The sequence below is a fragment of the Oncorhynchus masou genome, chromosome 6 (assembly GCF_036934945.1).
Source record: "Oncorhynchus masou masou isolate Uvic2021 chromosome 6, UVic_Omas_1.1, whole genome shotgun sequence".
Classification (NCBI taxonomy): domain Eukaryota; kingdom Metazoa; phylum Chordata; class Actinopteri; order Salmoniformes; family Salmonidae; genus Oncorhynchus; species Oncorhynchus masou.
In genome coordinates, this window is record NC_088217.1 from 70,608,307 (window position 1) to 70,680,395 (window position 72,089).

Here is a 72,089-nt window from a genome sequence, read left to right on the forward strand (position 1 = left end):
GAGGGATGTAGCCAGAGGGATGTAGCCAGAGGGATGTAGTCAGAGGGATGTAGCCTGGGGGATGTAGCCTGGGGGATGTAGCCAGGGGGATGTAGCCAGAGGGATGTAGCCAGAGGGATGTAGCCAGAGGGATGTAGCCAGAGGGATGTAGCCAGGGGGATGTAGTCAGAGGGATGTAGCCAGAGGATGTAGCCAGGGGGATGTAGCCAGAGGGATGTAGCCAGGGGGATGTAGCCAGAGGGATGTAGTCAGAGGGATGTAGCCAGAGGGATGTAGCTACAACACAATCAGTTATCTGATTAGTGTTGCTCTTCTGTTTATAACTTGATTCTAAAATACTGTTCCTCTGAAGACAATCTAAACTGAAGGACAAAGATGTTCAGAGGAGAAGTACTTACATACGTTTCAGCAAAGGTGCTTCTTGAAAACCTTACTATCATGTTCTTGTCTTCTTTTAAACAGACGAAATGGATGAATATGGTCACATGGTCTGATTCAGATCAAAGGAAGTCATCTTCAACCTATTATGGGAGCATGTCCCCATACAGGGACTTATCCTATAATGCGGAAATAGGAAAAGTGGGCAGAAGCTAAGACACACACATACCAATTGGATTACAAGCTATACTACAGCGAGGTCCCGAGGAGGATGAGCCTGTCTCTAATGTGCCGGTGTATAAATAGAAAGACATCAGAAGACAAAATGAGGCAGCTGTGTAATCGACAGAATAATAAAGCAGTTGTGCATTTTAAAATGGTAAATATGCTTAAGCACTTTAAATCGAGCCTCTTACTGTGTCCTTTGTTGAACCATCTTGTATGCAGTCAGTGTAAGTTACGTTCAAATAGCTAGAAATCTAAACCGGTGTCCTCCTCTTGTGTACTAGGATATAACTAGGGTTCCGATTGTATTTCCTAGTGAGGTCACATGGTCAGGGTAAACGCATGGTCCTATGTCATATCAGAATGAGGAATGAACGCAGCTACTGACTTCACTTAAGATGGAGCGCAATATTTCAATGGCGTGTATCCGTGTAATGTTGTTGAGCCTAAGCTACTAAGATATTTAGACCACAAACTGGTCCAACATATTTTTGTCCCAGGACTTGAGATGCCAAACCTTATATCTTCTGAATGTTGTAATGGATCCTGTTTTTATTTTTGGAACAAAATATGAATATTTGATGAGGCCAAATGCCACAGTGAGGACAGATGCTTGCAAAAAAGACTTGAGGTTTAAGTTATGCATCATTTAGTGGCATTTCTATTTGATGTTCATGAGTTCATCTTCAAAAGGCTAAGCCTAGAAAATACATTCTGAAAAACCTGTTAAATCAATCATAGGCTAAATTATGTATTTATAGTAATGATTTTTATTTTGTTTATAATATGAGTAAAGTGAAAGGGGTTTATAGACAGACCAGAATGGGCAACTAATTATTTAAGTAAAAATCGGAGTTATTGAATTGCCTACTGAATAAAGGCAGCAAAATCACTTTTAGCTGGTTGTAAAGTACTCCTCAATATCACGTCAGATACTGAAAGCCTTTCATTGAACAATGTATTCTGTATAGAAACAGTGCGCTCCGGTCGACCTGCAAAGATAAGGTCAAAATGTGTGTGAATTGCACATGATTCGACTGTGGAACGGCAGTATACTTTAACAGCCATTGTGTGACAGAAAAGCAAAATAGAAAATCAATCACAAAACACTAAGTTGACCACAGGTCAATGCCAACATGATGCAGCTACAGCATTAGGAACAGAATAAAGTGTGTCTGTGGGCAAAAAAACTGAACCTTATGATGGTGTTCAGTACTGTATGTTGATGGACATGCTTATCAAATTCAATCTACTGAATGTATCTGTGTTTTTGGTGGAATGTCATAAGGCAAAAACACTAATTAGAGCACAAGAAATAAATAAGTGTATATATTTTTTTACTATGTCACATAGGTTCATATTTGTTCATGTGTCTGCACAAAAACGCAGACAGTGCACTTGATTCAGTACACAGAAATGTTTTACCTCCTTTTCTCCTTCCTTTCTTTCTTTGAAACTTCTCCCATTCCAGAGAGTGATTGAGTTTCAACTTGGCCCTGGCCTAAATGTGAGATGGAACACTTTCTCCCAGACCGAGCATCCGTTCTCAGAATCACAACTACTGTTATTTCCCCCTCTCCTTTCTGAGGGATATCCAATTTTTTGCCCCTTTAAATAGTTTGTCATCATTTTATCTTGGGAAGGAACACAGTGAGTAGTCAGAAATTGTCTGCAATTTGTAACTGTTAGGCCTGTATCTTTCTTATTGTTGTCAGTAGGGCTGGACAAGATGGGGCTGTCAGTAGGGCTGGACAAGATGGTATATGACGGCTCTCACAGTCTTACGTCAGAATTAGACATTCATTCATGTTTCTCATAATTTCAAATGTCGAGGTTGTTCCAAATTTCAAAGTGCTTGAGGTTAAGTTTAGGCATTAACTAATTTTGAAGGTTGGGGTTAAGTTTAGGCATTAACTCAGAATTTAGAAGGTTGGGGTTAAGTTTAGGCAACAACTCAGAATTTTGAAGGTTGGGATAAAGTTTAGGCATTAAATCTGAAATCTTAAGCTTAGGTATTAAGTCTGAATGGTTTGGGACGGACTTCAAACAAAAAATCTTAAAATTGCTGGATTTGAATATGCAACATTTGGCACTAGCTTGTATGGGCGCTATTTGATAAATTCACCTGCTCCCCCTACCTCTGGCTTCCAGTGAGGAGACCTGAGGTCAACCTACCCCCGCCCCCTCCCCATCTCGTACTTCTGAGATGGAGATCTTCCCAGGCAGTAGCCTGCCTAGCTCACAAACTATAATCAGGGTGCCCATGCCGAGGTTAATTGACCCACAGTCCCACACGGTGACATATTATTGACGTGCAAATGAGCGATAGAAAACCGATCGCGCAAATATCACCATTCCACATTTTTTGGTGCTGGCGCCCCGTGTCGCCTATACCTAAATCCGCCACTGCTTACACTCATTCGCCACTGCCAACGCCCTAGCAAAATTCAAACCTACTTGAAGGTAACAGCGCTCACTGCTGCCCCTAGTGGCTAATGCTGACTTGTATCACGGGTGACCTGGCAGTCTAAACAACATTGAGACAGGCCATCTCTGTGCTATGTCTAATATAAGCCTTGTTGTCTGACGTCATGATGCCATTCACAGTTCCACCCATAGCTTTGTTCTTACCTTTAGTCTTGGTGGATCTTTAAAGGCTATATTTGTCTGCTATTTTGACCCACATGCAGCTCTAATTGGGTCTGATGACGTTTACATTTGTGCTGTGGGTTGAGAACAAATAGTTATTTTTGTCTTCTGCTTTGTTTACGACTGAATATACGGCAACAGTAATGTTCTTCTACAGTGTACAGCATTGTCGTTCATCTGATATATTGTTCAGTTCTACATGCTGAACAATCAAATCACTTCAATGCAAAATTAAATACATAAATAAGTGATGCAGCAGTCTTATGACAGAGCAATTTTAGTGAGTCGAACACAATGTGCAGACAGAGATATATTGATTGTGATATCATTAGAATATTCATTCTCTTTTTATACAGTGCAGGTAGCTAATAACGGCCTGTCTGAAAGGTGCCTCACCTTTACCCCTTCATCTGTCTCATCTAATGGTCTTTTTTTTCTAGGTCTGCCTGTTGTCCTTCCATCTCTCTGTCCTTCCACCTCTCTGTCCATCCCTGCACTCCACTCCTCTTTCAATCCCTCTCTTTTGATTTCTCTTTCCATCCCCCCAGCCCATGAATTGCATTTCCCCTTCGATCTACAGGAAGTATTTGATCTTTTAGCAGATTTATTTTATCAACATGACCTTGCTCTGTCTTTGCCGCGGCAGTTACACTCATGAGCAGCGGCCGGCCGGCCGGGGAGAGAGAGAAATAAGGCACCCTCCCTCCCTCCAAACAAAAAGCTCCTGGCTTTAGCTGTAAGCACAAGCCCTGAGAACTCTAATTACCTCTGGCCTGCATCCTAAATGGCAACCTATCCCCTATGTAGTACACAACTTTTGAACAGAGCCGTATTGGGCTTGGTCAAAAGCAGGGTACCATCTAGGCAATAAGGGTGCCATTTGGGACAAAGTCCTGGTTTCAGTCTGAGCACCATTCAGCCATCATTCCATTTTACAGCACAGAGGAAGAGGATGCTCTTACAGCTTTACTTTCCTCCACATAATTCTTTTGTCGAATAGTTTCTTGTCTTAATTATAATTATGTCCTCGTTCCATAAGCTTTATATCTGAAATTGGACTACTTAATTTAGCTCGTTTTGTCCTTGAGAAAGATATTGCAATAATTTTACTGTAGGGGCAGATGAAAAATTGGAGGAAAAATGAAAACTGCAATTGCACCATCTCAAGTCAAATGTTATTGGTCACATACACATATTTTGCAGACGATATTGCGGGTGTAGTGAAATGCTTGCATTCCTAGCACCAACAGGGCAGTATTATCTAACAATACACACATCTAAAAATAAAAGAATGGAATTAAGAAATATATAAATATTAGGATGAGCAATGTCGGAGTGTCATTGATTAAAATACTGTGATAGCCTTGAGATAGAAGCTGTTTTTCAGTCACTCAGTCCCAGCTTTGATGCCCCTGTGCTGACCTTCCATTCTGGATGATAGCGGGGTGAACAGGCCGTAGCTTGGATGGTTGATGTCCTTGATGATCTTTTTGGCCTTCCTGTGACATTGGGTGCTGTAGGTGTCCTGGAGGGCAGGCAGTATGCCACCCGTGATGCGTTGTGCAGACCGCACCACCCTCTGGAGAGCCCTGCGGTTGCGGGCGGTGCAGTTGCCATACCAGGTGGGGATACAGCCTGACAGGATGCTCTCAATTGTGCAACTGGAAAATTTGTGAGTGTCTTAGGGGCCAAGTCAAATTTCTTCAGCTTCCTGAGGTTGAAGAGGCGCTGTTGCGCCTTCACCACACTGAGTGTGTGGGAGGACCATTTCAGATCATCAGTGATGTGTACGCCGAGGCACTTGAAGCTTTTCACCTTCTTACTTTTTACGTGTTGTGCTGTAAGTGTGTATACAGAGGCTATCATGCTTGAGGGGTTCATATGATTCAGATTTTATGAAACTTACACTCATAGCTATATTGGTCTCATTGAATCCACATGTAAATCAAGAGTTATCATATTGTACATTGCCATGGGCAGTTATTGGTGCCAGGCTTCCAACGTTTGCCTTAAGATCATACAGTGGGCCATATTGAATAAGGGAATGTTTTAAAGTTACATGTAGTCTCATAAGGAGAGTGTGTCATGGAGCATTGACATAATGAGACTCAACAACACTGGTTGGGCTTATCAAAGAGATGGTGGTGCTGGGAACTATTGAGTCAGTCAGACCTGATTCGGCCTCGTCTGTGTTTAAACCACGAAGAAAGACGTTTACCCGCCTCACCCGTGTTATTAACGACATCTCCACACTTCACCCACCGCTAATACATTATCTCCACTTCATTATTTAAACAGTCCATCACCCACCCACCCACTTCTGAACGATACGATAGAGCCAGTGTTTTTCTCTAGAGAGCATAACCTGTCTAACGCACATTATATATATATATATATAACCATAAGCAAGACTAAAGGAGCAGGGAATTTGTGCTGACAAGCCGTTAAGGAGTATGTGTGCGACTGGGGAGAATTCCTATTGTTCTGGTATTCTGGGGCCTTGGGAAATAAGTGCTGACTGTTTGGGGTGGTTGCACAGGAAGAATTGAGCTCTTGGGACCAGGCTTAAAGCATAGAGAGATACAGACAGAGGCTATCTAGCTCTAGCTAATAATATTAGCGTATATACACAACTAGTTTATTATTGAAGTCATTACATGATAAGGTAATGTACGTGGATGGACCCTTAGGGGGGATAAACTGGGCTCTCTATTAGAATTCATTAACTGGTTGAACATACTGCTGTAAATTAGGATGTAGACATTATTAAAATAACTAATTGAAATATTTTTTTTGCTTCAGACAACAAAATATGGAATTAATCCGAGATAATAAAACATACATTTTTGTAATATCAGAGGACAATAGTCTTCATGGGGTCCCCTGTGCTGTTTTAACTCGGGCACAACAGAGTCCTCCATCCTACTACCTTACATGTCTCCTTAATGGAGGCTCCATATGTGGGCGTCGTTGGCAGGGCAGCAGACAAGACAGACGATTAATCGGTCCAATGTGTTCTCCTTCTGCAGGATCCTGTCTGGCACATTTAAGATGTTGAGCCATCAAACTGCAATCTAGTCAGGCCACAACAATTAAACCACACATGCCCCATTCTTCCAAATGGGGGACACTGGCTTCATTCTTCATAATACAAAATGACTTGTCACAGCAGGCAAAAGAGCCATGGGTTGAAGAAGACTAATAATACAGGTGTTCACCTCTAAAGGTTTGGAGGCTCATCATTGTAATTAGTGAGAGTGTGTATAATATACAGTATACTGAACCAAAATATACATGTGACATGTAAAGTGTTGGTTTCATGAGCTGAAATAAAAGATACCAGAAATGTTCCATACACACAAAAAGCTTATTTCTCTAAAATGTTGTGCACAAATGTAACAACCCTGTTAGGGAGCATTTCTTATTTGCCAAAATAATCCATCCACCTAGCAGGTGTGGCATATCAAGAAGCTGGTTAAACAGATTGATTAATACACAGGTGCACCTTGTGCTGTTGACAATAAAAGGTCACTCTAAAAGGTGCAGTTTTGTCACACAACACAATGCCACAGATATTTCAAGTTTTGAGGGAGTGTGCAATTGACATGCTGACTGCAGGAATGTCCAGCAGAGCTGTTGCTGGAGAATTTAATGTTAATTTTTCCACCATAAGCCGCCTCCAACGTCATTTTAGAGAATTTAGCAGTAAGTACAACCGGCCTCGCAACCGCAGACCATGCCAGCCCAGGACCTCCACATCCGGCTTCTTCACCTGCGGAATTGTCTGGGTAGGGGGTGTGGGGGGTCGTCATTCTGATTGGCTAGGGCTGGTCTATGCCCTCCCAGGCCCACCCATGGCTGCACCCCCCAGTCATGTGAAATCCATTGATTAGGGCCTAATTTATTTATTTCAATTAACTGATTTTCAAATATGAACTGTAACTCAGTAAAATCATTGAAATTGTTGCATGTTGCAATTATATTTGTGTTCAGCATAGTTGGGTCTGTCAGTCCAATAGTACAAAGGGAACTAGGTCTCCCTCACCCTGTCCACTGACACACATGACCGAAACTCCAGCCAGTGGGAGACTTACCATTAGACAAACATATGATACTTTAAAAATAATAATAAATGTATGTGGGAACTCAGTCGGGGTCTCAACTTACTGTTGGGAGTCAGAATAGCAGAATACACACGGTTGCATTTTTTTGTAAATTGATACTGCATCAGTACTCTTCCTCTTATGTCAGTCACTGACAGTCACTCAATAAGCCCATTTGAGCTTCCATTGTATAGATTGGTAGGTAAATGAGTCTAGCCAGCTTTCTAAACCTTGTAGTAATCATGGCTGATCTACTGACCTGGCACGAAGGACACCTCCCTAAATGTTTTGGGGGGGCCCTGACCTCCAGGAGGCCACCATTGATTTTGTTAGTCAACCAGATATCGTATGAACATATTATACATTAAAAACCTCTACTGACTCCCCATCCCGCATGCGGGAGTGTAATCATCGCACTAATTAGCATAACACAACGGACATAAATATCCCTAGAAAATATTCCTATTCATGAAAATCACAAATGAAATATATTGAGACACAGCTTAGTCTTTTGTTAATCACCCTGTCATCTCAGATTTTCAAAATATGCTTTACAGCCAAAGCTAGACAAGCATTTGTGTAAGTTTATCGATAGCCTAGCATAGTATTTTGACCAGCTAGCAGCAGGTAACTTGGTCACGGAAATCAGAAAAGCAATCAAATTAAATCGTTTACCTTTGATGAGCTTCGGATGTTTTCACTCACGAGACTCCCAGTTAGCTGGCCAATGTTCCTTTTTTCCAAAAATATTATTTTTGTAGGCGAAATAGGTCAGTTTGTTCTTCACGTTTGGCTGAGAAATCGCCCGGAAATTGCAGTCACAAAAACGGCTAAAAATATTCCAAATTAGCTCCATAATATCAACAGAAACATGTCAAACGTTGTTTATAATCAATCCTCAAGGTGTTTTTCAGTAGGACCGATTGGAGTAATGGCTACCTCTGTATTTTACGCGAAAGTCACCCTGGGAGCCATCAGGTGACCACTTACGCAATGTAGCCGCCTACGGCTATTCTTCAACATAAATGCGTAAAACTACATCACAATGCTGTAGACACCTTGGGGAATACGTAGAAAGCGTAAGGTGGTTGATAGCACATTCAAAGTCCAATAGGGACTCATTAGAACGCAGCGCTTTCAAAATATGGGGCACTTCCGGATTGGATTTTTCTCAGGCTTTCGCCTGCAACATCAGTTCTGTTATACTCACAGACAATATCTTTACAGTTTTGGAAACGTTAGACTGTTTTCTATCCTAATCTGTCAATTGTATGTATATTCTAGTATCTTGTCCTGACAAAATATCCAGTTTAAAACGGGAACGTTTTTTTTTCCAAAGATGAAAATACTGCCCCTGGAGTCGCAACAGGGTATCATATGATGCAAAATGCATCAAACAGGGATGATTTCTGTATTTTGAATGATACATATCTTAAACTTGATTGCTGAAAAGCAAAACATTTTGGGACAATGTCAACAATGGACTAATGAAACAAATACTAAAATATCATTTTTGGGTGGAGTTTTCCTTTGAGTTGTATTGTGTATGGCTCAATCTGTGGAAATGCTGTGATCACTCGTCTTTAACGTTGTGATTCACAGACCATAATTTGAAAACTGCAACTGAGACAGAATGATGTCAAAGGATGTGCTGAGAACCCGAGTATAACTGGACAGGTAGGGGAAAAAATTGCCTAGTTTTCATGGCACAATGTAAATATCTGACTGCTACTAGGATAGTATTCTGTACAAGACTCAAGACCAAATGCATCACAGGAGGTTGATGGCACCTTAATTGGGGAGGAAGGGCTCGTGGTAATGGCTGGAGCATAATTCGTGGAATGGTATCAAACGCCTGGTTTCTATGGTTTCCATGTGGTTGATGCCATTCCATTTGCTCCGTTCCAGCCATTATTATGAGCCGTCCTCCCCTCAGCAGCCTCCACTGAAATGCATAAGTGAGACAACAAATACATGAAAATGTTCAATATATCTTTCGTTTTCGATCAAGGTAGCTTGTAGCTAGCTAGGTGACAGCAAAGGTGTCAGCGATAATGTGCCGGAGCTTGGAGGGATTTGTAGTCTTGCATGATGTCTACTTTGATGCTAATTAGCGTTTTCGAATCAGAGTCAATAGAGACAAATATTTTGATAAAAGTCAACTTGTCAGAGAGATTTGCAGAGTTATCAAAACATCACGTCAGGGAAAGCCTACATGAAACACAGACAATGTTTATATGAAAAAAATCTGTTTTTGACTGCTAGGTTTTATGTTTATTATTACTTGTCCAATGTGGGGCTAGAGTTTTAAGAGTGTTTAACTTTTTAAAGTCATAAAGTGTTTATGCGTGGCTCGCAACGGGCCCAAGCCCCCAGCATGTTTGCCTGAGTATGGGGAAGCCAGAACACATGTTCTGGAAGATACTGGGACATCTCCGAAAAAAATATGCATTATTGTAGCTCAGCTGCTGCTATAGATGTCAAAGTACTAATTTGTTCATTGGACATTTCATTGCACAAATACAAACCAGTCCATGTATTCCAATGTTTTCTTACAGCTTTAGTCAATTTCACCGTATTTCAACAGATAGTTTTGTAAATCAAACCATTCAAAACGAATACAATCTGAACAGCATAATGGAATATTGCACCATATCAAAGAAAAATAAATAAGTTTTCGAGAAGACCCTCTCAGAGGGAACTGATGTGGTCACTATGCAGTCATGAGTTTAGTAAGCCGTGGGTAGACAGAGGCCTTGTTCCTCCACCAGCTCAGAGGATCTGCAGATCTTTGGCTCCTCTAAATAGGATCAGACCTGCATTATGGCATCTGCTGAGGGATTCCTTCATGCTGCATCCCCAGTTGCTCTCTCGTAAAACAGCATCCAAACAGCAGACGTTTGTGGCACTACTGCTGGTGCTTCTCCTCCATCTGATCCCTCTTCTTCCTGTTGCCCTGGTGCCTGAGCCAGCTGACTGCTGGGGATGTCCCTCCCTCTTCTTCCTGTTGCCCTGGTGCCTGAGCCAGCTGACTGCTGGGGATGTCCCTCCCTCTTCTTCCTGTTGCCCTGGTGCCTGAGCCAGCTGACTGCTGGGGATGTCCCTCCCTCTTCTTCCTGTTGCCCTGGTGCCTGAGCCAGCTGACTGCTGGGGATGTCCCTCCCTCTTCTTCCTGTTGCCCTGGTGCCTGAGCCAGCTGACTGCTGGGGATGTCCCTCCCTCTTCTTCCTGTTGCCCTGGTGCCTGAGCCAGCTGACTGCTGGGGATGTCCCTCCCTCTTCTTCCTGTTGCCCTGGTGCCTGAGCCAGCTGACTGCTGGGGATGTCCCTCCCTGCTGCTGAGGTTATTCTTTGAAGAGCCTCATCAATCGCTCTGGCAACACCGAAGGCTAACTTCTTAAACCTGGGGTCAAGTGCAACGGTTTCTGATAGCACATGATTATATTCCATTCTGTGGAATTTTATGAACATAGGGTGTCCATCAACTCTGTCACATGTCCTGTGGTTACATTTGCTTCTCTCTGGCGGCTGGCTGTGATTCGCTGCAGACCCTGACACAGGAGTATCATTTTTGAGGCTGTCACATAGCTGAAACGAGAGAACAGTAACTTATTAGTTCAGGTTCATGTTCTGTCTACTGATACTACATTCTCATACTACTGCTCATTTACATATATAATACTGGATTAAATAATGATGTAGTAATAACTGCTTACTGTACCTCTCTCCACTGATCTCCACAGTGACCTGCTCAAAGGGTACCAGGACTCTGCACACCTCCTCCAATTCCTCTTGGGTCAGAGCATCAACAGGTGCATTGACAATGGCCAGGGTAGAGATGATGGCATCCTTTGACTCAAGACACCGCTTCAACATATAAAATGTTGAATTCCACCTTGTAGTGCAGCCTTGTTTAAGCCTCAGCCCAGGCATCCCCATCTGGCGTTGTGTAGACTTTAGTTTTTCAGTGGAAGTACTCCACAGCTGCTTTCACTTTGTTCACAGTGGGCTTCATCACCTTCAGAGCATCTCTTACAATCAGGTTGATTGTGTGGGCAAGACATTTTAAAATGTTAATGACTTTGGTTATGTTAGCTGCATTGTCGCTAACACAACAGACCACTTTTCCATCTACTTGCCATTCTCTGGCCACTTTCAACAGTTCCTCTGCCAATTTCTCTGAGGTGTGTCTGTCGCTGAACTCAAAGCAGTCTAGAAGACAGCTAGAAATCAAAAAATCTTCAATGAAGTGACATGTAACTGACATGTATTGTTTACCCTTGATGTCCAGCAGTCAGTGGTAAGGCAAACTGCAGAAGCTTTTTGGACTCTTTCCCACACTGAAGCCAGTGTGCTCTCACACAGTTGTGGAATAAGTGATTTTGAAAGGGTTTTCCAGCTTGGAATTGTGTACATTGGACTTAGACTATTACTATAATTTCTAAAAACTCTGTCCTCCACAATCGAAAATTGTGGCAATCATTTAAGCCAATGCAATATCAATTTGTCCTTGTTTTGCTACAGACATAGACTTTGGCATGAACTGGGCCATAGACGACTCCGTTGTTGTGGGTCGTGGAGTAGGCCTACTTGACTGAGTGGATACATCTCCACGTGTGGAGGTGCTGGCTCCACCACTATCACTAGCAGGCCCGCTAGTTTCTCGAAGCTCCACTACAGCTAGCGTCACAGTTGGGTGCACAGTTCGCATTCGCCGGTATAGGTTGTGCGTAGAACCGACTTTATATAAGACTTTGTTTTGGCAAATACTACACTGTGCTCCAACATTGTCTACATTACTAAAATGCATACAAATGCTACTGTGCTTCAGACTCATTTTCCAGCTGTTGTTTTCACAGCTGTCCTTCCTCTCTCTCCTCGGCTGCTAAGTGTGTGACTGTGAGTGAGTTGGCTCGGCTCTCCCTCACGCATCTTTGGTTCACTGGTTGACACTGCGTGTCTGATTGACAGAAACAACAGGTGAGGCTGTTAGTCTGAGCAGACAGCCAGAACGAATGTGCGCGCTTGAGCATTTAGGCCTATATTGTTTCATTTATTTTTTTAATTCTTTGAATTAGTTAATTCTATTCATTTATATCTTTTGATTATTAATTTCTTAATTTTGGATATTTTTATAAATAGATTCGGCTCTTCTGATATGCGAGCCGGCTCCCAACATTCACCTACAAGAGCCGGCTCGTTCGCGAACGACCCATAATCTAATCCATCACTTCTTTACATTGTCATCAATATTAATGAAGAAGTGCAGAACAAACCGTTTTAGTTTACTGCAATTGTTTCTAAAACCGTAATGCCACCATAAACAGTAAGGTAGTATTTTTTTATGTATGTGTAGATTAACCTTGAATGCTACGCTTGTTATTAACGTGCAGGGACATACTTGTAGTTTACAGCATTAGTTTGACTGCCTCTGTAATGAGTGAATAAGCCTAGCTATGTTATTTAGCCTCGCCTACTACAGTTGCCCACATCAGGTTTATCTAGCTCCAAAATTCCACTGTGCTAATATGGATTTGATTAGGCTTTTACACAATATTTCACTGGCGAAGTTACAATAGCTATGTTTGTCAATTAACCTCATAGTTTATTCAATGAATAATGCTAGCTATGTTCTCTTTAGAGAGATGACAGTGCCAGTGGTGAACCTTTCGTTTGCTGCGTGTGGATTCCTGGGTATCTACCATGTGGAGCCATACTGAGACATGGATACAAGCTGCTGGGCTCTCTCAGGGCATGTGCTGGAGCTCTGGTGGCTGCAGTGATGATCACTGCTCCAGACAAACTAGAGGTAAGATACGGTGTTCCTCATCATTATCCTATTCTTCTATTCCTTGTACATTTTTTGTTGCGTTTAGGCCTACTGCTGGTTGATACATTTGGTCTTTATCCATTGCCAAAGAATTTACCTTCAGATTTGCCAAAGATGCCAGAGGCTTGGAGCTGTGAGTCCTGGATATAACTTCATGCTTACACTCAGGTAGTCACTTACTAACTCTGAGAGAGCTACACGCTGAGTATACCAAGATTAGGAACACCTTCATAGTAAGGGATCATAGCTTTCACCTGGATTCACCTGGCCAGTCTTGTGTTATGGAAAGAGCAGGTGTTCTTAATGTGTTGTATACTCAGTGTACAGAACAGTCATATTCAGATGCATATGCACACATAGACAGGCAGAAAAACAGAGACCCAGTTGGTTGGGTTGAATGAGAACAAGTGCTCTTAATGTTTTGTACTCTGTGTATTTCTTTAACACCTAGATAACTGGGTGTTATGTAGATTTTCTTTCTTTTGTAACACCTTCTTTGTAATAAATGGAGCTATTCATGTGTGGGAGTAAATTCAACCTAAGGCTATAGAACTGAACAATGGTCGCATTTGTGTCTTCATTAAGTGCATGCATTACACAGCCAACAGATTGTGTAATAAGTGCGTGCTTTATTATAGAGCCGTACAGTGTTGTTAAATTAATTATTAAAAACATGACAAAAAAGCATCTGTCCCTTTGTTCTCCCCAGGGAGGACATCGAGGAGTTTCTGCCTGGCGATGCCCACAGTAAAGCAGGCAATCGCCTTCACATCTCAATAGCGCATTCAAAAAGTGGCAAGAACACCATCCTATCCAGTTTAGCCTCCAGGGAGGACCTCATAAAGCTAGCCTGCCACAAGCCTGAGCAGATTATATTACTGTATCTTACTATAAACCTTGGCTTTAACACAAAATGTTGTCGTAAATGTTTATGAGGAGCACGGCCATTGTTTTCATATCTCGCAATATGTTTGGGTCAAGGAACATTTCAAAATCTCTTTCACTACATATTTTTGGATTTGACCTGACCTAATTCCGTTGCTTCTTTTAATTTAAGGCACTCTTAGCCAGGCGTTTTGTGCCTGTCTATGCTGGAATCAAACCGGTGGAATGACAAGGACAGGTAATAACTTTAGCTGCATCTCAAACTCAACCCATGGACGTTATCCTTTACGAGCTTACTGTTACTTTTTTGTTTGTTTATTCATTTTCTGCCCAAAACACAGAGGGCTCATGAACCTCCCCCTCAAACTGGCCAACATGGACGTAATGGTTATTACATGTTCACAGGGATACAGACAGTACACAAGTGTGTGTATAGCATTCAGGGAATGGTTTTGCACACCATTTTGCATGATGCAGAACTGTAATTTAGTGGCTGCCTGAACACTGTTCTTTTGCAGTATTTAAATTGGTTTGATTTTGCAGACATTTTTGTTAATGTTTTGTGTTGTTTTTATCCCTCAGTTTTCCAAGGAGGACATCATCAGGTTAAACCAGTCCTTATTCCCTCCTTTAGAGGAAAGGATGAACCAGTATTGTAGAGGGTCATGACGATGCAGTGGTGTTTCTGAAGAAAGAGAACTGGATCTAGTAGGGTTGCAATTTCAATTGAGAATTTTGTTTTTAGTGTTTTTACTACTTTTAAATGTGGTGCATTCACATGATTTTAGATTTTGTGATAAGACATAGACAATGTAAGTAAAATGTATAATTTGCTCTTGCACATTCACTGCAAATCCACTGTAGCCCATACAATCAACAGTAATAACTCTATAATCTGAGGAGACTATCAGCATGTAACTATATCTCCCATGTGAGGTAACTGGCCTTGATGGACTTCCTTGTGGAAAATCAGTCTTTGAACACGCCTCACCAATTTCCAGCAGCGATCCATTACCCCTGAGCCAGCAGTGGCAGGCGGTGGGGAAATCAGTAAGGCACTTCACAGAAGTACATAATATAACAGGCAGTGGAGTCACGCTAACCTAGCAGAGGTCCTTCAGCTCCTCCAGGACAAGGATGGAGTACCCCTTTGATGTTACCATAGAAATGGTTGTTTGAACTCTGCACGTTCTTCTCTCCTTCTGAGGAACCATTTAATTTCCTCCGGTCCTAGGGTATCGACGTGCACTGTGTTCAAGATCATCCCCCCCCGGTGGTGGAACTCACACACACACACACACACACACACACACACACACACACACACACACACACGCACACACACAATACACACACCTCCCTCCGGATCTTCTGAGGATACCAAGGCAAAATGTGCTGTTTAAATTACTCACCGCCTTCACATCTAGTAGCAATTGCTGATATAATCTAACCCCAAAACAAAGAACCATATCTGTCTATTAACTCAAGGCTGAATTATCATAACTACAATCCCAATGTGACTGATAAAAGCATAATTGTCCAAAAAGACTTTGGATGAGTTGAAATAAATATGTTTGGCACTGCACACTCATCAGCATGAGGGCAAAGCGCAGATCTGTACAGTAAAGCTGAGATTTAGCTTGATCAGAAACCACACAATGACTATGTAAACATTTCCGTGATGTCATAGAAATGTCTGTTGTATCACAATCAGTGTGTCAAATGAATTGCACATCAGTTGTACACCACCAGCTAGACCACACAGTCCTGTAAGTAAACAGGATTTACCATCCACACACTAAAGTGAAGTAACCATGGTGTTTTCCTACCGCTATCCAGCCTCCCCCTGCTGTTGCTAATAATGAGCCAAATTTTTGTCCACAGTTGTAATTAACACCTGGGGACTTAGATTCCCTGGCTTCTGGTTTAATATTATTGAGGTTCTCTCTCTCTCTGAGGAAAACTCTAAATAACACTAGAAGACCAGAGGGGCTATTCTACAGGGAACGTACCAACTAAAAGAAGCATCTGTACATTTCATTATTACACTGCCTGCTGCAGTATTTTCTCCCCGTCTAAAAAGCACACACCTGGAAACAGTTACGTGTGTGTGCAGTTGATTGGATAAAGGCTTTGCATTATGATTGCAACCCTTGCATTTATGTCGCAATCCCTCGACGGTGAGAGGTCCTTAAAAGTCCAGCAGCTACATTCATTTGAATAACAAATGAAAAAGAAAAGTAAGTAATATGAATCATCAGATGTCCTACCAGACATTGCTGTTGCACTTGTACCATTCAAATAAGGCTGAGTGGGGGTAAGTATTGCACTAGGTCACACAAAAATTCAGTTCAAGAAAAACATCCTCCCCTTGTCCCGATCCTGAACCTAGGACTTATGACACCCTATGGTCCTATATCGTGGGCAACTTTGACCAGACACATACAATTGAAGTCGGAAGTTTACATACACCGTAGCCAAATATATTTAAACTCAGTTTTCACAATTCCTGACATTTATTCCTAGTAAAAATTCCCTGTCTTAGGTCAGTTAGGATCACCACTTTATTTTAAGAATGTGAAATGTCAGAATAATAGTAGAGAGAATGATTTATTTCAGCTTTTACTTATTTAATCACATTCCCAGTGGGTCAGAAGTTTACATACACACTCAGTAGTATTTGGTAGCATTGCCTTTAAATTGTTTAACTTGGGTCAAACGTTTCATGTAGCCTTCCACAAGCTTCCCACAATAAGTTGGGTGAATTTTGGCCCAATCCTCCTGGCAGAGCTGGTGTAACTGAGCCAGGTTTGTAGGCCTCCTTGCTCGCCCACGCTATTTCAGTTCTGCCCACACATTTGTGATGGTCACTCCAATACCTTGACTTTATTGTCCCTATACCATTTTGCCACAACTTTGGATGTATGCTTGGGGTCATTGTCCATTTGGAAGACCCATTCGTGACCAAGCTTTAACTTCCTGACTGATGTCTTGAGATGTTGCTTCAATATATCCACATAATTGTCCTTTCCTCATGATGCCATCTATTTTGTGAAGTGCACCAGTCCCTTCTGCAGCAAAGCACCCCCACAACATGATGCTGCCAACCCCATGCTTCACGGTTGGGATAGTGTTCTTCGGCTTGCAAGCCTCCCCCTTTTTCCTCTAAAAATAATGATGGTCATTATGGCCAAACAGTTTTATTTTTGTTTCATCAGACGAGAGGATATTTCTCCAGAAAGTATGATCTTTATCCCCATGTGCAGTTGCAAACCGTAGTCTGGCTTTTTTTATGGCGGTTTAATGAGCAGTGGCTTCTTCCTTGCTGAGTGGCCTTTCAGGTTATGTCGATATAGGACTTGTTTTACTGTGGATATAGATACTTTTGTACCCGTTTCCTCCAGCATCTTCACAAGGTTCTTTGCTGTTGTTCTGGGATTGACTTGCACTTTTCGCACCAAAGTACATTCATCTCCAGGAGACAGAACACGTCTCCATCCTGAGCGGTATGACGGCTGCGTGGTCCCATGGTGTTTATACTTGCATACTATTGCTAGTACAGATGAACGTGGTACCTTCAGGTGTATAGAAATTAATCCCAAGAATGAACCAGACTTGTGAAGGTCTACATTGTATTTTTCTGAGGACTTGGCTGATTTCTGTCAAGCAAAGAGATACTGAGTTTGAAGGTAGGCCTTGAAATACATCCACAGGTACACCTCCAACTGACTCAATAGATGTCAATTAGCCTAACACAAGCTTCTAAAGCCATGACATAATTTTCTGGAATTTACCAAGCTGTTTAAAAGGCACAGTCAACTTAGTGTATGTAAACTTCTGACCCACTGGAATTGTGATACAGTGAATTATAAGTGAAATAATCTGTCTGTAAACAACAGTTGGAAAAATGATTTGTGTCATACACAAAGTAGATTTCCTAAGCGACTTGCCAAAACTATAGTTTATAATTTGTGGAGTGGTTGTAAAAACTAGTTTTAATGACTCCAACCTAAGTGTATGTAAACTTCCGACTTCAACTGTATGGGCCCAGGTCTAAGATAAATAGGGTGCCATATCTCTGAGGTGCACATGTGCATTGGCAGGCCTGTCCATGCAGCGCTGTGCTGCGCTCCACTTCTCTGGCGTCCGGGAGCAGAGAGGCTGGGCTGGATGTGATGGACCAGCGGCCAAGCCAACACACGGGGTTTGCATCCCAAATGGCACTCTAAATAGTGCACTACTTTTGACCAGAGCCCTGGCCACTGGTCAAAAGTGGTGCACTATGTAGGGAATAGGGTGCCATTTGGGACGCAGACCGGAGTGAAAGACGAGATAAACAGCTGGCTTCTATCACTGCCAAACTCTGTTGTGGATGGATCAAATAATGATCAGCCACTGTGATCACAGGGCCATGGATGGAGGAAAATAATTAGATTTATACACATTGTCAGAATACCAGTCAAGTAGAATACAGTATAAGTGATCGTCACTGTAGTTCTGTAGTTGGTTATGGTAGTGATTGGTAGCAACAGTAGTGCTGTTGTAGCTGGTACCCCACACAAATCCGATCATCATTCGTTTACATTAGAAAAATGTGTTGAAACAAATCAACGCATGGTAACAAGAATAACACATGGTATAAAATGCAAGGCATAGTGGGTGTGTGGGAACGTGCAACAATAAATCAGCATTCAGCATCCATCATATAAATGACTGAACAGGGGAGAGGGAGTTCTCCTTAATATTCAGAGATTTGCTAATGGTAGTTTATGACAAATAGGCCGATGGATATAGGAGTTAAAGAGAGAATAAGATACATATTAACTAAATGTCACTGAAAACCTGAGATCAAATGAAGAGCTAAGCTTAAAGCTAGTCTGGGTGATGAAGATTTGCTGCTGGCTGTGGCCACAGGGGGATGAGCCGTGTGTGACTCAGGGACTCTGGCTGACTCTGTACTGACTGCTGGCATTAGACACGGCAGCTCTACTGAACATCTTAATACTACTCTATTTGTTAATACAGCCATGTCTTTTCATGTCGGTTGTCCACTCAGTTTCATTGCTTCTTGGATGTGCAGATGCCTTTTACAGAGACCCCGTAGAGCAGGGGTGTCAAAGTCAAATGGACGGAGGGCCAAATAAAAAATTTAGCTACAAGCCGAGGGCCGGACTGTTCGAATGTTCATTGAAATTTTTTTAAATGACGCATATAGTCTAGTGAACCTAATTGAACCTACTGAAAACCTAACAAATATATTCCAATATGATCAGATAAATAAAGCAATATTTTCTTATGGCTCTGTCAGTAATCTTTAATTTTCAACAGACACAAAAGACAAATTTCCTTTATATAAAAATCCCCATAACATGAACATTAAATGAAAGAAACCGGTATTCAAGGCACCATCAGTAGCCTATATTTTCTATTTTAGCAAAAGTGGGCTAAATTTACTTCAAAGAAAAAAACAATAATAGCAATTTTCTATCATCCACTCAACTGAAATATTTTTAAAATATAATTGGATTGAAATACAATAAAATAAAGTGCAAAAATCTATTAATCAAAAACAACACTTTGTTTAAGGAGAAGTAACATGCAGTGAAAACAAATATTAAACTTTAACTTTTAAACTTGAACTGAGTAAAAACTCTAAATATGTGATTGCACAGTAATGTTCACTTGTTTGAGGTTGAGGGTGATACTTGGTGGTGTCCCATCTTTTCCACAAGTTCATCAATGTTCGGGGTAAGGCTCTGAGCTGAGGAAATCCTCAGAATTGAGTGGAGGTGTTCAGCAGTAAGTCGACTTCTGTGTGATGTTTTGTTCAGGTTCATCAAAGAAAAAAGTTGTTCACACAGGTATGTGCTGCCAAACATAGACAACGTTTGAGCAGCCTGGATGCGCAGCTGGGGCATTGTGTCGGGGAGGAAACGGGCGAACTCCGCAGCACCCACTGCCGCATATTTTGCCCTCAGTGCATCATTGCATTGGAGGTCAATCAACTCCATTTGGAGGTTTGGTGGTGAGCTTTCCACGTCAACAGCAAATGGGTTACCGAGCAGTTCCAACCTGCTTTTTTGTGCTTCAAAGTCAGCAAATCGGCGTCGAAAGTCAGCGGCAAGCATACCTATTTTATCAGCCAACTGTGCGCTCGGGAACGCACTGGTAGAGAGCTTCTCTTTCATGGTCTGGCAGCTGGGAAAGTGGCTCAAATTTTCTTTCCGCATCTGCGTCTCCCACAGAGTCAGTTTGGTTTTAAATGCCTTCACTGTACTGTACATATCAGAGATGACATGATCCCGACCCTGCAGCTGCAAGTTCATTGCATTCAGATGACTCGTAATGTCACACAGAAAAGCCATTTCACACAGAAACATTTCGTCTCGGAGTTGTGTTGTGTCTTTCCCTTTGCTGTCCAAGAACAGACAAATCTCCTCACGAAGCTCGAAACATCTTTGAAGCACCTTTCCCTGGCTTAGCCATCGCACCTCTGTGTGATAAGGCAAATCACCATGCTCCGTTTCTAACTCCGTCAGAAATGCCTTGAACTGGCGGTGATTCAAACCTTTGGCTCTGATAAAGTTAACTGTGCGCGTGATGATGCTCATTACATGCTCCATTTTCAAGGCTTTACCGCACAACGCTTCCTGGTGTATGATACAATGATAAGCTGTCAGCTCACCTGTCGCGTTTTCCTCTTGCATCTTTTCCCGTATCTTCGCCACCAGTCCGCTCCTGTGTCCACACATCGCAGGTGCTCCGTCGGTTGTCAAACCCACAAGTTTTTCCCAAGGCAGCTCCATCTCATTTACACATCTTGACACCTCTTCATACAAATCATGCCCCGTAGTTGTGCCATGCATAGGACGTAAAGCCAAAAACTCCTCTGTCACGCTTAGGCTGGAGTCCACTCCGCGGATGAAAATTGACAACTGGGCAATGTCAGAAATGTCGGTGCTCTCATCCACAGCCAAGGAATATGCAATGAAATCTTTTCCCTTTTTCACAAGCTGCTCTTTTAGATTGATGGACAACTGGTCTACTCTCTCGGCAATGGTGTTTCTGCTCAGACTCACATTTAAAAAGAGTTGCCTTTTTTCTGGGCAAACTTCGTCACAAACTTTAATCATGCAGTTTTTGATGAAATCCCCTCCGTAAATGGCCGGGCTGATTTAGCGATCTCTTCTGCCAAAATAAAACTGGCCTTGACAGCAGCCTGGCCTTGTGATTTGGCTTTTTTGAACAGAGCCTGTCGAGATTTGAGGCCTCGTTTTAATTCCTCTGCCTTTTGTAGCCTTTGTTCCATGTCCATATTCTTGTTTTTGTCCGCGTGTTTCGTTTCATAATGTCGTCTCAGATTATACTCTTTCAGTACCGCCACACTTTCTCCACACAGAAGACACACAGGTTTTCCAGCTACCTCCGTGAACATATACTCCGACTCCCACCTTGTTTGAAACCCCGGTTCTCAGTGTCCACCTTCCGTTTTGCCATTTTTGATGGGTATCTGAAAGTTAATTTTACTGTGATGCTGACGACTGCTGTGCCAATAAATATTGAAATGAAGCAGCCTACTGCTCGGTGCGTCACCGTTGCATTGTGGGAAATGTAGTATTGGTGCGTGTAAAAGATCTGCGGGCTGCCGGCTTGCTGCGGTCTGCGGGCCGGTTCTAATAATAAATCAAGATCATCCCAGGGGCCGTAAAAAACCTTCTCGCGGGCCGGATGTGGCCCGCGGGCCTTGACTCTGACATATGTGCCGTAGAGTCTAAATGATGAACAGTGATTAAATGATCATCGGTACCCTGCAAGGGTAACACAGTGTTATTGTAGTGCCTCGGAGAATAAGACCAGAAATTCCCCAACTTGAGGTGGACCTTGTGCTAATCAGTGCATCGAGTTGCTCTCCTCTCCTGTACAATGTGCTAGGTTTCTCCTCTATATATACTGGTTACTTTATATATTTAAGGACTGGCCTCAACAATCACATTTGATTCATATTGCTCTTTTTTTCTTTTTTTTTTTACAAATACATTTGTCAAAAAGTGCTTTAAAATACATTTTAGTCCAAACAGCAGCATCTGCATAAACCCCTCAGGGAGCAAGCGTAGGCAACGCAATTTACTGGATATTTTACGGGATGTGTTCCTGAGAGGCCAAATACTAAAATGTCTGTTATTACAGCTCACCCAGTGAAGTCACATACACACGTAAAGTAGATCCAAGTCACTTCTACCCACAAGCCCAGTTAAAATGCCAGGTCGCAGTTGTAAATGAGAACTTGTTCTCAAATGGCCTACCTGGTTAAATCAAACATTTAAATGGGGGTCATTTCCCTGCCGTTTGTCTCTTGTCACAGATTGTTTACATACCTACTAAAAGATTGGTTCTGGGTTCCTACGTTACCCTCCCCTCAGTGTTAAGCAATGATGTGCTGGTCCTGTGGAGAGTCTGCCTCTGCCGCCGCAGTGCTCCGGTGGCCGTGTCTCCCACCATCTCTCTCACACCTGCAGAGCTGGGACAGGGAGGAGCAGCAGGGCTGCAACCAGGGCTTCCATAGGACGTGTCCCGGGGCGAGCTGGTCCTGAACGGGGGTGATGGACTCCTTATGGAGAGCCACCGCGGCCAGGATCTTCTCCAGGACCGAGTGGAAGGCAGGTTCCGTGTCTGGGGTCAGGGGTGTGGTCTCCGAGGGGTCGCGGGAGAGGTCAAAGAGCAAAGGGGGGTCGTGGTAGGTCACGTAGGATGTGGTGCAGAAACAGGCATGGGTATGCATGCAGGCTGTCCCGTTCTCGGGGTAGAAGTCCGGAGTGAAAAAGAACAACTTCCATATTGAATAACCTTAAAGATTTACAATGAATTACAACCACCATAGTAGTTCACGTTTCAAGTTAACTTGCTTACAAAAACCATTGGAATTATTACTCAAATCATTATTAGTAGAACTGCTACTGCTAATTCAATCGCATTCTTAAATCTATTACATTGGAAATGTGGACTTACTGTTGGGAGGCTGCCACCTGACAGCGTTGAGGTAGGCGTTACAGTAATGGAAGAGAAACTCGTGCTTTGATCTCTCAACTTTCCCCTGCAGCAGGGGCATGAGGTCATGACCGTCTATCACTCTAGGAAGAGAAGACACACACAAACAACACAATAGATTATCTCTGAGACACAGAAATGGAGCACACTGTAGGAATGATCCTTTGCGTAGGCAGCGAGACCTCAAAGGCCCATGAAAACCTTTGATCAAAGGTTTAGATCTGCCTGATCCGTTTTGAGAGCTTTTTCATTAGCTGAGATTTTTTTCAAGCAGGTCCCTTGTGACACCTATTGTGAATACAATGTCTCGAGCTAGGGGGTGATTCAGAGCACAGAGTGCATATCATTTCTATGGTGACCTAGATTCCAAACGCTGTAGTTTTGACTGACAGACGAGGCTGCTCGAAAACCTACCAAGTGCTATGGGCTTACCCATAGCAAAAGAAGTCAATGAACAAACAAAACCCCTCAGACCTCAGCAATTTCACAGCACTCACCTGTCCCCCAGTGCCGTCCCTCCGGCTAGCTTCACCACAGTAGGGAAGATATCCATGTTGCTGGTGGGCTCATCAATGTCTTTCCCTGCAGGTAACATCCCAGTCCAACGGAGCAGTCCTGGAACTCGGATCCCCCCCTCCCAATTGGTGGATTTCCCGGCTGCTCAGAGACAGATCGAAGCACTTTGTAAGGACTGAGAATATGGGAAGTCCTTTATCACTCGACCCAAAATATAAGGCTTGCCAGAACCTTTCATGGAAACATCTCGTCTCTTATGCATGAGGACATTTAGATAATCTGAGCTATTTATCTAGTGATCTATTATTCTATACATTGACTGGCTCTGACTTCCCATTTACATTCCTATTAATATACCCTACTAAACCCCTGCAGATGCAAGCTAAAGCCTCTCTGCACATGCACTTCTAGGTTGAGTATTTTTTCTCCTATTAAAAAAAAAGTAACCTATTAACAACAAAAAAATCTGTTTTAACCGAAAATTCGACATCTGGCTGTTCGGTCTCTGTTGACCTGTTCTTCTGAAGCTGTAACAGACCGTACCTTTGTATATCCCGTTCCAGCCTCTGTGCACCTCCCCCCGGACTGAGATCTCCTCAAGGTGTGCACCCTGGTCTGAGGTCAGGTACACCAGTGTGTTCTCCCTCAGGTTCAACCGGTCCAGAGTCTGCATGAGCTGACCTAAGAACAGATATTATGAAACATGACATAATAAACTCAGCAAAAAAAGAAACGTCCCTTTTTCAGGACCCTGTCTTTCAAAGATAATTCGCAAAAATTCAATAACTTCACAGATCTTCATTGTAAAGGGTTAAACACTGTTTCCCATGCTTGTTCAATGAACCATAAACAATTAATGAACATACACCTGTGGAACGGTCGTTAAGACACTAACACATTACAGACGGTAGGCAATTAAGGTCACAGTTATGAAACCTTAGGACACTAAAGAGGCCTATCTACTGACTCTGAAAAACACCAGAAGGAAAATGCCCAGGGTCCCTGCTCATCTGCGTGAACGTGCCTTAGGCATGCTGCAAGGAGGCATGAGGACTGCAGATGTGGCCAGGGCAATAAATTGCAATGTCCATACTGTGAGGCGCCTAAGACAAGGAGACAGGACGGACAGTTCATAGTTCTCGCAGTGGCAGACCACGTGTAACAACACCTGCACAGGATCGGTACGTCTGAACATCACACCTGCAGGACAGGTACAGGATGGCAACTGCCCGAGTTACACTGGGAAAGCACAATCCCTCCATCAGTGCTCAGACTGTCCGCAATAGGCTGAGAGAGGCTGGACAAAGGGCTTGTAGGCCTGTTGTAAGGCAGGTCCTCACCAGACATTACCGGTAACAATGTCACCTACAGGCACAAAATCACCATTGCTGGACCAGACAGGACTGGCAAAAAGTGCTCTTCACTGACGAGTCACGGTTTTGTCTCACCAGGTGTGATGGTCGGATTCGCGTTTATCGTTGAAGGAATGAGCGTTACACTGAGGCCTGTACTCAGGAGCGGGATCGATTTGGAGGTTGAGGGTCCATTGTGGTTAGGAGCGGTGTGTCACAGCATCATCAGACTGAGCTTGTTGTCATTGCAGGCAATCTCAACACTGTGCGTTACAGGGAAGACATCCTCCTCCCTCATGTGGTACCCTTCCTGCAGGCTCATCCTGACATGACCCTCCAGCATGACAATGCCACCAGCCATACTGCTCGTTCTGTGAGTGATTTCCTGCAAGACAGGAATGTCAGTGTTCTGCCATGGCCAGCGAAGAGCCCAGATATCAATCCCATTGAGCATGTCTGGGACCTGTTGGATTGGAGGGTGAGGGCTAGGGCCATTCCCCTCAGAAATGTCCGGGAACTTGCAGGTGCCTTGATGGAAGACTGGGGTAACATCTCACAGCAAGAACTGGCAAATCTGGTGCAGTCCATGAGGAAATGCACTGCAGTACTTAATGCAGCTGGTGGCCAAACCAGATACTGACTGTTACTTTTGATTTTGACCCCTTGTTTTGGTCATACAAATATTCACACATGTTAAGTTTGCTGCAAATAAACACAGTTGACAGTGACTTTTTTTTGCTAAGTTTAGGTAAAAGTCAATCAAATCTTCCAACCTTTCAAATATAATTAGTGTGGACATTTTAAATCTTCCAACCTTATAACTTATTGGACATACAAAAAGAAGGCCATACAGCAATATAAAGTAAATATCAAGTCTTACCTACACTCCAGTCTACTTCGTGGACAGCATCTCCATAGATACCGTGCTGACTGGTCCCCTGGAAGGCTGGCGATGCAAACGTGGCCGTGTGCACTTGGATGAAGGAGAAGAACAACAGGAAGGGTAGTGCAGAGTTCCTGTCAAAATAGTCAACACACACAGTGTAAATGGAAGAAAATAATTGTATGACAACAATGCAAACTACTGTGTACAGTATGCTTTCATGTTACAGACACAGTCACCTAGGACACCAGCCCTTTACACACACTTTCCTTACATGCCCTTCAGAGTTTCTTCCCACATGCTAGACACAAACAAACATAAAATAATCAAACACACTCACGCACACACAAACACTTGATTTGGCTTCTATTCCGTCTCAATCTATCACGTAGTAGGGGAAATATACATTTTAAAAACTCAACACACACCTTTCTAAAAAGTCCACTGCTTCATCTGTCATTCTCTGGGTCAGGTTCTCCGAGACATACGGCTGCTCCACCACTTCCCGGTTCCTCATCAGAAAGCAGTTGAAGTAGGGGAACGTGGCGACGAATGTGCCAAAGATGGCCGCCGCCGCGCCCACCAACGCCACCGCACTCAGCACCAACTTCCTCCGCACGGTGACCACACCCCTCGCATGCAGGAGGGTCACGGTAGCCACACCCACTCCCAGGGTCTTGTAGGGTAGAGTTGAGAATCTTTACTATCCTATATCCCTGAGGGACATGTTTCTTTATAGCTAAAAGGCCAAACAAACTACATACAACAAACATTAAAACTAGTCTTAGTACCAGTCCGTTTATGCCATCATGCCAACTCCTTATCACTGTGTTTGGCTTGACAGTGACAGCAATGGAGTTGGCAAGAGCAGAAACAGATCCGGGACCACATGCTACACCAGAATACATAAATAAAGTTTAAATACTCAAAGCAACACTGTAGTAAAAAGCATGAGCTGAAGCACATCCCAAAATGGCTGTAGAGGTGCTGACTATTGGAGAGTAAACTGTAGACAAATCTAATGCATTTAGAAAGCCCTTTTTACATCAGCAGATGTCACAAAGTGCTATTAAAGAAATCCAGCTTAAAACCCCAAGCGGCAAGCAATTCAGATATAGCAGAACGATTCTCTATACAGTGGGGCAAAAAAGTATTTAGCCAGCCACCAATGGTGCAAGTTCTCCCACTTAAAAAGATGAGAGAGGCCTGTAATTTTCATCATATGTACACTTCAACTATGACAGACAAAATGAGGGGGGAAAAAAAAATCGAGAAAATCACATTGTAGGATTTTTAATGAATTTATTTGCAAATTATGGTGGAAAATAAGCATTTGGTCACCTACAAACAACCAAGATTTCTGGCTCTCACAAACCTGTGACTTCTTCTTTAAGAGGCTCCTCTGTCCTCCACTCGTTATCTGTATTAATGGCACCTGTTTGAACGTGTTATCAGTATAAAAGAAACCTGTCCACAACATCAAACAGTCACACTCCAAACTCCACTATGGCCAAGACCAAAGAGCTGTCAAAGGACACCAGAAACAAAATTGTAGACCTGCACCAGGCTGGGAAGACTGAATCTGTAATAGGTAAGCAGCTTGGTTTGAAGAAAACAACTGTGGGAGCAATTATTAGGAAATGGAAGACATACAAGAGCACTGATAATCTCCCTCGATCTGGGGCTCCACGCAAGATCTCACCCTGTGGGGTCAAAATGATCACAAGAACGGTGAACAAAAATCCCAGAACCACACGGGGGGACCTAGTGAATGACCTGCAGAGAGCTGGGACCAAAGTCACAAAGCCTACCATCAGTAACACACTACGCCGCCAGGGACTCAAATCCTGCAATGCCAGACGTGTCCCCCTGCTTAAGCCAGTACATGTCCAGGCCCGTCTGAAGTTTGCTAGAGAGCATTTGGATGATCCAGAAGAAGATTGGGAGAATGTCATATGGTAAAAACTCAACTTGTCGTGTTTGGAGGACAAAGAATGCTGAGTTGCATCCAAAGAACACCATACCTACTGTGAAGCATGGGGGTGGAAACATCATGCTTTGGGGCTGTTTTTCTGCAAAGGGACCAGGACGACTGATCCGTGTAAAGGAAAGAATGAATGGGGCCATGTATCGTGAGATTTTGAGTGAAAACCTCCTTCCATCAGCCAGGGCATTGAAGATGAAACGTGGCTGGGTCTTTCAGCATGACAATGATCCCAAACACACCGCCCGGGCAACGAAGGAGTGGCTTCGTAAGAAGCATTTCAAGGTCCTGGAGTGGCCTAGCCAGTCTCCAGATCTCAACCCCATAAAAAAATGTATGTGTTGCCCAGCAACAGCCCCAAAACATCACTGCTCTAGAAGAGATCTACATGGAGGAATGGGCCAAAATACCAGCAACAGTGTGTGAAAACCTTGTGAAGACTTACAGAAAACGTTTGACCTCTGTCATTGCCAACAAAGGGTATATAACAAAGTATTGAGATAAACTTTGGTTATTGACCAAATACTTATTTTCCACCATAATTTGCAAATAAATTCATTAAAAATCCTACAATGTGATTTTCTGGATTTTTCTTCTCATTTTGTCTGTCATAGTTGAAGTGTACCTATGATGAAAATTACAGGCCTCTCTCATCTTTTTAAGTAGAAGAACATGCACAATTGGTGGCTGACTAAATACTTTTTTGCCCCACTGTACATGTGGTTTAGATTAAACCCTGCATTAAAGACAAACATGAATTGTCATTATTGTCAGCAGAACATATATTTTTGATTTTAATTTAAAAAGGTTAAACCAAAATAGTGCACGTCATAAACATGTATTGTACACTGTACATCACCTTGAATGGTATGTGTGCTTGGACATTGGTAAAGATGGAGCCGTGGCCGGGCTGACAGTCACGTAGGTTGGTCAGGGTTATACCGTAGAAGTGGTCGAAGCCGTGAGCACTGGGGTGGTGACAGAAGTCATCGTTCCTCTCACAGTGAAGACCAAGGTGCCATTTTCCTACAGTGGAAAGAAGCAGCCAGGTGACGGACCATATAGACTGGCAACTTAAGGCATCTTCAAAGAACAAGACCTTGAAAGGCAACACAAAGTGTTTTCAACAGTGGAGAAAAAAAGCCCGATAAAGGCAATTATTACATTTAATAATATGTCAACGTGGGTTACTGAAAAGCCTGTGAGGCATATTGCACATCAAAGAACAAGACCTTGAATGTCAACTCACATGTAAATGTGCTGTAGGCTGTTGTCTGGGCCACCATTGAGAAGCCAATACGAGTACGAAAGCTATTATACTGTTCAAATCAAATCAATCATGTAGCTATAGCTATACAGTCAGAATTTTAAAGACATTCAAACAAAACAGACACATTGCTGCAACCAATCAAATGAACTGTCACTGCTTCTGCCTGTTCCCTATTCCCAAAGTGAGAAGTATTGATACATACTCATGACGATAATAAATGGGATATATGTAGAGTTTTTCATGGACCTAAAGACGCTTTACATAGTAACAAAGGAGAGGACTTTGGCTCACCTATGAGAGCAGTCTCGTAGCCCTGTTGTTTGGCCACCTTGGCAAAGGTGACTTCTTCACTGGGAAGACCGCCGGATGCAGCAGAGATGATATAAACCCCTAAGCGTCCAAGGCCAGCCATACCTGTTCAAGACACACAAAAAACAGAATCAAAAACGGATATCAAATCTCAAAGTGGGGAGAGTAACAAAGTATAAAATGATACAGTGGAATGATGATGTACTATTCAACCTGCTGCATTGTGGTCAACATGCTAGTTATCCTGTCCTATGAACTGCTCTCTCCACATAGCCTAACTAATGGATCCCTAACACCACATAATACTAGTAAGGCCTATCAATACAAGCTAGTGATCAGATTATAGTACTAGGCAAAGCTTTGTGTCATACCCCAGGAGGATAGGCTACACCTTGAGCTCTTGCTGTTGTTGTTGTAGTATATTTTATTGCTATTGTGTTACTATTTTGACTATTTCACAGTAAAGTCTATGCCCGTTCGGCGCATGTGACATATAACATTTGATTTGTTGTTTATGACTCGCCTCACCGGATCGTATCGGGTATCGGCCCGTCAGGAAGGCTGCCCTGCTGGGCGTACAGAGGGGGGCCGCAGCGATGTGCTGCGTCAGCCTCACCCCCTCCTGAGCCAGCATGTCGATGTTGGGGGTCCTGCAGACACAACGACACAGCACATTACCACCCAGCTGGGCTCATCATCTGGAAGGAGGCGTTTTAATTGTGTTTTAAAAGGTGAGCACAGAGGCACAGCAATAATTAGAAGTCAGAATAAAAGGAATATAATAGAACATTGTCTTCCCGAGGATGTACATTTTTGTTTGGAATCACAGCTACAAATGAGAAGTCTATGTAATGCAGGAAAGCCATGCTTAGAGACATGCGAAAGAACATTTAAAAAAAAGCCTGTTGCAGTTTATATCACTGTAACTTACCGCAAGGTTGTGTTCCCATAGCAGCCCAAGTCTCCAATCCCCAAGTCATCGACCATCATCAGGACAAAATTCGGCCTTTTGTCACCATTCAAGGCATAGCACACATCAAACAACAACAGTAAACCTAGACAGCATGGGATCCATGGGGACTTCATTTTTCAAATGAACACTGGAGAAGCAAAGACAGAGGCAATACGAGAGATTGGATAGGGTCAAGCACTTCAAGGTCCTCGGCGTGCACATCACTGAGGACCTGAAATGGTCTCGGCACACCGACATCGTGGTGGCTGAAGAAATTCAGCATGGCCCCTAAGACTCTCAAAAACTTCTACAGATGCACCATTGAGAGCATTCTGTTGGGCTGCATCACCGCCTGGTAGGGCAACTGCTCTGCCCTCAACTGCATCATGGCTCTCCAGAGGGTAGTGTGGGCAGTCTAACGCATTAACGGGGTCACGCTGCCTGCCCTCCAGGACATTGACGGCACCCGAAGTCAAAGTAAAGGCCAAGAAGATCATTAAGGACCTCAGCCACCGGTTTACTCGGCTACCGTCCGACAGACAGAGACAGTACAGGTGCATCAAAGCTAAGACAGAGACTGAAACTGCTTCTATTTACCAGGCCATCAGACTGTTGATACACAAACACACAACTCATACTCACAAACAAATGCACATACACGCACTCACACACATTGAACCACTGGTCACCTCCCATTTCACACTGTCTATTTAAATACTTTATCCCCGACGTAGCACATCATAATATTTATCTATCCTACTGTACATTGTTTTTCAGTTACTGTTTATACACAGGGCATACAGTGGGGCAAAAAAGTATTTAGTCAGCCACCAATTGTGCAAGTTGACTAAATACTTTTTTGTCACACTGTATGTATTTATACAGTGGATTCTTGACATAGCTTACTCATATATGTATATATATAAATATAATATAAATATATATATAAATATAATATATACACAGTGCCTTCAGAAAGTATTCAGACCCCTTGACTTTTCCCACATTTTGTTAGGTTACAGCCTTATTCTAAAATATATTACATTATTTTTTGTCTCATCAATCTACACACAATACCCCATAATGACAAAGCAAAAAAAGGTTTTTAGAATTTTTTACAAATGTATTAAAAAAGTATTATTATTTCAAATTTACATAAGTATTCAGACCCTTTACTCAGTACTTTGTTGAAACACCTTTGCCAGCGATTACAGTCTCGAGTCTTCTTGGGTATGACACTACAAGCTTGGCATGCCTGTATTTAAGGAGTTTCTCCCATTCTCTGCAGATCCTCTCAACCTCTGTCAAGTTGGATCGGGAGTGTCACTGCAAAGCTATTTTCAGGTCTCTCCAGAGATGTTCGATCGGGTTCAAATCCGGGCTCTGGCCAGGCCACTCAAGGACATTCAGAGACTTGTTCCGAAGCCACTCCTGTATTGTCTAGGCTATGTGCTTAGGGTCGCTGTCCTGTTGGAAGGTGAACCTTCACCTCAGTCTGAGATCCTGAAAGCAGGTTTTCATCAAGGATCTCTCTGTACTTTGCTCCACTCATCTTTCCCTCGATCCTGACTAGTCGCAGTCCCTGCCACCGAAAAACATCCCGACAGCATGATGCTGCCACCACCATGCTTCACCGTAGGAATGGTGCCAGGTTTCCTCCAGATGTGACACTTGGCATTCAGGCTAAAGAGTTCAATCTTAGTTTCATCAGACCAGAGAACTTTGTTTCTCATGGTCTGAGAGTCTTTAGGTGCCCTTTGGCAAACTCCAAGCGGGCTGTTATGTGCCTTTTACTGAGGAGTGGCTTCCATCTGTCCACTCTACAGTAAAGGCCTGATTGGTGGAGTGCTGCAGAAATGGTTGTCCTTCTGGAAGTCTCCCATCTCCATAGAGGAACTCTCAAGCTCTGTCAAAGTGACCATCGAGTTCTTGGTCACCTCCCTGACCAAGGCCCTTCTCCCCCGATTGCTCAGTTTGGCCAGGCTGCCAGCTCTAGGAAGAGTCTTGGGGGTTCCAAACTTCTTCCATTTAAAAATGATGGAGGCCACTGTATTCTTGGAGACCTTCAATGCTGCAGAAATGTTTTGGTATCCTTCCCCAGAATTGTGCCTCGACACAATCCTGCCTCGGAGCTCTATGGACAATTCCTTTGACCTCATGGCTTGATTTTTGCTCTGACATGCAATGTCAACTCTGGGACATTACAGGTGTGTGCCTTTCTAAATCTTGTCCAATCAATTACATTTTCCAAAGGTGGATTCCAATCAAGTTGTAGAAACATCTCAAGGAAGATAAATGGAAACAGGATGCACCAATGTCGAGTCTCATAGCAAAGGATCTGAATACTTATGGAAGTAAGGTGTTTCTGTTTTTATTTTATTTTGTCATTATGGGGTATTGTGTGTAGATTGATGAGGAAAATAATTAATTTCAATCCATTGTAGAAGACGGCTGTAACATAACACAATGTGGAAAAAGTCAAGGGGTCTGAATACTTTCCGAATGCACTGTATACTGCTGTACATAGAATTCTTAGTTGATCTTGTGTGAATCCTGTGTATATAGGTATAGATTGCATTTGATTACTGCTACAGGGCTATTTGGCTTGCTAATCAGATTTGCCCCGCCGTTGTCTTTTTTCTCTCCTTACATTTTAATTGTTTGACATTTTACTGCATTTTTAAGAGGTAGTAACATAAGAATTTCGCTGCACCCGCTAATCTGTGTACAGGACTAATAAACTTTGATTTGAAGAAAGCTAGAGCAAATGTTACTAATGTGACGTCCCAAATGGCACCATATACACCTACATAGTGTACTACTTTTGAACAGGGCAAATAGACATTTTAGAGCCCGAGAAACCATAGATAGCTTCAGTTTAGGCCACGGTTCCCCAACTGGCGGCCTGCGGGTGAATTTATTTGGACATAAGACTGTAAAAAATAAAAACATTTTAATTTTGGAAATCTGCTCCGAAGTATTCGCACCCATAATAGAGATATGTATCTGATCGTATACAATTGTAAGCAAGGTTTGAAATGATTATGTTTTAGACAAATATTATATGCGTTTGGGCTTCTTGCTATCAATCTGCAGTATACAAATTATTTGGAATTATGTTCTGGCAACCTGACCATCAGCTCAAGAAAGAAAATCGCCCCGCGGCTGTATCTAGTTGATGATCCCTGGTAAAGGCTATGCCCTTCTGTGCCTTAATCAATAAAGGATGATATAATAGCATGCCTGTTTACTGAATCTTGCTGTTTCTTCACCATGTCTGAAATCGCTCACCATCTTGCTCAGAAACCAATAACATGATGTGTCTAAACTACAAAGCCAAACAGGCATGCAGACAGTACATGCCCGCAGTCTCCATATACTCTTACGTAGCGATCAATACTATATCGCTAGACTATAAATAGAGAGAGCGAGAAAGCCAGAGGGGCAATTGCTGAGCATAATAAGTAAAGCGGTTATTGGCTAAGCATTCATGTGTTTGTTTAAAAGTCAAATGCCGGTTCTTGAGTGTTAGCTGGCTACCAACCGGTAACAGAAAGCATAGGCCAGTCCAACTCATAAGACAAGGTTTTGACGGTGGCTACTGCCTACTACAACTATCCTGCAAGTTCAATAGGAACACTCCTACAAGCAATACGCGTTCAACAATTTCCCAAAATACCAACATAAAGATATCTGTTGAATTAAGACAGAATACTTTGTTGTTGGCAAGTCGTTCAAATCATACCTTCGTGGATTTACATGTCTCGAAATGTTTTACTAGAAACAGGAAGTACGTTTTTTTGTCAACTGTCATGTGACTAGGAATGAAGCAGTCTCATTGGATTATGGTTCATCCAAATATTTTAGGTGACCTGTGAGCTGCCTAAATGTAGTGCAAATCAAGACTAAAATACTGTAGATTTCAACCCTCTATGGTGCAATCCTACAATCCAATGTGCAGCCTTAATCCCTGCCAATATTTATTTAACATGTTTAGATACCCCTTGAGTCAGGAACATAAGGTCAGGAAGCCCACGCTAGTGGATTATACTAATAAAGTGAGACAATATTCTTCACACGCTGGTTCATTACAGATTACACCTTTACAATTCATGTTTTAGTCAATGTAATTTACTCTGGCATAGGCCTACAGTAAAACACTGCAACCAGGGGTTCCATCGTGGCTCTATGTCCTGCCTACATTCACAATATTCACTTTTCAGTTTCCGACCAATGCTGTTGTCCCTGCCTTGAAGACAAAGTTCCCGGTGTATGTTCTTGATGCCCCTCTATACCCCTCTAGCAGAATAGGACATGACTGTTTCATACATAAATAGGAGGCATATAATAGAAATGCCCTAGATGTGCTGTAGAACCAAATTATGTTATCATCAACTGTGGTTGGATGAACTGAACTGGTCTACAGGCATTGACCAGTTATCTTTTAGATACTGTTGAAAGAGCAAACTGTGATGGTAGGTCAAGTCTGGTTTATACACTGGTCAGAGGATTGACCATAGAATTATGATGACTTCTAAATTCTATTACTTCTGGGATGACTTCACATTCAAATTATCCATGGTTGATTCTCATAACAGACTCTGATCACACTGTGATATGAGTAATATTGAATATTCACACTTGTGCTGTTTTTGGTCTATCAAATATTAATTATTCCCACTGTAAATCCCTCAGCAAAGTGATTAACTAGTATGCATGGTTGCAGATGAGTGTCCCTGAAGTCTAAATACTCATTACAAAATGTAGAGCTTTCGGGTGTGATTTTTGTATTGATGCTTGCAAGCTGATTAGTCGTTTGATGTTGAGCTGCATATTCCACAGGAGAAGCACATGACTGAATGAAAGGAAAAGAGGGGTGAAATCCTACAAACACATCAATTGCTTGTCATGGAAATATTCCAACCATGTGAAATTGGCAATTGAGGAAATGGTAATACGATATTTCCGTTGGAATATATACCCTTATGAAAAGCTAGCTTAGATTTAGATGACGGGGATGGGTGTGGGTTTTGTTTGTTACACGGCTTTTCATTTATTTATTTTTACAGACGTTTGTAATACAAATCTGTTAAGAGATTTTCCATATATCCGTTTATTTTTTCTGAAGTTCTGCAACCTATTCCTAGGAGAGAACTATGCCTCTGTGTCACCTCTCTCCCAGGTCTGGTCTCCTATGGATAAATACTGTCATCTGTTGTCTAAGCCATATATTGCAGAACAGGGGACTGAGTTGGGATCTATATGCACGATAGGCATGTTTACACTAGGAGATGTTTGAAACTGTTAACTGATCATTTAATAGGCCTGTCCTACCCACTACCCAGTAAAACTCTACATTTTCCTGCCCACTTAGATATTGAACAGCAACAGATATGTTCTTTGTCCATACAGTCAAACTTCTGTGAAGGTTGTACCATCTCGAACTACTTTTCCTATAAGTATCCAAGTGCAACGCATTTCCACCAATGGTAGATGTATAAATCGCAAGGCGTGTGTGCTGTGTCATAAATCACTCTGTATGCCATGCATAAGTGAACTAGGCCCTGACAGGTTTGTCTCTCTGTATATTGTCTGCTTTAGGACTCACACCATTAGCTGTGTTCATGAGCATTCAGGGGACATCCTATTGGCTGTTTGGCCCCCACAGTCCAAGCAGCATAACACACGGCAAGAAGCCAGTATCAAAGCATTACGCCTGTTCTTCCTATCCAAGGCCTCGTCAAAGACACAATCACTGTCACAGACCTCTTTTTAACAGAGGTTTTCTCTTTGGCCCCAATGAGACCGTAGCAATTACTGATAGGATCATGTCCACTCCCATTACAAAATGACACACCATGGGTTATGAATGGTATTCCAATTCAAGCTGATGTAAAAGCACGTACAGTACAACTCCAATACTGTATGATATTGTCAGTTTTAAGCTGTATGTGAGCCCAGGTTTGAGCTCCTCGGATTCTGTGATCATCTCTGTTCTTCATGCATCCACACACAGCTTTGGTGGCGGCCACTCAAGAATTCACAGTACACTCATTAGCAGAAATAGAGAGAGAGAGAGTCTCTTCTGAATGTCTGTCCATTGTATATTGTTCACATAATGTGCATCCCATAGAGATGAAACCAGTTCTGTCTATGGTGTATCCAGTGTACTACAATTCACAGAGTCCCAGGCCTGATGGTAACACGACAGCACCACAGGGAATCGAGTTCCAGACCAGAAAAAGTGTCAGTAATTAGGCTGTAATTAGGCTGATTATACACGAGCTGTCTGACAACACAGTAAATCAGGAGAGTGATGAACCTGAACAGTCATTCCACATTCACTAAAACATCACTTTGATGCTGTGTTAATTAGTGATTGGAGCATTTGTATTGGTTCTTATTGAGTCTGTGTATAAACAATGGTAATGTTGCTGATATTAGAAAAAATGTTGATTATTAAAAAATGCACATTGTGCACTTTGCATCGTAGTCTTCTATTTGATATTCAACGTGGTATGGACATGTCACCAGCAGGGAGCAGCATTGCACAGCAGAGCTGTGTAAAAACAACTTCACCACAGTATGCAGTGATTTATTTTGTGTTTGTGTCACACCCTGACCATAGTTTGCTTTGTATGTTTCTATGTTTTGTCTGGTCAGGTTGTGATATGAGTGGGCATTCTATGTTTCATGTCTAGTTTGTCTAGTTCTATGTTTGGCCTGACATGGTTCTCAAACAGAGGCAGGTGTGAGTCAATGTCTCTGATTGGGAACCATATTTAGGTAGCCTGTTTGGTGTTGGGTTTTGTGGGTGATTGTTCCTGTTCCTGTCTTGTGTTAGTTTGCACCAGTTTTGTTTCGGTTTTCACGTTACGTTTATTGTTTTTGTATTGATTCGTGTTTCATTAAACATGAATCTCAATAGCCACGCCGCATTTTGGTTCGAATCTCCTTCACATAAAGAAAGCCGTTACAGAATCACCCTCCACAACAGGACCAAGCGGCGTGACAACAAGCAGCAGCAGTGGGAGAGGCTGCATTATTTGGAAGACTGGACATGGGAGGATGAGTTGGACGGTAAAGGACCCTGGGTACAGCCTGGAGAATATCGCCGCCCCAAAGAAGAGCTGGAGGGGCGAAGGCGGAGAGGCGCTGGTATGAGGAGGCAGCACGGTGGCGTGGATGGAAGCCCGAGAGTCAGCCCCAAAAATGTATTGGGGGGCTCACAGGAAGTATGGCGAAGCCAGGTAGGAGACCTGCGTCAACTTCCTGTGGTTACCGGGGGGCTAGAGAGACCGGGCAGGCACCGTGTTATGCTGTGAAGCGCACGGTGTCCCCAGTGCGGGTGCATAGCCCGGTGCGATACATTCCAGCTCCGCGTATCGGCCGGGCTAGAGTGGGCATCGAGCCAAGTGCCATGAAGCCGGCTCTAAGCATCTGGTCCCCAGTGCGTCTCCTTGGGCCGGCTTACATGGCACCAGCCTTGCGCATGGTGTCCCCGGTTCGCCTGCATAGCCCAGTGCGGGCTATTCCACCTTGCCGCACTGGCAGGGCGACCGGGAGCATGCAACCATGTAGGGTTGGGCAGGCTCTGTGCTCAAGAGCTCCAGTGCGCCTGCACGGTCCGGTCTATCCATCACCACCTCCACGCACCAGCCCTCCGGTGGCAGCCCCCCGTACCAGGCTGTCTCTCCGGCTCATCCGTACAGGTGCTCCCGTCTGTCCAGTGCTGCCGGAGCCTTCCTCCTCTCCAGTGCTGCCGAAGTCTCCCGCCTGTCCGGGGCTGCTGCCGGAGTCTCCCGCCTGTCCGGCGCTGCTGCCGGAGTCTGAGGAGCCCCTCTGCCCAGAGCTGCCAGAGCCCCTCTGTCCCGAGCAGCTGCCCCTCTGTCCAGTGGGGTCATTAAGTAGGGTCGCCGTGGTTCGGAGACCACGGAAGCGGACAAGGTGGGGGACTAAAACTATGATGAAGTGAGGGCCACGTCCAGCACCAGAGCCGCTACCGCGGCCAGATGCCCACCCAGACCCTCCCCAATAGGTTCAGGTTTTGCAGCCGGAGTCCGCACCTTGGGGGGGGGGGGGGCACTGTCACACCCTGACCATAATTTGCTTTGTATGTTTCTATGTTTTGTTTGGTCAGGGTGTGATATGAGTGGGCATTCTATGTTTCATGTCTAGTTTGTCTCGTTCTATGTTTGGCCTGATATGGTTCTCAATCAGAGGCAGGTGTGAGTCATTGTCTCTGATTGGGAAGCATATTTAGGTTGCCTGTTTGGTGTTGGGTTTTGTGGGTGATTGTTCCTGTTTCTGTCTTGTGTTAGTTTGCACCAGTTTAGGCTGTTTCAGTCTTCACGTCACGTTACGTTTGTTTTTGTATTGATTCGTGTTTCCTTTGTTTCATTAAACATGAATCTCAATAGCCACGCTGCATTTTGGTCCGACTCTCCTTCACATAAAGAAAGCCGTTACAGTTTGCCATTGAGTCAGCTTATGTCTTCCTCTTCTAATGGAGCTCTGTCGGCTTCACCAGCCTCTGTCAAAGACAAACTCTCCTCTACGTGCTTCTACATCTGCATTGCTTGCTGTTTGGGGTTTTAGGCTTTGTTTCTGTATAGCACTTTGTGACATCTGCTGAAAAAGGGCTTTATAAATACTTGTGATTGATTGATACTCAAAGACAAACTCTTCATAATGTGGCTTGCAGACATGCCCCTCCCCCCAAGATGACCCCACTATGCAGCTCTATTTCTTTGGGTCTGGGACTCATTCACTCATCACCCTGTGAGGTCCAGGACTTCCCCTATCAGCCTGGGCCAGGTTTCGTTTGATATGTGATATGTGAATAGTTCATGACTGGGTCTCAGTGACAACAGATGACCTGTAAGAGTGTCTATAGCCCCTGAGGGCCTCTCCTCCTACTGGCTCTGGGGTCCTTCCTGCCCACCCAGGGTGATAACAGACTCAGGGTACGGTTAGGGTTGTGCATCTCTCTCGTTTTTGTTTTCTGTCTTTCTCTGTGTCTCTCAGTGAGTCTCTGTCTCTCTCTATGTTGTCTTTCTTTCTGTTGTCTGTCTGTCTCTCTCTCTGTCGCTCGCTCGCTCTCTCTCTCTCCCCATCAAGATCTTATCATACTGGTCATTGAAAGCACACCTGGATAGGAACAGCTCTGGCATCCCTCACTCATGGTGGTGACAGACCGAGAGGTGAGGTAGAGTGTTTGTGGTTCTCTTACGGTACACCTCCATGACTCGGAAACATTTGCAGGAATCCTCATGGTTGGCATCCTCACATGTTGCCATATTGAAAACATATGATCTTGTCATTCATGCTCTCTCTTTGATCACAAATAGAGGACGCAGGAGCAATATGCAGAGATCTCTTTTAAATTGTCCCTTGTGTCAGGGGAGGAAAAATAACTAATAGGGTGGAGAAATTTCTAAAAACAAAATTCTATGATTTATATCTGATTCTATTTCTATAATGATCCTTCATGTTTGTTGCCTGGAATTCCACTGACTATACTGTTCCACTGACTGTCATTTCCATACTTCTGTGGCATACTGGGGCATTCACACTGGAGCTATCACAATAAATTGGGTATCCGATGCTCTTAAGTTTCTCTGCCTTTGGTAAACCCTGAAGAGACTATAATGTTTTTGAGGGTATATCATACATTTTCCAAAAATGTATTGTAACTGAAAACAATTGTCTTCCTGTTGACATGTACATGACTATCAGAATAAAAGTCCGGGACAAACCGTTCAAGTGGTTTCACAGCGCAGTCAAAAGGGTCTGTTTCACTTGATGTTCAAGCCAGCGAAAAACTTTTGATTCATGCATTCATTTGTCTGCAGCCCTCCGGTCATGCCGCAACCACAACAGATGGTTAGAGTGTTTGATTTAGTTCACAGTTATGCCGTATTTGAACTGGAATCAAACAACCTCTATGAAATCAAATTGGAATTATGAGTACTTACATCACTATAAAGAACAAATATATAAAAAAATAAGCATGATTGGGTGTGGGCAGATAGAAAATGCCAGATATGTGGACAGCAACTATCGATGCGTCATTTGAAGCCATTTATTTTGGAGAGATGTATTATGTGCTGTCCAGTCAAATATCTGAGGGTGTTTTGTGGTTTTCACAGTGGGGTGGCTAAGCCTCAACGCTCACAAGCAGGGTTTAGGTCGAAGCCGTGAAAGACACACAAGGCCTTAAGCTGTTTGTCAGAGCTGTGTGTGTGATAGACTGTCAACAAAAATGAGCACTGAAGCACAGACCAGGATTGTGCATTAATGAAGATCACAGTAGTACCACACACACACACACACACACACACACACACACACACAAAAATGAAATATTGAACATTGTAACAGCTTGGTGGTTTAACATGAAGAATACTCCCTTGATTGGCAGAAGTTAGAGCGTTGGGCCGTTGAACCAGTAACCAAAAGTTTCGATTTTGAATCTCCAAAATTACAAGTTAAAAAAAATTGTCGTTCTGCCCTTAAGCAAGGCAAGCCCCAGGGTCGCGATCAATAATGGCTGATCCTTGGCCATGACCCCACTCTCCAAGGGTGTCTCAGGGGGAGTTGGGATATGCAAAAAAAACACATTTCCATTTCACACCTCACACACGTACAGGTTACATGCAGCGAAGCAGGACAAATATAAGCACCCCCTATTTGACCTTTGGCACACAGAGGCTGAACTAACCACTGAACGTGAGGACTGATTTTCCAGTCTTACTTCCATTTGAAAACAAGTAGTTTGATTTCCATCTCCAATACCTCAGCAGCCTGCATCTAATTGTTTCAACTAAGTATTATTAAGTTACTGGTTCCACAGCCTTTTTTTTGTTTACTCAACTTTTCAGTCCAAGTGTTAGCTGAGTGTTACCCAAACTTACAGTACCTTCAGAATGTATTCACACCCATTTCCCCCATTTGATTGTGTTACACAGTGGGATAAAAAATGATTTTTTTGGTCAACGATCTACATAAAATACTCTGTAATGTCAAAGTGGAAGAAAATTTCAGAATGAGAATGAGACAGGTTTTCCTCTAGGACTTTGCCTGTGCTTAGCTCTATTTCATGTGTTTTTATCCCCAAAACTCCCTAGTCCTTTCCAATGACAAGCATACCCATAACATGATGCAGCCACCACCATGCTTGAAAATATGAAGAGTGGTACTCAGTGATGTGTTGTGTTGGATTTTCCCCAAACATAATGGTTTGTGTTGAGGATTTCTTTGCCAAACGTTTTGCAGTTTTACTTTAGTGCCTTGTTTCAGTCAGCATGCATGTTTTGGAGTATTTAAAAAAAATGTACAGGTTTCCTTCTTTTCACTCTGTCATTTAGGTTAGTATTGTGGGGTAACTACAATGTTGTTGATCCATCCTTAGTTTTCTCCTATCACAGACATTTAACTCTCTAACTGGTTTAAAATCACCATTGGCCTCATGCTGAAACTCTGAGCAGTTTCCTTCCTCTCTGTCAACTGAGTTAGGAAGGACACCTGTAACCTTGAAGTGACTGGGTGTATTGATACCCCATCTAAAGTGTAATTGATAACTTCACCATGCTCTAAGAGATATTCAATTTACTGTATTCTTTAAAAATGTTTTAACCATCTACTAATAGGTCCCCTTATTGGCGAGGCATTGGAAAACCTCCATGGTCTTTGTTGTTGAATCTATACTTGAAATTCCCTACTTGACTGAGGGACCTTACAGATAATTGTATGTATGGGGTACAGAGATGAGGTAGTCATTTCAAAATCATGTTAAACACCATTATTGCACACAGAGTGAGTCCATGCAACTTATTATCTGATGTCGTGTCTTTGGCATCAGTAAAAATACTTAGAAAAAGACATTACAGAAATAAATTCTCTGTAATTATTATTACGTGATTAGACTAACTTAATCATGTAAATGTAATTAACTAGGAAGTTGGGGCACCAAGGAAAATATTTAGATTACAAAGTTATAATTTTCCTAATATAACTTTCAGATATTTTAATATCTGATCAATTAGTCTTCTAATTAATGAATTACTCTTTACCTCATGTTAGTCTCATTCCAAACGTCGTAAATTGTTGGTTATCTGCATGAAGCCAGGCTTCACTATGAATCATCCATGCATCAATTTTCTTAAATCATTTATTTACTAACTAAATAATCACAGAAATGCATAAACAAACAGTAGATAGTTACAAAGCGAAGTTTCCCTAGTGGTATAAACTGGTATCACGGCTTGGTGGACAAAAGGGAAGTGGGGGTCGACTGAGAAAGGCGGGAATTACGCAAGTGAGTCACTACACACTTGATAATTATATTCATTGAAATGCTCATCCTTTGCACATGAACGCTCACTCATTCGGGAATAATTGCAATCAATATATATTTACGCTCAGTGTGTCATCGTGATCTCTGTTGGAATCGTCCATCTTTCTGTTGGAGAGTTCGTCTGATTGTCTCTCGTGGTTGGAATGAATACTTCCAAGTCCCATTTCAGAAATGTTCTTGTAGAATAGATGTTTCAGCGGTTGTCGGTCTTCGCGTTCAATGGTACAGAATTCCTAGTTGCAGACTAGTAATTAGTATCAAAGATTTGTTCTTATTCTGTCGGTATCGATAGTCTCAGAGTTTAACCGTGTGGTATGGTTAAAAGATACCGGTCTCTACTCAAACCTTAACTCCCTCTGTGATGAAGTACTGGTCTCTACTCAAACAGCCCTCTCGTAATTGGGGTAAGCTTAGTCTGAAGAGGATTTTCGTAGGTGAGGGTTATATTCGTAACAGCAGAAAGGGGCTGTCCCATGACGCCAGATCAATGTCTGTGCTCATGGGGCGGGCCAATGATTTATTTAAACTCCAAAGGGAATTGGAGTTTCCTTCATTAAACAGTTTAAACTCACATTACATCATTTCACAAATAGGTTAATCTTTACTCATTAATTTTATACAACAATTAGATGCAAGCCTCACAACTGAAACTCTTGTATGAACTGAGATATGGTAATGTGGCTATATTGTCTCTCCTGAGTTTCACAAAATTGTACAAAATGGACCAGTCCGTAGCTGGCTACTTCACCGACCGTTTATACATTCTCCAGAACATGAATATTGTTCAGTTCTCAAGTTCTGTGATGTAGAAGAAGTTCCTTTGTTCTCTCTATGAAAACTCACTCTCTCTTATACTCTGGGCATGAGGAGAGAACTCCTCAAGGAATTTATGACCTGTCTAACAGAGCCTGTTGGTAGGGGGTGAGAGAGAGAGGGGAATGGTGCAGAGAGAGGGGGATGGTACTCGCTATCCCCAAAGAGGGCAACGTCATGACACTGACTTGTTATTTAGGCTTGCCATAACAAAGGAGTTGAATATTATTTGACTAAAGACATTTCAGCTTTTCATTTTATATTAATTTGTAAAAATGTCTAAAACATAATTCTACTTTGACATTACGCGGAAATGGGATACCTTGTCAGTTGCACAACTGACGGCAGGTAGCCTAGTGGGCGGCAGGCAGCCTAGTGGTTAGAGCATTGGACTAGTAACCAATAGTTTGCTAGATCAAATCCCTGAGCTGACAAGGTAAAGATCCGTTGTTCTGCCCCTGAACAAGGCAGTTAACCACTGTTCCTAGGCTGTCATGGTAATAAGAATTTGTTCTTAACTGACTTACCTAGTTAAATAAAAAAATGTGTCTTTGGAAATTTAACCCAACCCCTTTGGTTATTACAGGTGCAGGGGGCTGCCTTAATCAATGTCATCGGCACCCGGGGAGAAGTTGTTTTTGAGGGTTAACAGCCTTGCTCAAGGACATAACAGCAGGTTTTTCCATCTTACCAACTCAGGGATTTGAACCAGCAATCTTTCAGTTACAATGTTCTCAACCACTAGGCTAACTGCTGCCCATAAATGGGATATTGTGTGCTGATCACTGCCACAAAATGTCAATGTTGTAACACAACACAATGTGGAAATAGCCAAGGGGTGTGAATATTTTTTGAAAGCACTGTAGCTCCAACTTGAGAAAACTTCAGCAAAAAAAATGATGTGTTTGATCAATTTGTCTCATATGTTCATTCAACTAGAAATTATTATTTGGGTATCTGACCTACAGAAAGCTGTGGAACTGGTTCCACACACTTTCAACATTATTATAGAGTGCATTTTCATTTAAACATTATTGATTATATAACACATTCTCACCTGGGATTTGAACTCGTAACCTCTTGGATGAATGAAATTCCAATCTCCCTGCTACTCCGCCGCATGTGTAACCGATCAGTTAGTCTGACTATTCTCTCCTCCTTGTTATCGTATAGTTGTCTGGAGGAGAATATTACTCCTGAATCACTATGATAAATAAAATAGTTTGTCTGGAGTGTAATTTAGCAGAACTGATATTTACTTTGAAGATAAAGTGCAGCAATAAAGGTGAAGACAATTATTGACACAGACATGGTGGCATAGCAAGAAGCTTGATGTGCTATGAACCAAGAGGTGTGAGTTCAAATCCCAGTTGAGGACATGTTGAATATAAATGACTTCCCCTTCTAATCATGTGTGTCAAATATGTAAGTTGGAAACATTGTTAATACCACTGTGTGTGTGCAACTAATTCCACAGCCTTTTTTCTAGCAAATAATATTTGCTAGTTGAATGAACATATGAGACAATTTGAGCAAACACATCATTTTAAGTTGACTGAGTTGTTTGTTTTCTCATGTTGGAGCTAAGTTTGGGACAACTAAAAATGTTACGTTCAGGTAACACTTTGACTGAAAAGTTGAGTAAACAAAAAAAGGCTGTAGAACCAGTTACTTAATAATATTTAGTTGAAACGAATAGATTTGTTTTTACAGTGTGGTCCACACTACTTAAATCTCACACAAATGCAGGACTTTACTAAGACAGCAGGCAGACATATTTCTGTTCTTCCTCTCCAACTAGAACAATCTGTTTGACACAGCTAGTCACACTCTGGAATCCTGAAAGCGTTCCCATGTTATAGTATATTCTCAAAATGCACCACCTTTGTCTGAAAGACCCTGTGGGCGGCCCACTTTCCTAGATTAACCGATATAAATGTTTACTAGACCACTGTATACTGAACTAAAACTAACAGCAGCTTTCTACTGTTAGTAGGTTAAATAATTAATTACAACTGTGACTAACTAATGACTTTTGTTCCATTTGTCCTTTGCTGAGCTGGCCAGGCTTCAGATGCCTGACAGCACATCATGTAGAAATCGATGAACACACACGCCTCTGGTGCTGACGTATGTCCAGTGGTGCTTGACATATCTATCAATAACTCAGAATTAACTGTCTTTAGGACTGTCTAACAGCGATATTATTACTGTAAAACAGGGCTTTTGAGCAATGACAAAGTGAACAATTATAAAAATAGACAATCTAGCTAACATGTACAGTTAAAGTCAGAAGATTACATACACTTAGGCTGGAGTCGTTAAAGCTTGTTTTCAACCATTCCACAAAATGTCTTGTGAACAAACTATAGTTTTGGCTAGTTGGTTAGGACATCTACTTTGTGTATGACACAAGTAATTTGTCCAACAATTGTTTACAGACATATTATTGCAACTGCACATGGGGACAAAGATCATGCTTTTTGGAGAAATGTCCTCTGGTCTGATGAAACAAAAATAGAACTGTTTGGTCATAATGACCATCGTTATGTTTGGAGGATAAAGGGGGAGGCTTGCAAGCTGAAGAACACCATCCCAACTGTGAAGCATGGGGGTGGCAGCATCATGTGGGGGTGCTTTGCTGCAGGAGGGACTGGTGCACTTCACAAAATATATGGCATCATGAGGAATGAATATTATATGGATATATTGAAGCAACATCTCAACATCTCAGTCAGGAAGTTAAAGCTTGTTCGCAAATGGGTCTTCCAAATGGACAATGATCCCAAGCAAAATGGCTTAAGTGCAAATAAAGTCAATGGAGTGGCCGTCACAAAGCCCTGATCTCAATCCTATAGAAAAGGTGTGGGCAGAACTGAAAAAGCATGTGCGGGCAAGGAGGTTTACTCCGTTACACCAGCTCTGTCAGGAGGAATGGGTCAAAATTCACCCAACAGTCTTAAATCATTTTCCACACACGGTCTGTGCCTGTATTTAGTTTTCATGCTAGTGAAGGCCAAGAATCCACTCTCACATAGGTACGTGGTTGCAAAGGACATCAGTGTCTTAACAGCACGATTTGCCAAGGCAGGATACTCTAAGCGCAGCCCAATCCAGAAATCTGGCAGTGGCTTCTGAATAAATACAATTTTCACAGAACTGCTTGTTGCAATTTCGAAGAGGCTCTCTTGTTCAGATATCAGTAAGTGGACTGGAGGCAGGGCATGAAAAGGATAACGAATCCAGTTGTTTGTGTCATCCGTTTCTGGAAAGTACCTGTGTAATTGCGCACCCAACTCACTCAGGTGCTTCGCTGTATCACATTTGACATTGATGGTAAGCTTGAATTCATTTACACACAAAAAAATCATACAATGATGGAAAGACCTGTGTGTTGTCCTTGTTAATGCAGAGAGAGAAGAGCTCCAACTTCTTAATCATAGCCTCAATCTTGTCCTGCGCATTGAATATAGTTGCAGAGAGGCCCTGTAATCCTCGATTCAGATCATTCAGGCGAGAAAAACCATCACCCAGATAGGCCAGTCGTGTGAGAAACTCATCATCATGCAAGCGGACAGGCGAGTGAAAATTATTGTTAGTAAAGAAAACTTTAAGCTTGTCTCTCAATTAAAAAAAACATGTCAATAATTTGCCCCTTGATAACCAGCGTACTTCTATATGTTGTAAAAGCGTTACATGGTCGCTGCCCATATTATTGCATAGTGCAGAAAATACACAAGAGTTCAGGGGCCTTGCTTTAACAAAGTTAACCATTTTCACTGTAGTGTCCAAAATGTCTTTCAAGCTGTCAGGCATTCCCTTGGCACCAAGAGCCTCTTGGTGGATGCTGCAGTGTACCCAAGTGGCATCGTGGGCAACTGCTTGCACGCACGTTACCACTCCAACATGAGCAGCAGCTACGTTTGACTACATACGGACTGTTAGTGGAATTCCCACGAGAGAGTAACACTTCATGTGATTGGATGTTAATTATTTAACTAGGCTACCTGTATTTGACATTGTTTTGTTATTTCGCTGAATACTAGATGGTTTCATTTGATTTTTGGCAGTGAAATGAGGCTACTCGGGCGAGAAAAAAAACTCACCCAAATGTATAGCCCCGTTGGAAAATAGAAATTGACTTTTTTTTGTGAATCACATTTTTTATTTGGCGTACCCCCGACAATATTGCGAGTACCCGAGTTTGGGAATACCTGATGTAGAGTAAAGTAGCCTAGTGTTTAATGAGGTAACTGGCAGTGGATCATAAGCCTTGTACAAACCTGATGTGTATAACCACATCATTAGCGTTATATTTTATTTATTTTTATTTTATTTCACCTTTATTTAACCAGGTAGGCTAGTTGAGAACAAGTTCTCATTTGCAACTGCGACCTGGCCAAGATAAAGCATAGCAGTGTGAATGGACAACACAGAGTTACACATGGAGTAAACAATAAACAAGTCAATAACACAGTAGAAAAAAAGAGAGTCTATATACATTTTGTGCAAAAGGCATGAGGAGGTAGGCAAATAATTACAATTTTGCAGATTAACACTGGAGTGATAAATGATCAGATGGTCATGTACAGGTAGAGATAGTGGTGTGCAAAAGAGCAGAAAAGTAAATAAATAAAAACAGTATGGGGATGAGGTAGGTAAAATTGGGTGGGCTATTTACAGATAGACTATATACAGCTGCAGCGATCGGTTAGCTGCTCAGATAGCAGATGTTTGAAGTTGGTGAGGGAGATAAAAGTCTCCAACTTCAGCAATTTTTGCAATTCGTTCCAGTCACAGGCAGCAGAGAACTGGAACGAAAGGCGGCCAAATGAGGTGTTGGCTTTAGGGATGATCAGTGAGATACACCTGCTGAAGCGCGTGCTATGGGTGGGTGTTGCCATCGTGACCAGTGAACTGAGATAAGGCGGAGCTTTACCTAGCATGGACTTGTAGATGACCTGGAACCTGTGGGTCTGGCGACGAATATGTAGCGAGGGCCAGCCAACTAGAGCATACAGGTCGCAATGGTGGGTGGTATAAGGTGCTTTAGTGACAAAACGAATGGCACTGTGATAAACTGCATCCAGTTTGCTGAGTAGAGTGTTGGAAGCTATTTTGTAGATGACGTCGCCGAAGTCGAGGATCGGTAGGATAGTCAGTTTTACTAGGGTAAGTTTGGCGGCGTGAGTGAAGGAGGCTTTGTTGCGGAATAGAAAGCCGACTCTAGATTTGATTTCCGATTGGAGATGTTTGATATGAGTCTGGAAGGAGAGTTTACAGTCTAGCCAGACACCTAGGTACTTATAGATGTCCACATATTCAATGTCGGAACCATCCAGGGTGGTGATGCTAGGCAGGCGTGCGGGTGCTTATAGGAAGCAGAGGGGAGAGAAACCAGGCACCCAGCTGTTTCATCATTCATCTCTCCTGAGGACAGCTCTGACTCTATTCCACTATGCTTGCAAATAACTACATTTGTTTTCTTATTGATTGTAAAACGCTGGTTGTGGCACGTAAACAAAGACCATTGAGGCAAGGGCAGAGACTCACGTTTGTCTTCATATTGTCAATACCGTAACAGGTCCGGGTTTGTTTGTGTGAACTAATGAGTGATTCTCCGAAGATGCCATTAGATAGGAGGCAGAGAGAGTTGGATTCATAATTCATAACAATCTGCAACTAATTCAGTAATTCTCTGCCAATTTTGTTTCAATACCTACAATATTATGATCACCTAAAATTTGATAGGTATAATGGAAATGTAGAGGAGAGGCCAGAGATCATGCAATACTATGTGATATTAAAGTCTATCAATATCTGTGGGTTAGGCTGCCTACTCTTCGGAAACATACTCTTCTGAGGCTCCATCCCAAATGTCACCCTATTCCCTATAGAGTGCAGTACTTTTAACCAGGAGTGCCATTTGGGAGCACAAATCAGAATTATGAAACCGCCAAATTCTCTTTTCATAGAGGCTGCGGATGTTCCGAGGGGAATTGTCGCACGTTAGAGTGTGTGTGTGTGTGTGTGTGTGTGTGTGTGTGTGTGTGTGTGTGTGTGTGTGTGTGTGTGTGTGTGTGTGTGTGTGTGTGTGTGTGAGAGAGCCTGTATGCGTGCAAGTGTGTCTGAACTTTGATATCCCTTCAACACTCAAGCTGATGTTTTCTCAGTCCTACGGCTATATATAATAAGGTGGCAAATACGATATAGAATGTCATGCTCTTTGATTCATCTCGTCCTTGGTTAGGGTACAGTAACGGGGTCTGTGTTGATGGAAACCCTAAGTCAGGTCACACGTTCATTCTCGAGTATTAGTTTTCCACATCAATACTCTGTCATCTCTTCAGAAATGCTGTCACAGACTGGCAGCCACAGAATGATTCTAATTCTACAGTCACAGTGAGTATGCTTCACACATGCTGTGCCGATACTTGCTCAAAGACATGTTAATCTCCATAAACGTGACAATTGGAGCTCAGATACCTCTTATGTGCAACAGACCCTATCAATCAATATCCATGTTTATTTAATGAGTTGGTCGGATACAACATTGACGTGCAGCGCTGTTGGCTTGTTGCTAAGGGAATAGGAATGCAGATCAATGCGGCCAAGGTTGTGTGGTTGGATGCCGGCACGATAGACTTCTGTAGTCGTGACCGAGCTCTCACTGTCACCGTCACAAGGACATTCATGTCTGGCTTAGTACACATAGCAGACCAAAGAGAATGAGGACATTTGGTTTAAGCTAGTCTCGCGATGCCATCCTTCCAAGTCTCGTTGTTGATGAAGCCTGGAAATTAAGGCTAGGTTTAATCGTGCAGAGTATACATACTTCTACATACATATTTTATTATTTAGTTAAGTGTCATCTTGCATTGTAAAATTAACCATCCCTATTTGATATTGATCTATTGTTCCAATTTACTCTATTTTTGCATACATTTTTCCATCTCTTACAGACCTGTGTTAAACCCTGCTTTTGGCATAACGTCCATTTGTACGTATTACCTTGAATCCCCCTCCCTTCTAACTGCTGCTGCCAGGCCCTCTGGTTTAGATTAAGTGCCAATGCATGTTTTATCAGCCTATCAGAGCTGCCATCATCTCCCCCCTCTCTCACTCTCTCTCTGTCTCTTTCTCGCTCGCTCGCTCTCTCTCTCTCTCTCTTTCTCTCTTTCTCTCTCTCTCTCTCTTTCTCTCTTTCTCTCGCTCTCTCTCTCAATTCAATTCAATTCAATTCAAGGGCTTTATTGGCATGGGAAACATGTGTTAACATTGCCAAAGCAAGTAAGGTAGATAATATATAAAGTGAATATATAAAGTGAAATAAACAATAAAAATTAACAGTAAACATCACACATACAGAAGTTTCAAAACAATAAAGACATTACAAATGTCATATTATATATATATACAGTGTTTTAACAATGTACAAATGGTAAAGGACACAAGATAAAATAAATAAGCATAGATATGGGTTGTATTTACAATGGTGTGTGTTCTTCACTGGTTGCTCTTTTCTCGTGGCAACAGGTCACAAATTTTGCTGCTCTGATGGCACACTGTGGAATTTCAGTTGGGAGTTTTTCAAAATTGGATTTGTTTTCGAATTCTTTGTGGATCTGTGTAATCTGAGGGAAATATGTCTCTCTAATATGGTCATACATTGGGAAGGAGGTTAGGAAGTGCAGCTCAGTTTCCACCTCATTTTGTGGGCAGTGAGCACATACCCTGTCTTCTCTTGAGAGCCATGTCTGCCTACGGCGGCCTTTCTCAATAGCAAGACTATGCTCGCTGAGTCTGTACATAATCAAAGCTTTCCTTAATTTTGGGTCAGTCACAGTGGTCAGGTATTCTGCCGCTGTGTACTCTCTGTGTAGGGCCAAATAGCATTCTAGTTTGCTCTGTTTTTTTGTTAATTCTTTCCAATGTGTCAAGTAATTATCTTTTTTGTTTTCTCATGATTTGGTTGGGTCTAATTGTGCTGCTGTCCTGGGGCTCTGTAGGGTGTGTTTGTGTTTGTGAACAGAGCCCCAGGACCAGCTTGCTTAGGGGACTCTTCTCCAGGTTCATCTCTCTGGAGGTGATGGCTTTGTTGTGGAAGGTTTGGGAATCGCTTCCTTTTAGGTGGTTATAGAATTTAACGGCTCTTTTCTGGATTTTGATAATTAGTGGGTATCGGCCTAATTCTGCTCTGCATGCATTATTTGGTGTTCTACGTTGTACACGGAGGATATTTTTGCAGAATTCTGCGTGCAGAGTCTCAATTTGGTGTTTGTCCCATTTTGTGAAATCTTGGTTGGTGAGCGGACCCCAGACCTCACAACCATAAAGGGCAATGGGCTCTATGACTGATTCAAGTATTTTTAGCCAAATCCTAATTGGTATGTTGAAATGTATGTTCCTTTTGATGGCATAGAATGCCCTTCTTGCCTTGTCTCTCAGATCATTCACAGCTTTGTGGAAGTTACCTGTGGCGCTGATGTTTAGGCCAAGGTATGTATAGTTTTTTGTGTGCTCTAGGGCAACAGTGTCTCGATGGAATTTGTATTTGTGGTCCTGGTGACTGGACCTTTTTTGGAACACCATTATTTTGGTCTTACTGAGATTTACTGTCAGGGCCCAGGTCTGACAGAATCTGTGCATAAGATCTAGGTGCTGCTGTAGGCCCTCCTTGGTTGGTGACAGAAGTACCAGATCATCAGCAAACAGCAGACATTTGACTTCGGATTCCAGTAGGGTGAGGCCGGGTGCTGCAGACTTTTCTAGCGCCAATTCGTTGATATATATGTTGAAGAGGGTGGGGCTTAAGCTGCATCCCTGTCTAAACCCACGACCCTGTGTGAAGAAATTTGTGTGTTTTTTGCCAATTTTAACCGCACACTTGTTGTTTATGTACATGGATTTTATGATGTTGTATGTTTTACCCCCAATACCACTTTCCATCAGTTTGTATAGCAGACCCTCATGCCAAATTGAGTCGAAGGCTTTTTTGAAATCAACAAAGCATGAGAAGACTTTGCCTTTGTTTTGGTTTGTTTGGTTGTTAATTAGGGTGTGCAGCGTGAATACATGGTCTGTTGTACGGTAATTTGGTAAAAAGCCAATTTGACATTTGCTCAATACATTGATTTCATTGAGGAAGTGTACGAGTCTGCTGTTAATGATAATGCAGAGGATTTCCCCAAGGTTACTGTTGACGCATATTCCACGGTAGTTATTGGGCTCAAATTTGTCTCCATTTTTGTGGATTGGGGTGGTCAGTCCTTGGTTCCAAATATTGGGGAAGATGCCAGAGCTAAGCATGATGTTGAAGAGTTTTAGTATAGCCAATTGGAATTTGTTGTCTGTATATTTGATCATTTCATTGAGGATACCATCAACACCACAGGCCTTTTTGGGTTGGAGGGTTTTTATTTTGTCCTGTAACTCATTCCATGTAATTGGAGAATCCAGTGAGTTCTGGTAGTCTTTAATAGTTGATTCTAAAATCTGTATTTGATCATGTATATGTTTTTGCTCTTTATTCTTTGTTATAGAGCCAAAAAGATTGGAGAAGTGGTTTACCCATACATCTCCATTTCTCTCTCTCTCTCTCTCTCAATCTCTCTTTCTCTATCCATTTCTGTCTATTCATCTCTCTCTCTCTCTCTCTCTCTCTCTCTCTCTCTCTCTCTCTCTCTCTCTCTCTCTCACATCCTTTCTGTCTCTTTCTCTCTCGCTTTCTATCCCTCTCTCTCTCAATCTCTCTTTCTCTAGCCATTTCCCTCTATCCCTCTCTCTCTTTCTCTCTCTCTCCATCTCTCTGTATCCCTCTCTCTCCATCTCTTTCTTTCTGAGGTAATCTCTTTCTCTCTCTGTTGACTGATCACAGTGTACATTGTTTGAAAAGAAGAAACCCCCGTCAGGATGGAAGATACAATACAGCTGAGTTGAGTGAGTTGACGACTTTCAACACAGCGTTTCAAAACAATGGGAGACAGAGAACGCCTCGAGGTGAAGTCTGCTGTTTCATTGTTTTTGTAGGTCCAATGAAGAGTGAAGGTGAAGTATTTTACTCCCAGCCCACTTAATCAACCCAGCCAGGGTTATTCAGACAACACAGCATCTCCAACACCCACCACTGTTATACGGGGTGTTGCCATTGCTCCGTAGTTCCTAACCGCATACATATTCCATAACAGCACGGCACATAAACCTCTTCAAGCTACTATTCATTCTACAGGTAATAAATGCAGTTACCATGGTGGGCTTTAAAAATGTGATCATAGGAAATGGTTTAAACCCTATACGTTATGCATGAGTGCATAGCAGCACTATAAAAAATGGCTGCATGTACAATGAATCATTGTTGCCCTATTGCTGAGTTTTTAAAAACAATGAGCTATAAACCATGCCATAAATTACACATAATGCATTTCTCATCCACAACCACCTCCCTGGGATAGCCCACAGCATCATCTCTGCTTTTATTAGAGGGATATGGTGGGTCTGTCTGGACCTTGGACTGTCCCCCTTACTGACAGGCTGTGTCTCTGGATTAGAATTTCCAGCATCTCAATATTGAGCACACATCACAGCAGATCATGCATGTCCCCTAAGAGAGAAGGAGAGGGCAAGAAAGAGGAGAGTGAGAGAGAAGGGTGGTGAAGAGAGAAGGGCGAAAGAAACAGAGAGAGCAAGGGAGACACAGAGAGAGAGAAAGGGAGAGACAGAGAGAGAGGTCCCTCTTTACAGTCCAGAGCACATCATATTAGATTACATTGGAAATCCCACTCCATTTCAAGGACATTTTATTAATTAGAATAAACAGGAACGTTTCTAATTTAATCTGCTAGTCCTGCTTGACCATGTACATTTTGGCGCTCACTACTCAACAAGCAAGACAATCACTCACTCATTCACTCACTCACAAACCACTTGGATAACATACTTGCTGTCTATATGTGTTGTAGGATCAATATTAAACACTATATAATTTATAGTTACATGAAAGGTTCTAGTGTATAGTGTATTGGATAAAGATATAACCAATATACACACTACAGTAAGTATACAAGCAAAAACAAAAACAGGAAGTACCAGTGACTCGCTCAATACGAAAGTGGTCAGATGACGCCGATGTTAAGCTACAGGACTGTTTTACTATCACAGACTGGAATATGTTCCGGGATTCCTCCGACGGCATTGAGGAATACACCACATCAGTCACTGGCTTCATCAATAAGTGCATCAATGACGTCGTCCCAACAGTGAACGTACGTATATACCCCAACCAGAAGCCTCTTTCATTTCAAGGAGCGGGACTCTTTATTATTTTACATTATTTAACTAGGCAAGTCAGTTAAGAACAAATTCTTAATTAAAATGACGGCCTATCCCGGCCAAACCCTAACCCGGACCAATTGTGTGCCGCCCTTTGGGACTCACGGCCGGTTCTGATACAGCCTGGAATCGAACCAAGGTCTGTAGTGATGCCTCTAGCACTGAGATGCAGTGCCTTAGACCGCTGCACCACTCACTCTACCCCGGACGCTTATAAGAAATCCGACGAACCATCAAACAGGCAAAGCTTCAATACAGGACTAAGATTGAACACCAGCTCCGATGCTCGTCGGATGCGGCCAGGCTTGCAAACTATTACAGACTACAAATGGAAGCAAAGTTGCAAGCTGCCTAGTGACACAAGCCTACCAGACAAACTAAATGACTTCTAAGCACTCTTTGAGGCAAGCAACACTGAAGCATGCATAAGAGCACCAGCTGTTCCGGATGATTGTGTGATCATGCTCTCCGTAGCCGATGTGAGTTAGATCTTTAAACAGGTCAACATTCACAAGGCCGCAGGGCCAGATGGATTACCAGGACGTGTACCCCGAGCATGTGCTGACCAACTGGCATGTGTCGTCACTGACATTTTCAACCTCTCTCTGTCTGTAATAACAACATGTTTCAAGCAGGCCACCATAATCCCTGTGCCCAAGAACACCAAGGTAACCTGCCCAAATGACTACATTTGTGCTTTGAAAGGCTGGTCATGGCTCACATCAACACCATTATCCCAGAAACCCTAGGTCCACTCCAATTTGCATACCACCACAAAGATCCACAGATGACACAATCTCTATTGCACTCCACACTGCCCTTACCCACCTGGACAAAAGGAACACCTACGTGAGAATGTTATTCATTAACTACAGCTCAGCGTTCAACTCCATAGTGTCCTTAAATCAAATTAAATGTATTTATATAGCCCTTCTTACATCAGCTGATATTTATTTTATTTAACTTTATTTAACCAGGCAAGTCAGTTAAGAACACATTCTTATTTTCATTGACAGCCTAGGAACAGTGGGTTAACTGCCTGTTCAGGTGCAGAACGACAGATTTGTACCTTGTCAGAAACCCAGCCTAAAACCCCAAACAGCAAGCAATGCAGGTGTAGAAGCATGGTGGCTGGCTAGGAAAAACTCCCTAGAAAGGCCAAAACCTAGGAAGAAACCTAGAGAGGAACCAGGCTATGAGGGGTGGCCAGTCCTCTTCTGGCTGTGCCAGGTGGAAATTATAAGAGAACATGGCCAAGATGTTCAAATGTTCATAAATGACCAGCATGGTCAAATAATAATAATCACAGTAGTTGTCGAGGGTGCAACAAGTCAGCACCTCAGGAGTAAATGTCAGTTGGCTTTTCATAGCCTATCATTGAGAGTATCTCTACTGCTCCTGCTGTCTCTAGAGAGTTGAAAACAGCAGGTCTGGGACAGGTTTAAAGCTCATCACCAAACTAAGGACCATGGGACTAAACACCTCCCTCTGCAACTGGATCCTGGACTTCCTGACGGGATGTCCCCAGGTGGTATGGGTAGGTAACAACACATCCGCCATGCTGATCCTCAACATGGGGACCTGTCGTGCCAAATAATGTCCCCCGGCCAAATAGTGTCCCCCTCTATGTCACAATGGGATTCGATAAACTATTAGCATCCATTGCTATATCAACGGTGTGATGACCTAATGATCAGAATTTTGGAGATCATTACAGCCTAAATGACTTTCTTTTCATCATCGCTATGCAAACAAGGCTGATGTCCGTGACAATTTCAAAGTTCTGTATAGCTAATAAAATGGAAACATGAATGAACTACTTTTTGGTCCCTTGTTAACATTACATGAAATCCATGTCTTAAACGTTGTTACGTGTCTGAAATGGCAACGAAAACGTGTCATCTGCTTGACACACTAAAGTTAAGTACCTTACAGATTACGAAGTCAGCTCATTTCCACTCCATTCGTATGCAAATGTGTTTGATTCATACCCAGCTTGACTGGCTGTCGTGTTTTTAATGTGACCTGCCCTTCCCTTGTCTACACGGAAATCATCTCTTTTCACTACTCCTCTATTATGTTTATTTATTTGTTCTATCTCGCATAGCTCATTAGTAAATTCGTGTAGGTTGAATATATATGTATCTATTGTAGGTCCTAGGATACAACAATGAATAATGAGGAACAAATAAATACTGTACAACTTACAATGATGAACACCTTGTGAAACAGCTGTGAAAACCATCCTGGTAATATTTAAGGTTTGAATACATCAAATGTGATAGTTGTTTGAAAGAGTTGTGTCATTTCATTTATTTTCACAGGTTTTTTGGGGGTACACTCACATGGCAATCAGACTGAAATACCTCATTCTGGTGTGTGGACCTAAGAGGTGGCTGCTGTGTGGATGGGAGGTTCTCCCTGTCACTTGTTCTCAACAGGCAGTCTCGGGAAAGGGGGATTTGAAAAGGGAAACTGCAAAGTCCAGGCATTGTGGCTCTCTTTGTTCTGAGTGCTAGTGGTTTTTAGTTCATCTATGTATCTCACATATTATATGCCCAGTGTGATATGGCTAGCAAACTTTATTAGCAGATAATGACAATAACAGTAGCTTTAGATAATGTAATGAGATGGAGGGGATGGGATGAGTGGGCAGATTGTTGGGCAATCAGACGTCACTACATGCAGAATTTCGTCTGAAGGGAGAGAAGAGAAAGAGTTAAAGGATGAGGAGAGAGGAAACAGACAGAATCAGGAGATGCTCGGTCAACTGCTGCAGCTAGTTTTTCCAGCCACTTGTCCTTGACAGGCAGCCAGTCTCAGTCAGGGGTTCAATAACATGGGCCTGGTTTATTTGGAAGCTCTCTCACCATGTCAAGGTATAGGCAGAGAGAAGGATTTTGTTTTTAATTAAGGACTTTAACCCCTGACTCTATCTTTGTAGTGTTTGACCTGATGGGGCTTGGATAGGTGCAGCAATATGGTGATGACTCAACCCTGCTGTGTATTGGACTCTGGTATACTTCTGCCATATTACATACACAAATCTAGAACCTCCAGATATGTAAACACTAACTAGAAACCAATGTCCAATTCCATACCAAACCTGACCTAAAAATTTGATTTGGTTAAGGAGAGATTAATGGTTAGGGAGAAGGGGTTATGGACCAGTAAGGAACTGGGCAACTGAACAGTCAGTTGTGAGAGAAATTCTGGGGTTGTGTTCTGACCACTGGAGTCATACTTAACAGTACCTACCTGGCAGCGAAGGCTACTTACCGTGATGGAGTAGTTAGCCTTGAGATTGACTATCTGGACAAACCTTTTGCTGCACCTGCAAAAGAGCTTGAGCATGATCAACTGTAAAATAGTCTAACCAGGAGTGTGACGGAACAGTTGGAAGTGTCCAACTGCTCCAACTGGAGAAGATAGTTGGCTTCCACCGAGGTAACCCTTATGAAGACATAAAGAGAGAAAAATGCTAGGAAAACTAAAACTAGCTTCAGGTTATTTTGTGTGCAAATTCAAATGGTTATGAGATTTTTTTATATTTCATCAACCCTGACGGATGATGACCCCAGCTAGGAGCGAAAGAGCAGCAAGGTTTCCCAGGTCTCGACTTCCTTTCGTCCTTCAACCAAACCAAGTCATTCGCCCAGATGTCGAAGCACTTGGTCCCCTTCTCGATTCTCCTCCGGTAGCTCTCCTTCTGCTTATCCTGCGACTTGTTGATGTTCAGTCTCACCTTGATTGATAACAGAAATAAATGCAAATATATTTCATAATAAAATGTCCAACATGCATCTCTGTCAGCACGGCCTCCTTCTCCTTAGTGAAAATCACCCTCCTGTGTGGCTGGCCATCCCATGTAGGTTCAACTTGTTAGGCAAAGTAAATGTGCACTGCTGTTTCTCTTTCTCCATCTCTCTCTTCCACCACTCTCTCCCCCTCTGTCACTTTCTTCCTCTACCTCTTTCTGTATGGGTCTCTCTGTCACCTAGTGACACCTAGTTAAGGGCAGTTGGAGTTACCATAATTGTTTACACCTATCCATTTGATTGATTAGGGTTGACTTGTAGCTAGATACCTCACTGTGATAGCTGTATAGCTAGCGACGTGTAGATGACCAACACAAATTGTATTTGTCACATGCACAGAATACAGTGAAATGCTTACTTACAAGCCCTTAACCAACAATGCAGTTTAATGAAAATAAGAGATAAGAATAACAAATAATTAAAGTGCAGTAGTAAATAAAAATAGCGTGGCTATATACAGGGGGTACCGGTACAGAGTCAATTTCAATGTGCAGGGGCACCGGTGTTGAGGTAATATGTACATGTAGGTATAGTTATTTAATTGGCTATGCATAGATAATAAACAGAGAGTAGCAGCAGCGTTCCAGGAGGGGGAGGGCAATGCAAATAGTCTGGGTAGCAATTTGATTAGCTGTTTAGGAGTCTTAAGGCTTGGGGTTACAAGCTATTTAGATGCCTCTTGAATCTAGACTTGGCGCTCTGGTACCGCTTGCTGTGCGGTAGAAGAGAACAGTCTATGACCAGGGTGGCTGGAGTCTTTGGCTTTGACTGGAGTCTTTTTTTTTTACATCGCCTGGTATAGAGGTCCTGGATAGCAAGAATGTACTGGGCCATTGGAACTACCCTCTGTAGTGCCTTGTGGACGGAGGCCAAGCAGTTGCCATACCAGGCAGTGATGCAACCCGTCAGGATGCTCTCGATGGTGCAGCTGTAAAACTTTTGAGGATCTGAGGACCCATGCTAAACCTTTTCAGTCTCCTGAGGGGGAATAGGTTTTGACGTGCCCTTTTCACGACTGTCTTGGTGTGCTTGTTTGTTAGTTTGTTGGTGATGTGGACGCCTCTCAGCCTGCTCCACTACATCCCTGTTGATGAGAATGGAGGCGTGCTCGGTCCTCTTTTTCCTGTAGTTCACAATCATCTCCTTTGTCTTGATCACGTTGAGGGAGAGGTTGTTGTCCTTGCACCACACGGTCAGGTCTCTGACCTCCTCCCTATATTCTGTCTCATCGTTGCCGGTGATCAGGCTGTTACGCACACCTCTTGGAGGAAGGAACGCAACACCCTGCTACACGAAAGAGGTATGTGACTGTAGGTGCAGGTAAGGATGACAGAGGCAGAGAATATTACCGTTAACAGGTAATTTGTTCTTCCTTCACATGGTCATTTGGGGAAAAGGGGCTGGATGGAACCAAAGCAAAGAAAGTTCAATTTAAAGAGCCCCCTCTCCTACCTTAACTACCTTCCCACTGTTAGGCCTTGTCACCTTCCCAATCAGCTGCTTTGGAATCTAGGAAGCCATTTCCTGAAATAAACACACACATATATATATATATATACACACAAACAAACCCAAAACAACCCAGAAACTTGGGAATGTAATGTAAGGCCTACCACTGCTGTGTCATCAGCAACATAATGATGGTGTTGGAGTTGTGCCTGGCCATGCAGTCATGAGTGAACAGGGAGTACAGGACGGAGCTGAACACACACCCCTGAGGGGCCCCCGTGTTGAGGATCAGCGTGGCGGATGTGTTGTTACCTACCCTTAACACCTGGGGGTGGCCCATCAGGAAGTCCAGGATCCAGTTGCAGAGGGAGGTGTTTATTCCCAGGGTCCTTAGCTTAGTGATGAGCTTTAAGGGCACTATGGTGTTGAACGCTGAGCTGTAGTCAATGAATGGCATTCTCACATACATAGGTATTCCTTTTGTCCAGGTGTGAAAGGGCAGTGTGGAGTGCAATAGAATTTGCATAATCTGTGAATCTGTTTGGGTGGTATGCAAATTGGAGTGGGTCTAGGGTTTCTGGGATAATGATGTTGATGTGAACCATGACCAGCCTTTCAAAGCATTTTATGGCTCCAGACGTGAGTGCCATGGTTCAGTAGTCATTTAGGCTGGTTACCTTAGTGTTCTTGGGCACAGGGACTATGATTGTCTGCTTGAAACATGTTTGTATTACAGACTCAGACAGGAAGAGGTTGAAAATGTCAGTGAAGACACTTGCCAGTTGGACAGCGTATGCTCGGAGTACACATCCTGGTAATCCATCTGACCCTGCGGCCTTGTGCATGTTGAACAGTTTGAGGCTCTTACTCACATCGGCTGCGGAGAGCATGATCACACAGTCGTCCGGAACAGCTGATGCTCTCATGCATGTTTCAGTGTTAATTGCCTCGCAGTGAGTATAGAAGTTATTTAGCTTGTCTGGTAGGCTTGTGTAACTAGGCAGCTCTCGGCTGTGCTTTCCTTTGTAGTCTGTAATGATTTGCAAGCCCTGCCACATCTGACAAGCGTCGGAGCTAGTGTAGTACGATTCGATCTTAGTCCTGTATTGATGCTTTGCCTGTTTGGTGGTTCGTAGGAGGGCATAGCGGGATTTTTTGTAAGCTTCAGGGATACAGTCCCGCAGCTCTAGCCTTTAGCTCAGTGCAAATGCTCAGTGCAAATGTTGCTGTAATCCATGACTTCTGGTTGGGGTATGTACGTACAGTCACTGTGGGGACAACGTCCTCGATGCACTTATTGATAAAGTCCGTGACTGATGTGGTGTACTCCTCAATGCCATCGGAAGAAAACCGGAACATATTCCAGTCTGTGCTAGTAAAACAGTCCGGTAGTTTAACATCTGCCTCATCAAACCACTTTTTTATAGACCGAGTCACTGGTGCTTCCTGCTTTAATTTTTTCTTGTAAGCAGGAATCAGGAGGACACAATTTTGGTCAGATTTGCCAAATGGAGGGTGAGGGATAGCTTTGTACGCTTCTCTGTGTGTGGAGTAAAGGTGGTCTAGATTTTTTCCCCTCTGGTTGTACATTTAACATGCTAATAGAAATGAGGTAAAACTGATTTAAGTTTCCCTGCATTTAAGTCCCCGGCCACTAGGAGCGCCGCCTCTGGATGATCGATTTCCTGTTTGCTTATGGTGGTATACAGGTCATTGAGCATGGTTTTAGTGCCAGCATCGGTCTGTGGTGGTATGTAGACAGCTACGAAAATACTGATGAAAATTCTCTAGGTGGATAGTGTGGTATCATGAGATACTCTACCTCAGGCGAGCAAAACCTTGTGACTTCCTTAGATATCATGCAACAGCTGTTGTTCACATATATGCATAGGCCCCCACCCCATGTCTTACCAGAGGGTGCTGTTCTGTCCTGCCAATAGAGTGTATAACCCGCCAGCTCTATGTTCTTAATGTCGTCATTCAGTCACGACTCGGTGAAACGTAAGATATTACAGTTTTTAATGTCCCGGTAGGATTTACGTGCTTTCAGCTCATCCCATTTATTTTCCAGCGATTGAACATTAGCTAGCAGGACGGAAGGCAAGGGCAGATTAGCCACTCGTCGCCTGATCCTCACAAGGCACCGTGATCTTTTTCCACAAAATCTCAGTTTCCTTCTCCAGCGAATCACGGGGATCTGGGCCTGGTCGGGTGTCTGTAGTAGTATATCCCTCCCGTCCGACTCATTGAAGAAGAACTCTTCGTCCAGTTTGAGGTGAGTAATCGGATGTCCCAAATCTGTTTTCGGTCATGAGAGACGGTAGCAGCAACATTATGTACAAAACAAGTTATGAACAACGCAAAAAAAACTATCAAAATAGCATGGTTGGTTAAGAGCCGATAAGACGGCAGCCTTCCCCTCCAGCGCCATCGAATAACGTTAGCTAGATGAAAAATGGTTGTTAAATGGTTCTACATAAATCCTTCCAGTTATATGTAACAGTAATATAAATTAACTGCTTAACGTTAACATTACCCTGAGTTGTGAACTTCTCTGCCCCCCCTACGAATGTTGCGCCTCTAGTCGAGATCAGTGCTGCCTTCATAGAACTTCACCTGGTTGGAAAGATAAAAGAAAATCTCCTCGAGGGATGCCATTAAAGTGCAAGCTACATAGAAACAGAGAGCAGCTACAATAACAGTTAGATAGCTCGATAAACAGAATGCTCCTACAATAACAGTTAGCTAGCTAACTTATATAACGTTAGCTAAATAAAACTGTGTGGCTGAGGTAATTAAGTAGCTAGCAGTCAATATGAAATCAATATAAAAACAGATTCAATTATTTATTCCTATTTAACAATATTTTCTTATATAAAGACAAATATATGGTGATGAAATAATGTTCTCTTTCCAGTCTTTTCGGTCTTCTGAAGCAGCAGGTAGTCAGCAGGTTGTCACTGTCAAAAACATTGTCCTTGGAGAGCAATTTTGAGGTAATAATTTTGCACGGACTGAACGAGCACTTCTGAGGTGAAATAAAACTAGAACTGCCAGCGTCCTCCTTCTTTCATGACCACTATGAGGCTACCAGGCAATCAGCATAGCAAAGGACGTTTTGGTTCATTATGTAATCCGGTCAGAATGTAGCACGTTCTAGCAACACCCCTAGCAACAGAAGTTATAACTCATAGAATCCCATTGTGACATAGAGGGGGACACTATTTGGCCGGGGGACATTATTTGGTATGACAGGCCCCTCAGGGGTGCATGCTCAGTCCCCTCCTGTACTCCCTGTTCACCCATGACTGCATGGCCAAGCACAACTCCAACACTATCATTAAGTTTTCCAATGACACAACAGTGGTAGGCCTGATCACCGACAATGATGAGACAGCCTATAGGGAGGAGGTCAGAGACATGGCAGTGTGGTGCCAGGATAACAACCTCAACATGATCAAGACAAAGGAGATGATCGTACAAGAAAAGGAGGGCCGAACAAGCCCTCATTCCAGGCGGTGTCAGAGAAAGGCCCTAAAATTTGAGTCATTTAAACATATACTTCTCATTGGCCAATTTTTTAAAAAACATGCAAGAGCTGCTTTGAAGTAGACTCTGAGGAGTTGGTTTGAATAAATTAATCTAAACCACACAAGATTTTGTGTTTGGGAAAACAGCCTCCGTTTACACGTTAATATACAGGTAACTGCCAAAATAAAGGAAACACCAACCTAAAGTGTCTTAATAGGGCGTTGGGCCACAACAAGCCAGTATAGCTTCACTGCACCTTGATATAGATTCTACAATTGTCTGGAACTCTATGAAGGATGCGACACCATTATTCCATGCGAAATTCCATCATTTGGTATTTTGTTGATGGGTTGTAAAACACTGTCTAAGGTGCCGCTCCAGAATCTCCCACAAGTGTTCAATTGGGTTGAGATCTGGTGACTTAGACAGCCATGGCATATGGTTTACATCGTTTAAATGCTCATCAAAACATTTAGTGACCACTCATGCCCTGTGGATGGTGGCATTGCCCAGCATTTTTGTACATGACCCTAAGCATGATGGCATGTTAATTGGTTGCTAGGTTTTGAAGTTAGTTGCTATGTGCTAAAAGTTAAAGAAATATGAGAAATATATTTTAATATTTTAACCACACCGTCTAAACTTTCATATAAATCCCATGTTGTCCCTTCCTTCCTTCCTTCCTTCCTTCCTTCCTTCCTTCCTTCCTTCCTTCCTTCCTTCCTTCCTCTCTTTTTCCATCTCTCCCTCTATGTTTCTGCCTCATCTCTCTTGATCTCTCCTATGACCTCTCTAGGGAAGGTCATAGACGTGTTTGGGCATAGAGGGATCACGGTATTAAAACACAGTCATTAATCCTGAACCAGGTTGGAGCTGGATAGAGTTGATTATGTTCACAGCAAGGACATTCTTTCCTTATACTAAATAGACTTTCAGTACAGTGTTTACAAGAGCATTCAGCTGTTTACTGTTCATACAAGTGTTTTACACCATTACATGCCATAGACAGCAAATGATATCTGCATTAGCATAAAGAGCAGCAAGGAGGGCTTTCTTCAATGTGTGAACCAACTCCCTCATAGGATAAAAATAAACAGGTAAAGGTTTTGCGGCCAGGCGTAAGAGAGAGAGAGAGAGAGAGAGAGAGAGAGGGAGAGAGAGAGAGAGACCATGAGACCATAGCAGAGTCATAAATTTTATCTGTGTCCATATTGTCCATGCGTTTCTAGTAGATAGACCATATAGTTAAAGAGAAAATAGCCTAATTAATGAAAAAAGGATCTAATCAATAATGGAATTATAATCAATTATCTCTGTTACTCTTCCAACTAATTACTTTTTCACTACAGCCACCAGTTTGGTGGCAAAACATTTACAATATAGCCATATTGACACATTAAAATAAATTCAAGTGTCACGAACGTCATCTTGAAAATGACTGGACCAATGTGCAGCGTGGTGAGCGTACATGATCCTTTATTAAGAATGTTGCCAACAAAACAAGAAACACCAAAAACAAACGTGAATCTGAGGCCACTAACACAGACAGGCCACTAACACAGACAACTACCCACAACTAAGGTGGAAAAACTGGCTGCCTAAGTATGATTCCCAATCAGAGACAATGATAGACAGCTGTCCCTGATTGAGAACCATACCCGGCCAAAACATAGAAACAGAAAACATGGAATTAAAGAAACTTGAATGCCCACCCTAGTCACACCCTGTCCTAACCAAAATAGAGAATAAAAACCTCTCTATGGCCAGGGCGTGGCAGTAACCCCCCCCTCAAAGGTGCGGACTCCGGCCGCAGAACCTGAATCTATAGGGGAGGGTCCGGGTGGGCATCTACTTCTGTGGCGGTTCTAGTGCGGGACGCAGACCCTGCTCCACCTCTGGCTCCCCCCACTTTGGTGGCGCCTCTGGACTGGGGACCTTCACTGCAGGCCCCGGACTGGGGACCGTCGCTGGGGGCTCCGGACAGGAGGTCGTCGCTGGAGGCTCCGGACCGGGGACCGTTGCTGGAATCATGTAGTAACCAAGAAAGTGTTAAACAAATCAAAATACATTTGATATTTGAGATTATTCGAAGTAGCCACCCTTTGCCTTGATGACAGCTTTGCACACTCATGGCATTCTCTCAACCAGCTTCATGAGGTAGTCACCTGGAATGCATTTCAATGAACAGGTGTGCCTTGTTAAAAGTTCATTTGTGGAATTTCTTTCCTTCTTAATATATTTGAGCCAATTAGTTGTGTTGTGACAAGGTAGGGGTGGTATACAGAAGATAGCCTTATTTTCTTAAAGACCAAGTCCATATTACGGCAAGAACAGCTCAAGTCAGCAAAAAGAAACTACAGCCCATCATTACTTTAAGACATGAAGGTCAGTCACACCAGAAAATATGCAGTTGCAAAAACAATCAAGCGTTATGATGAAACTGGCTCTCATGAGGACCGCTACAGAAAAGCACGACCCAGAGTTACCTCTTGGGCTGCTGAGTTGGGCAGCGGTCTAATGCACTGCATCTCAGTGCTGGAGGCGTCACTACAGACTCTGGTTGGATTCCAGGCTGCATCACAACCGGCCATGATTGGGAGTCCTATAGGGCGGTGCACAATTGGCCCAGTGTCGTCCGGATTAGGGTTTGGCCAGGGTAGGCCGTCATTGTTAATAAGAATTTGTTCTTAATTGACTTGCCTAGTAAAAAGATGTTGTTGTTTTTTAACTCTGCTGCAAAGGAAACATTCATTAGAGTTAACTGCACCTCGGATTGCAGTCCAAATAAATAAACACAGTTTCAAATGAGATATTCGACGGATATTCGAGCTTTCAAACGTGTTATTATATATTTTTTTAATTATTATTTATTTTTTAAATAAACAATCGCGCTTTCAAACTACTTGAGCCACAGACTCCAAATAAGTGTCACGATGTTGGAAAAAATTGCGCACAACATTGCACAGGTGTTATTTTCACGATTTTTACATTAATTCGCTTTCCAAAGCTAATAAACATGTGGAAATGTAAACAGCATTTTGTATTCCTAGTTCAATTAGTTAGGGAGCGTAAACAAAGTACAAACTTTTTTGTATTCGAATTTCAATAGCTCCTTGGTCATGTGACCTACTGGACTCAAACAAGGTTCAGAATGTACTGTCAGTGGGCCTACATATTGCACACCTTTTAGTTTGTCCATTCTCATCTCACAAGATTTTACATGAATTTTTCTAACTTAACAATTTCAATAGCTCCTTGGTCAAATAAACTTCAGAATGTCCACGGACTAACCTTATATATTGCACACTCTTGTTTGTGCACTGTAAAATCACTCAGTGTAACATACATTTTTCATAGTTTTACATTTTAATAGCTCCTAGTCATGTCAATTACACACCTAAGTAGCATGCAGTGAATATACACCCATACTGCGTAACCTCAAGTCATGTATCTTCTATATTGTTGTACATTAATATTAGTTTGACAATTAGGGGGTTCAGTCCAGTATTGTGTTTACCCTTTTCTTAAATATTTATCTATAATAATTGGTAGTTCAAAGTACTTATTTTCCCACTTCTTTATTTTTCCACAGTATTTAACAGCGGTACACAATAGGAGAGAGACAGATAATATCTCATTTCATCGTTCATATAACCAATAAAGGAAAAGGGCAAAGTACGAGAGTCATATTATTAATTGTCCAAAGCAGGGATGGAGAGTGAGCTTGTGAGTTAGGCTGCAGTGGGTTAGCTGGTCAATACATATACTGAACATGTAACCACAGTAATGGTGGCCAGTAAAACAATGAATAAAAATGGAATATTGACAAATTAAACAGAAATTGTAGACCTTTAATCTTTTCCAACATGTCAACAGACACTTTACTTCAAATAAGTACAAAACATTTCAGTGTTAACTTCCTCTTTATCCCTGGTTGATGTACATTTTAGACCCTGTTCAGTGTGGATGGGGTATAGCATACATTTACAACAACAAAGATTGCCCTTCCCGTTTGTGTTCTTCACTCTGTTGAGCTCGTTTGTCTTCATTCCTAGGCACAGCACGTGGAACCACCATTGGCATGTAAAACATTCAATCTGAAACAAAACAAAGCATAACACGCTATAAATAATATCAAATATTAATGCGGTATGGTGAATTAGCCATCCATTGTGTTATATCATAAATTGTCTTACATGACGTCACTGTTGTCAAAAGATTATAAACATGTTAAATAAAGTTACTAACCCAGTCAGTCTTTCAGCCACATCCAGGTTCTTTATCAGTGGCACACATGAAGAAGGTGTTGGCCTTGTTGAACTCTGACATCATAAGCATGAACTGAACATATGGCTGTTCCACACAACTAAATAAAAATAAATAATTTACATTTACTTTGAATGAAATGTCATTACATACCAGACATTTTTAGTATATCCTCAGCCATTTCTTTTCGCAGTTGCTCCATGTGTTTTTGTGAAGGTTCTATATTAATTTGACAGGGGAAGTTCTGTCCAACTTCCTTGGCCATCTACACCAACAAATAAAATAGAGTTTTTGACCTAATTGCCATATAACAGCTAACCATTCATCATTGAAAACATAACTGGGGCGGCAGTGTAGCCTAGTGTTTAGAGCATTGGACTAGTAACCGAAAGGTTGCAAGTTCAAATCCCCGAGCTGACAAGGTACAAAATCTGTCGTTCTGGCCCTGAACAGGCAGTTAACCCACTGTTCCTAGGCCGTCATTGAAAATAAGAATTTGTTCTTAACTGACTTGCCTAGTAAAATAAAGGTAAAAAAAAAAACTATCAAACCTGCAATACAAAGACCCCCGCAGCTGAAGGTGTCCTGCTGCATGGTGGGAGTTATTTCCCCTCCTTTCCACCCCGTCATCTTTTCCATGGCAGGATCTTCTCATTTTGAAGTATTCTCTTTTTTTATGTAAACATAATGGAATTCTGATTAGTTATAGGCAAACGAATACACATGCCAAAACTGTATGATGATTTCCTTATCACTATAATCTAGTAGAGGTAATTTCCTTTATGCCCCATTCTACACAGCCTAAATTATCGGCACTGAACCATTTACAGGAGAATAATACAAGTAGCATATAGGATCCAACCCTATCACAGAGTGAATAAATGTAGAGTGTTTGTAGACTTTAAGAAAAAAATATTAAGTGGCAGGTTCATCAGTACGTGCTTAAAGAAAGTCATATCACATAGGTCACAGATGACAGTGCCCACCAAGTCTATGACAATAGAGAATGAATTGTAAGCACCAAAGTGTATTAAAGTGTGTCAAGAAAAGAGCCCCAATTTGGGGTCAGTGTTCTCCAGTAAAAAAGTGCTGGTTTAGATTAAAAACTATTGCCCTGTGTCCCTGTTCATAGGGGCATGAGAGACTAGTCAGTGGTAGAAGAGTTGGCACTTTATTGGCCCAAACACCCACAGACCCACAAGGTTGAGGTTACTCATGGACAGTAATTAGTCATTTTTCCTTTTTTTTGTTTGTTGCATTGACGCATTGTGTCTTCTAACTGTCCAAGAATAGGATCCAAAGTGTTAGGATATATTTATTCACATAAATACAAAGGAGGATGTCTCTCCTCATCCCTCTGGCACTTGAGTCAGACTGCCAGACTGTAAAAAACGTTATGATGGGGCCAGCAACGGAGTTCCCATTGACTAAGCACCACAGAGACCAATCAGGAGAGAATACATACAAGTCAAGGGTGCCAATTGAAAGTCAAGGGGTGTGTCTGTGCCTTTTGGATTAGTCTCTCTTTACAGAGAACCCCTGTGGTTCAAGTCAAGAGCTACCCTTCCCTTTCAGTCTGCTCTGCGCATGTCTGAAAGCGACAGAGCCAGCAGCCAAGAGAGTTTTTCACAGTATGTCATAAAAAATTATTACACTTATGAATGTATGTAAAATGCTAATATGTATTAGATCCAGGAAAATTGAATAAATATAGTCCACTGACTATATAAGGGTAGTCAGTGGACATTCTGAACCTAGTTTGCGGTCAGTAGGTCACATGACCAAGGAGCTATTGAAATTAGAAATATTGAACATTCATTATTAATTTAATATTTAGCCTAACTTAAACTGCCAGGTTTCCCAAATATTACTGGCAGGACCACAAGTTTACTTTCATATGATGGCTATTTTACCATTAATTGCGCATTAAAGGCGTTTCCACCACCATTTGTTGTATAATACATTTTACCGAAACAAAAAGATCCCACCATGTCGAACGAACAAATTATCTGTCGGCATTATTACAATTTTACCGTAAATTCCTGCATCCATCACAGCTGTCATTCTTTTAAAAAATATAGTTACGACTTTACTCGCATTAAATCTGTGGATGGAAACGGGGTTACAGACAGCAAATTAAATCAGCATTAACATATCAGTAAGCATGGCTTCGACGCTTGAACCAACAACTCCCTCATAAGATAAAAAATAAACAGGTAAAAGGACCCCGAAGATGTAAAATAGAGAGAGAAACCATAGCAGTCACATTCAGGTGCATGTGCACACATAGTGTAGTTAGACAGGCAGAAACACAGAGACCCAGTTGGTTGGGTTGAATGGGAACAAGTGTGAAGCCATGCACCATGGGTATAGAACGCTGACAGACTGCGTTGCCTGGTGGTGTGTGTGTTTGTGTTTCCACATGCCCCCAGGAGACCTGTGTTTCAACAGCTAACCTTTTGTTTGCACACCAAACAAGATATCATGTCAATAGAAACACAATGGTCGTCCATTTTCTCTGGTTTATAACTATGGACTTTTGAACCATACAGTATAAAATTATGCACAGACACAATGCTTTTTGACATGGAATTTACTTTGACTTAAAACATCTCTGTACAGGGTATGTCAGTTTACAAAAGGGTGAACTAGAAAGAACATACACCGTCAAAAGTAACACAAAGACAAATGTGTACAGTAATACATACAAATAAACCACTGTAGACATAAATAAATTATAGACTTAACTGTATGTACACCATTTACAGTACATGAGTTGGGGCACAAAATGACATCTTCAGCATATTAAAATGTCAAATAAAAAAATGTATTAATTAACCGTGACAAGTCACTGTCTATTTGTCGGAGAGAGGAAGGTTGTAATACAAACCATTTCATGCCAGAAACACTAGGATTTTACATGCAAAGCCAAGGTCTCTAAGGAATCTTAATCTACTGTATAACGACTCATATCCACATGCAACATTCAGAAGCATTTCCTTATTGAATGGTTGGTGTGAACTGTTTATTGGTGGGCTACTTGTTAGCAATTTATTTAATTGGTAGAGTGTACATACAACAGTAGAGGCATGACTGAGTAGAGTCTGAAAGAGAACCTTTCTCCCTTCTGTTGGTGGTCGTTCTCTAGTGTCCTGAGTCTGGGAGGTTAGTTCTGTGCAGTCTGGTCAGCTCTGGTCAGCTGATCTCTCAGTGCCTCTATGTTGGGCTGGTGCTGGTGATGGTTCCTGAGTCTAGGTCCTGAGATAGGACAAACAAGTCAACAATATGGTCAGAGTTAGGGTTGCAAAGCTACCGGTAATTTACAAAAGTTACTAGATTCTTCAGTAATAATGGCAATTAACAGATAATCTATGGAAACTATAGTGATTTATACTTGAATAACCAAAACATATTTGTATTCATATATAAAGTATACATTTATTATATTTGAGTTCATATTGTCCATGAGTTTCTAGTGGATAGACCACATGGTTCAAGAGAAAAGAGCCTAATTAATGAAAAAAAAGCATCTAATCAACAATGGCGTTATTTTCAGTGAACTCTGCAACTCCTCCAACTATTGTATTTTTTTCACTACAACCAGTTTGTACCCAAAACATTTACAGCAAAAACATGTTGATATAGTCAAATAAGTAAGTGAGTAAAAAATAGAAAGGATAGTTCATGCTGAAATCCTTACATTAAACACATACATTTACTAAGTTATATTTAGAATAAAGTTTTATAGCTTTGTCATTCATTTATTTATTTTAAAATCATCTTATTGAATTTGTTGTAATATATTTTACATGAGGCCATGCAGAGGGCCAGAGATAGTCAGCAGTACCCCAAAAGGCCACTAGATGTCATATGGTAAAATTCCATACATTTCTTGAAAGTTACAAAATTATAGTAGTTTACTGGTAGACTTTGAAAGTTTCCAGTAATATACTCTGCTTTTGCAACCCTAGTCAGACTGCAACATCATAAATCTCTTTTAGCGTCTGGAAAAGAGCAAGATAATCCAATCCATGATCTTACTGTGCTGCAGGACTGGTGAGATGTCGGGAGTGCAAAAAGTCTTGGTGGTGGCAGGACCCTCTCCTCCGGCTCCAATCACCTGGATGTCCAGCCTGTAGAGGGTGG

The 72,089-nt window shown here is 42.3% G+C and overlaps 2 protein-coding genes across 2 annotated transcripts in view; both read right to left on the bottom strand.

Annotated features, from left to right (window-relative positions):
* Positions 1–21,303: 21,303 nt before the first annotated feature.
* sts (steroid sulfatase (microsomal), isozyme S) lies at positions 21,304–34,188 on the bottom strand. Its single transcript, XM_064969564.1, has 11 exons — positions 34,126–34,188; positions 30,360–30,528; positions 29,957–30,078; positions 29,411–29,533; positions 28,709–28,875; positions 26,294–26,541; positions 25,863–25,999; positions 24,174–24,311; positions 23,612–23,771; positions 23,076–23,197; positions 21,304–22,913 (listed from the first exon to the last, which is right to left on the bottom strand). The coding sequence occupies exons 2-11, from the start codon at positions 30,512–30,514 to the stop codon at positions 22,492–22,494; spliced, it is 1,794 nt and encodes a 597-aa protein (XP_064825636.1). The 5' UTR covers positions 30,515–30,528; positions 34,126–34,188; the 3' UTR covers positions 21,304–22,491.
* A 36,339-nt stretch (positions 34,189–70,527) lies between these two features.
* Positions 70,528–72,089, bottom strand: part of LOC135542533 (anosmin-1-like) — an 18,208-nt gene continuing 16,646 nt past the window's right edge. The window contains exons 13-14 of the mRNA XM_064969565.1: positions 71,985–72,089; positions 70,528–71,201 (exon numbers count right to left, since the gene is read on the bottom strand). The exon at positions 71,985–72,089 is cut by the window's right edge and continues 37 nt beyond it. Of these exons, the coding sequence (XP_064825637.1) occupies positions 71,110–71,201; positions 71,985–72,089 (197 nt within the window). The 3' untranslated portion in view covers positions 70,528–71,109. The remainder of the gene's footprint in view (positions 71,202–71,984) is intronic.

What these genes read in the sequence shown, in the direction of transcription:
- sts (XM_064969564.1), bottom strand. Translation starts at nt 30,514, where the DNA reads ATGAAGTCCCCATGGATCCCATGCTGTCTAGGTTTACTGTTGTTGTTT. An exon ending in GGGACGGCACTGGGGGACAG is followed by an intron (nt 23,198 to 23,611) that starts GTGAGTGCTGTG and finishes TTCTCTTCCTAG; the next exon opens with AGTGATAGACGGTCATGACC. An exon ending in CAGGTGGCAGCCTCCCAACA is followed by an intron (nt 22,914 to 23,075) that starts GTAAGTCCACAT and finishes TAAATCTTTAAG; the next exon opens with GTTATTCAATATGGAAGTTG.